Below are 72,089 nucleotides of genomic sequence, written 5' to 3'. Positions count from 1 at the left end.
ATCAGTGTGGTTTTAAAATTTTTCCACGTATAATTTGATCGAATTCTGCCGAGTGTCTATATTTTCCTCGGTCTCGCTTAGATATAAATTTGATGTCTCTTAAGAGCATACTCTTAAAAGTATACTTTTTTGACGTCATTATTGACAAAGATAGTGGATATTTTGGGTTTTGTTTACAGAACTTCGTATATTTTAATGAATTTACAAAATTTAATAATCAGTAAGTGATGTAGGAATAACAAATAAGAATAGATTGCTAAAAATGTTAACGTTCCCTTCAACATAAAAAATGTGATAATAATGTAAAAAATAGCAGGAAGAATTACCTTAAAAAACAGTATTAACATATTTAAAAATTTGCAATTTTTAAATAGTTCCACTGACCGATCATAGAGGGCGATATAATGCACTGAAAATAAATAAATTGAAAGAGTTAAGGTGAATAAACCCTCAACCACAGAACGACAGCCTGTCCATATCAAATAATACGTTTGTGTGGCGACATCTGCTGTGAAAACTGATTATGAAACCAACTATTTACAAAAATTGGTTCTAGATTCTAAAAAAGAAGCAACATTTTATTCTGTTATTGTTTATAAGATTATAAGACATGATAAGATTATTCAGAAAATTGTTTCTGATACTCTACATTATGTAATAACACATAGAGAGGCTATATCTTTCTTTAATAAACAATGTTTGAATGCCATAGAATGTATTGATAAAATCGAACGCGGTTCGTAGAATCTGCAAAAAAATAAAAGGATGGTAGTGAAATTACATTTCTTTACATTGACTTTAGAAACGAATAAAAATACGAATACACATAAAATTCCGTGAAGTGATTAGAGCTCGGTGGTCACATTAAGTCCCCTTATTTATAAATATACAGTGAGCCAAATTAAAAACAGACCACCGTGAATAACTTTTAATCTAATGATCGGATGTTCGCTTTCTAGGATACAATCGTAAAAGATTCAAGGGGGGGGGGGACTTCAAATATGCTAATTAATTAGTGCAGACGATGTTTTAGGTTACGGAATCAGATAGAAAAACGTACTTTCTCTGAATAAATATAGCTTTTTTTCGACTGATTAGGATTTCTGACTCCCAAAATATCAAAGGTAGACACAGTCTGGGAAATATGGTCCTAATAGTTTGGACAGGAAAGCAATATCCCAAGATAGAACACTTTTTAAATTAAAACTGTTTTTTCACCGAAGATCTATATTTTGGGGCTCTTATTATGCTGCCTTTATTTTCCTTGAATTATCTTTAATTTTTTTTATTTAAGACACAACACAAAATCACACTAAGTAAAACTTTATCGCATTTCATCAGAGAAATTCCATTTACGCTTCAATTTTTTTGATTCGACCAATTAAGAATTTAAATTAAAATAGTTCTCTTAATACATGTTATTTTATTAATCTCTGCTAAAAACTTAAGTTTCATTACTTGAATAAAGATAATTCTTTCGAGATTTTTTTTCAAAGTCCAGCAGTAAATAACAAACACAATACCTATTGTGATTTAAGTGACTTAGATAAAGTCCAAATGTTTAGATAAAATTAGTTCTTTTTATTTTCTTTTGAATTGTTATTTTTCTTATATATTAGAATCTTTTTCTTGATAAAAAAATTTTTTTTAATACCTTTTCCATTGGATGATAGTTTAACACTTAAAACATTTTAAGCTCCTGAGATTTTCAAATGATGTTAAAACATTAAAATAATAAAGACATATCAGAGGATATGTTACTTTCGATTTTATAATATGCTGGCTAGCTGATCCTAGGTCCTGGAAATCATGAATTTTGTTAAATCCTTACATATAAAAACACACATTTTCATGGATTCCTATCAAAATAATAGCAATTAGTAGCAGTCAAAATCAGTATAGTAATAACAATAAAATAGTGTAAAGAATTTAATAATGAAAAAAGCAAAATTGTTATGAAAGTAATTAAAGTTAAAGCTTGGGGAGAAAAAAAAACTATAAATTAAGATAAAAAAGTGCCAGGGAAAAAACAGTTACAGAAAAGATAATGGATATTATTTAGTAATTTCGTTATGAAAGTGTTTAAAGCTAAAACTCGGGAATGGGAGGAATTAAAAGAATATCTTAAATAAAAGCGCCCGATGAAAAACAGTCACATTAAAAAAAAAAAGGAAATTTATTTGGATTTCGTTATGAAAGTAGTGAAAGCAAGGGCTTAGAAAAGACTGAACGAATAATTTAAATAAAAGCGAATGAAAAAACAGGCAAAGAAAAAATAATGGATAGTAATCAGCATTTCGCTGTGAAAAAAGTAAAAGCTGAAGATAGAAAAAAACTTAATGGATATTTTAAATAAAAGAGCCCGGAAAAAAGTCACAGAGAAAATAAAGTATATTAATCAGCACTTCGTTATGAAGGTAGTGAAAGCTGAATCCTTAGAGGCTGAATCTCGGTGGGGGGAAAGTGAAAGAATAACTAAAATAATAGCGAATGAAAAAAAAAATAATCGCAAAAAAAATATAGATATAACCAATTTTGTGTCTTTGTCTATCCAAGGTGTAAAAGTATATATTTTTCTTGAATTGTTAATATACGTGGTTTAGTTTAAAAAAACAATCGCGAAAAAAAATATAGATATAACCAATTTTGTATCTTTGTGTATCCAAGGTGTAAAAGTATATATTTTTCTTGAACTGTTAATATACGAGGTTCAGTTTCTTCTTTTCTTTTTCTTTTTTTTTTTTTTTTTTTAATTTACAGAAAAAGAATATGAGACTTAAAATTTTATAAAGCATTCTTTAACTATGAAATACAGGGAAACTTGTTATGCCAAATATACGCGTAATTTACAAGAATAGTAGAACTGAAAAACGTTTGAAATTTTTGACTACGTTATCTGAACAAAAGGCATAGAGTTTGTATCTAGGAATGATTTCAATATTGTAAATAATATAAGAGTAATATTTATTGGATATCAATTTTTTTTAGAAAATGCTCCAAAAGTTTAGATAATTCAAAGCGCATTATTGCATGTGACAGCAAAGCCTTCGAAAAAACAATCTATTAAAAAATATCCAAAATTTTGATTTTAATTTAGCAATGACTTTATTTCTCAAATTTTCGATTAAAAAAATAGGGAGACACAAAAAACAGCAGCATAGAGCGAAACTCAACAATCGTTATTCTATTTGAATAGAATAGGGTGAAGAAAAAGGGGAAAAGCTATCTCAAACCCCCTAAAGAAAAGCTTTTAAGCATAAAGCCGCCGACAGCTGATCCTATCCATTCGCGCCAGATCTTCTTTTAAAATGCTTTTGTATAGTACTTCGAATTCTCCCTTTTATTTGCTCAATTTTATGGCTTCTGTGACCAAGTGTTACACGAAAATTTTATGGGTCTTTCAGGTGCATGCGTGTGGTATTTTGGAACTTTTATTATCTTAATTGCCAGACAGGCGTCTTTTACTATCTCTTTAAGTTTCTTGTTATATGGTGTGGACATAAAAATTTAAACTCCCTGCAGCCCCTTGTCCCTATCCACTATTGTGCTTAACTTACAGCGCAATTTAGAAGAAAGGGATAATCTTTTCTTCGGTTTTTGTGACTTTTCTACAGAGAAAATACATACATAGCAAGTAAAAAAGTCTTGACTAAATTTTGATAGTAGTTATTTTAACATACGAAAATATTTGGGGGACTTATTACCACAAGTGGTATTTTTTTATAATTTGATTAATCGTTTTACAATTTTTCCTTAATCTTGATCTATTAAGATAGACATCACTAAATAAATTTCATCCAAAAACTAAATTTTTCTTAATCGGTTCATTTAACTTTTGCAAAAATTTTTTATAATATGACATTTAATATAGCTTGCATGTTTAAGAATATTTTTCTAAACGATTACATTGGATATATTGATCTATTTAGGAAGTATACCACTGAAAAATTTCTAAGAAAAATTTCAACCTTTCTTATTTGATTCGATTAAGTTTTTTAAAATTTGACAATTTGACATTTTATATAATGACGATGTTTAAGAACTTCACTCTAAATTATCATATTGGGTTTATTGATTGGATACATTGATCAATTAAGGTCGCAAACCACTGAAAAGAGTTTCAACAGAAAAAAAAATTTTTTTTTTCGTTGAATGATTCGTTTAAATGATTCGAATAATTCGTTTTCAGGATGATTCGAATGATTTTAATGCTGGTTTCAGTGATGATTCGAATGATTATAATTATGGTTTTAATGATGATTCGAATGTTGCTTAAATGATTCAAAAGATTCGTTGGATGATTCGAATGATTCGTTTTAGGTTTGCTATGATTTTAATTTAATTTGACATTTTATATTACGTGCATGTTTGGGAGCATTTTTCTAAACGATTATATTAAATATATTGATTTGATACATTGATATATTTAGGATTCTATTTTTATTGATCTATTTGATTACATTGAGATATAACCATTGAAAAAAATTGGAACAAAAAAAAGTCAAAATTTCTTAAATAATTCATTTAAGTTTTGCTTAAAATTTTTATGTAATTTGGCATCTTATATAATTTACATCTTTAAACACTTTTCTTTAAATAATTACTTTTGATAGATTGATTGGATACATTGATCAATTATAGTAGAATACCACAGAAAAAATTTCAAAAAAAGAAAGTCTACTTTTCTTAAATTATTCGTTTTAGATTTGCTAAAATTTTTACACAATTTGACGTTGCACGTTTAAGAAAATTTTTCTAAATTATTATATTGGATTTATTGATTAAATATACATAGATCTATTAAAGTAGAATATCACTGAAAGAATTTCAATCAAAAATTCAATTTTTCTTTATTGATACTTTTTAGTCTTGCTAAAATTTTTAGATAATTTGACATTTTATTTAATGCGCATAATAAAGAACATTTTTCTGAATGATTACATTGGAATTATTGATTAGATAAATTAGTTTTTGGATATGATTGGATAAGAACGAGAAATATACATTTATATAAATACAATTTATGTAGGTGCGCATATGGATAAAATAAGACTACAAACTTTAATAGCATTATTTTCTCCTAACTTAATTTTTGGCAGGCTTTATCTTAATAATAGTGGACTTAATGATTTCATTATTTTTCATCCAATTTATTTATTAGCGTATCAGCATGCATATTACAAAATTCGTTAACGAGTCCTAGGGGCTCAGTGGAAAGAGCATTAGCCTTCCAATGAGGTGAACTGGGTTCGAATCCCAGCGATTGCTCGTCAATACGAATTCCGCATCACTCTTGCACCAACCACAGTGATGACGTAAAGTATCCTCATTGGTAACTGAATCATGGGTTAGAGTCTCCTTGCCGTCAAGCTAACCGTGGGTGGTTCTCGTGGTTTTCCTCTCCGTGTAACGCAAATGCGGATTTCCATCAAAAAGACAAATTCCTCCCTAGACTTGATTCAGGAGTTCCCTTGTCTTCTTGATTGGGTTCTAAATCACAAGGATACACAGTTGAACATTGGAGGTCGTAAACCCAAAATTGGATATGCTGTTCAACGACGGTTATAACATAGAATAAAAATTCGTTATCGTTGCACGTTGGTTTTGTTTTATTTGTTTATTTATATTTTTAGCATTTATAGTTTATAGCTGTGTGTTAGTCAATCGATGATAATTACTAACTTTTGAGTTTTAATATTTAGCTTGTTTTTCATCATTATTATTTTGTATGCAACAGAAATTGCCTTTCTAATTACACATTTTTTAGTATATTGGTTAAAAGTTAAAAGCAATTTATGGAACTCGACAACAGCAAATCTCTTTAGAAAAGGGTATATTAAATTGACCTTACATGCATGGAGTTTCATACCGACCATAGTGTTGATACAAAATATTATGAGATAAACTGTTAAAAATTACGGTAAAAAGTATCGTCATTCAGTGTGCCGGTACTTTTCATTTCCATTAAGTTCATTTTTACCAGAACATATTACGGAACAAAGAATCTGATATACCGTGAATTTTACAGTAATAATTACTGTAAAATCACTAAATCACTCTAATTAAATTAAGATTACTGTAAAAATAACGGTATAATATTTTGCGGTAAAATACATTTTACGGATGAGGCATCTAAAGTGCCGGTATTTTACACCGTAATTGATCTGTAATTTTTGCAGTGTAGAACATGAGTATTAGATTCCTGTTGCAATTTTTTTAAACGGTAAAAGGTATGAGAATTCCTCTCTTCATGCAATGCATACATAGATGTTCACTCAAAAAGTCATTCACAAAGGCGATTTTGTGTTTGTAAGGGAGTAGGTAAGTCATTTACTTCGCACTGCCGCTGCACAATGGGCTGTTGGTGACGGTCAGGGAAACATCCCTACTGAGGATGATCCGAAGACATACCATCTCAATTTTGATCCTCTGCAGAGGGGATGACTTCCCTGTTTTGGTAGCCCCACAACAGAACTTTACCGTAGAACAGTTTAACGAGGACCGATCATAGTGCAATATCTCCTGACCGCAGCCATTGATGCTTGACTTCGGTGTTCTACTGGGAATCGTGCCTTCACTATCAGTCCACTAGGGCAGCGGTTCTTAACCTATGGGTCGCGACCCAAAATTGGGTCGCGAAGCATATTTCTTGGGTCGCGCTGAGTCGAACCAAAGAAGTTAGTAATACACCAAATAATAAGTAATACCAACACCTCCTAGAAGAAGTCATTGTGGCTTACTCAGCCTAATTTTGACTTTTTTTTGGGTCGCGACATGAACATATTTCTCAAATTTGGGTCGCGGCTTAAAAAGGTTAAGAACCACTGCACTAGGGGACTTGTGTTCGTGAATGCCGTTTAGCTAAATTACAAAAAAAAGCCCTGAAAAATAAAAAGTTTTGTAAGAAATATCAGGTAAAATATCGCTGAGAAGAAAAGAAAAAAAAAAGCATTTCATTAGCACGGAAAAACCTTAGCGGAAAAAGATGTTTCATTAACTGTTATATTGATTTATCGTCCGACTGGATTCGGGCTATTGGACCAGAATTTAATAAAATTAATTTGTTATTTGAACGTAATTAAATATTCTTTGAAAATTGATTTACATGATTAAGATCCAAAGTTTAATTTGAAATTGACTGGAAAGAATTTTTAATGTTATATATAATTTCAATTGTAACTACAATTAAGTAATTTATAGAAGTATTGTTATAAATATTTTATCAATTAACAGAAAGTCTCTCTGGAGTTTTATCTTTTGATAAGTTAAAAAGATTAACAATTTATTATATTAAGTATATTTAAATTTAATGCAATTTTAAAAAATTAACTTATTGAAGAAGTATTATTTGTATATCATAATATCACAATGAAATAAAATAAAATAAGTGTAATTATTGAAATTCAGAACAATTTTAAAGCTGTTTAAATGCCTTAAAAAATTTTTTAAATAGTATGAAGTTTCTTAAATAGTATAGTATGAATAGTATTTGTAAAATAATTGGAAAGTTTCTGTCCTTAAACTAATCCTTATATATATGAATTAATTTTTTAAAAAATGAATAATTTCATTCGAATAAATATTTAATTACATTAAATTCTGACTCCACGGCTTTAAACCGGCTGTAAAATTCATATAACTACTAATAAAGTGCTTTTTTTCAAAGCGTTTTTTTTTTTTTTTTTTTTTTTTTTTTTTTTTTTTTTTTTTTTTTTTTTTNTTTTTTTTTTGCCTTCTTTCGGGGCTCTTTTTCCGTCCTCCAATTGAGCTAGACGTTGAAGGTTTTCGTGAATTTCTTCTCAATATGTAACATTCAGAGGAAGAAAAAAAATCTTAAGCAAAGAGCAGACCTTTAATGTTAATAACAATCATGAGCTGCCGATTTTTTGATTAAAAATTCACGCAAAAAAGAAGAAAGAAAAAAACATTTTTAATGGTTCTTGTGACCTGGTTTTTCCCACTCATTATGTACATGAGCATCATTGTGCTGAAAGAAAGAGAAATTTAAGGAGATATTGAGATATTGAAAGAGATATTCTATTAAAAGAGAAAAGTTTGTATGAAGTTGTGTTGAAAAAGAAAAGTCAGAGGTTATGCTGGGTGTTTCGTTATCAACACCATTAATATATATTCTTTTAAATACTTGTAGAAAAATGAAGTGCAAAAAATATACATATTAAGGACTATAAATTAATATTTATTCTATAAAAGGGAAAACTAAGAAATCATTATTTAGAATGTCAGAATTAAAAACATTATAACCAGTTTATTGCATTAAGAAACAGAAAGGAGTTAGAAACGATTATTAGATACACCTGCAAATTTCAACTAACCATCAAACAGGTTTTAAAGGTTTTAAACCTTAATAGTGATTTGTCAAATTCCGACACCGTTTCCTTGTTTAAATATTAATCTTCATCGCAGCTAAACTTTCTCCTACTAATTGACTGTATTTTTTAAAATGATTCTGAAAATGTTCATGAAACTTCCTGAAAAAAAACGTCATTTCAGTATTATTGCTTCTTTTGGATAATATTTTTAAAAAAAAAGATACCTATTTCATGAAATTGCTTGTTAAGATCTCCAGAATGCATTACATTGAAACAAATAACCATGAAATATGAAATATTTTAAGTATATTTCAAAAACAAGTGAAATTCACAAGAAAATTAGGATTTTTTTCATTCCTCTAAAACTTAAGTTTTTGATTTTTGTGCTTATGTTTTTGACCCACGTCACTATTTTATTTTTAAAAAAATTCGAGCTTATAGCTAACTCACGCATCCCTGAGTGTGCTGTTGTTGTCATCAGCCATTAAGGCGGAGGGTGTGTGATTGTATTGCTTCCCAGTGGCGCCATCTATGACCAAGAAATCGACTTTTGCCACATCCATACGTCACACCCGTTAATAGGGCGGACTCATTCATCCGTCCATTCATTCACAGGTCATAATTTTGAACCAGAAAACGATCTATCTCCAATTTAGTACCCCCAGAGGTATTGATTTGTCATGGGAACATGGAGGGCTTTGTGACCTGACAGATTTAACGTACGCCAGTCTCCATTTACAACACGGGAAGTCTTTGACCGGCTGGATTCGAACTCCTCTTCTCAGAAACTTGTGTCGAGCTCCCTGCCAACCAGGTTATCCCGGCCCCTAGATTGTGCTAACTAAGAGATTAAGCTTTTGAGAGATGTTCAAATTTGAAGAGATTCTCTTCGGAGAGGTGACTAAGTTCCAGTGGCTGTTCCTCACTGAGACGTAGTCAAAAATGCTCTAGCCTTACATCCTAAAATCACCATCTTCCTGATCCCTCAACTCATCGTGGTGTGTGAGTGAACACCTTTGGGCGACCAACGAGGGCAGATGGGACCTAGAGAGGAAGTCAGCTTCCAAGAAAGCAGGCCACAATCTTGTCATTAAAATTTATTTCGATTTGAGTGTGATTTTAACGGTTAAATTTCTAGTTTTAGTAATTTTTCTAATTTAACTAAATTTCACTTTAATATAATTTTGGAATTTTGGTGGTCGAGGAAAGAAGAGAAACTGACGAAGACCTCTATGACGAGTAATTACTCGAGAACCTACAAAGAGTCTGGCTGTCTGATGCTCGTTATATTAGGGAAGAGTACCAAGATGGAGAGCTAGGATGGAATGTTTTATGAACTGGCGTTATCCTCATAAAATGAAATTTGACCTATATGCTCCGTGGAAAAGTCTGACATAGGATGTTAGGATCTTGTCCTTGTACCGCTGACCTATCAGAGTACCTCTATGGAACACATAAGGATCGATGCGCCCATCTGCCATAATGCTTGTCCTGATCATCAGACCACATTTTTCATAGTGGTCCTTTCAACAATCTCAGAGGGTATCAACTACCAGGATCTCTCCAGGTGAGAACACGTCTCGAGTCGCTGTTCAGATTGAATCACGACTCATCATTAAGAGTACCCTCTTCCAATCATCCTCTGTCCAAGACAGATCTTCTCGGCACCATACTAGGTAGGGTTTTTTTTTGTGGTCAGCAGTGAAAGGGTAAAAGACCACAAGGGGCGTAAAAGGCTTCTTCATTAAGTCTTTGATTAACTGTTATCTGTGAAATGGATGTTTCCTTTGTAGTATACAAAATGCAAAACAGTTGTGTTGGCACCGCGAATCAATCCATTTCGGTTAAAAATCTCAAATAATGGTCTTGAGCCGGTGTTGTTCCCCTTTTGTGGCCTTGAACAGGTTGGTGGACCACTGTTCCTATCTCTGTGAACTTTTTCCATGGAGTAGACATCACATTTCTCGAATCCCCAAGATCCCTACAGGTAGTCCGTGATTATCCCGCCTCGAGTCTTCCTACTATTCGCCTCTTGTGTCATCATCGTTAGTATGGCCAGTCCTCATTCGAGAACTGGCCACATTAACGATGGGTAAACAAAGAAATTCAAAAAAAAAAAAAGATTGGGTTAAGCTACCATGTTTAAAAACATCTTTACGCTACAAGCTTTGGCAAGCAAAAGAGGTATCCCCGAGATCCCTACAGGTAGTCCGTGATTATCCCGCCTCGAATCTTCCTACTATTCGCCTCTTGTGTCATCATCGTTAGTATGGCCAGTCCTCATTCGAGAACTGGCCACATTAACGATGGGTAAACAAAGAAATTCAAAAAACAAAGATTGGGCTAATCTTCCATGTTTCAAAACATCTTTACGCTACAAGCTTTGGCAAGCAAAAGAGGTATCCCCGAGATCCCTACAGGTAGTCCGTGATTATCCCGCCTCGAGTCTTCCTACTATTCGCCTCTTGTGTCATCATCGTTAGTATGGCCAGTCCTCATTCGAGAACTGGCCACATTAACGATAGGTAAACAAAGAAATTCAAAAAACAAAGATTGGGCTAAGCTACCATGTTTCAAAACATCTTTATGCTACAAGTTTTGGAAAGCAAAAGAGGTATCACTAGACAAACATGATCATAGAGTTACTTCCTTCCGACGTCACAGACCACTGCGTGGTTGAGGTGTCCGCGAAGAGCTTAGATATCATTTAATAATTCATTTGCGTGTAAGCGTTGCTTATTTTGTTCTTCTTTAAAAATAACTGCTACTCCTTCTGTTTTCCTCAGTATAGTAAAATAAATTATCCGAAGGTGATAATCGCGGCTCTACACTTGTTATTTTTCGAGATTTGTTGTAATCGTCATTTAACAGTCTAATGTTTTTCATCAGATGGATATGGTAGATCAGATAGATAGGATAGATTATCAGGTAGATCAGAGATATTTATAATATCGGATAAATACTTAATAAAGACATCCAAATAGCGTGCATCGAGGATTCTATGTATATGTCTGGTATTCATTTGATACTGTAACGATATTTATACGAAATTTTACATTCATATTTATCTTATATGCATTGAGTACTTTTTGACATGTTCACTATTGTACAGCTATTTTGCCGGTATCTATTTATCTGACTTAATAGAGATTGAATATTTATCAGGTATGCAGGGTGCATCTGAAAATTAATACGACTGATGACAGAACTATTAGAGTTACTTATCTGCCAAAAAAATGAAGTCATTTTTTAGTTAAAGTAGTTTTTACGATGAACTGAATTACTACGAAAATCAGAGATGGGTTTCGGTTGTAAATGTTTAATACTGTAAGAATTTTGTCATCAGTTACCTTTATTTTCAGTCTCATCTTGTTTACCTGATAAATATTAAAAACAAATCATGTAAATATCTATAAAATATCTGAACAATTATTAACCAGAATGTTAAAATATTTAATAGACATTAGGTAAATATCTGTAAAATATTGTGCTCATCAAATGTCAGACATTGGTAGAATATCGCAGGATGATAGCCTTCATATATCTTACATTGACATTCTCACGACATTTTAAGACATCTAATTTATGAAGCTATATAACATTACAAAAAGGATGTCGGAAAATATTGTCTTTGAAATTTCTCCAATATTACTAAAATATTATTAAAGATATCTACCAAATCTTATTTCACTCCATTTATATGCCATTTTGAAACTTTTGACGTTCTAATATATCGGAAAAAGATATTGAAATGAATAGTTTTTTGGAAAAACAACCCTAACTCTACCCCACTTTTTCACAAGACCTGACATCAGGCGCGTGAAGTCAGGCTAAACTGAAATCAAGCCCGTGATATCATAAGAAGAACGAAAACTTGATTTTTCATCTCCGATTTTTCTGACGTGCTTTCAAGCAAGCATTGTCGGGTGAAGACGCTCCGAGTCGGGCTGGAATTCAGCCTCATGGTGATTGGCTTTTTGCATCACGTGGTCATTTATCAGTTTTCCTTGCAAGATGAGGTTCCTAACTTCAGAAATGGCATAAATCTGACAAGCCTTTTTTCAGGCCTGTGACACCAGAAGACTGCTCCTTAGCGCCTTAATTTAGTCCTCATTTAATTGCCTTAAGGGTTGTAGTCCCGCAGTGAACTGATCGTTAAGACACTGTTCCCAGCAGATCACCGAAGTTAAGCATCACTGGCTGCAGTCAGTGCGCGGGAGGATAACCACTTAGATTAGTCTGCGTAGGGATCGAAGGTGCGCGGTATTGATCCTCGCTAAACTGTTCTACGGTGAAGTGCTCGACTTCGCGTGCAGGACATCGGGCTATCGAAGCGGGGGTGCCATCCCCTCTGCAGAGGATCAAAATTGTGGTGGCATGTCTTCGGATCATCCCCAGGGATGTCTCCCAGACCGTCGCCAATAGCCCGTTCTGCAGCTCGAATGTGACGTAAATGAACTACAACAACAACCTTAAGGGGTGAAAAGAATAATTCACACTCTATCCGATTGCCTTGGAAACTAACAGACTATTGTTATTGCATGAGGTGCACGCACTTCCGATCACCGTAAAAAGAAAACGAGAACTTGATGAGTAAGTTTTTTACGGATCAGGTTCTTATTCCCCATTGAAAACGATCGGTTTCGTGTACCATGAGCAATAAGAATAGCCTTTACGCGTAAGATGAACTATTCGCACACGCGCAAATTGTATTTACGTGCAATTCCATGTATGAATCACATGCAGTGAGAATAACCAGGTGTTTATTGTCAAGTGAAGTTTCGCGTGTGGATTTTTCGCATCCAGAAGGAATGGCCCCTAATATCACCTTTACATTTAAACTTTAAAAACAACAGCGACCTGAAATTTTGTACTACGTTTTGTAAATTAATTACTTTCAAGTTATTCTTAAGCATAATCGGACTCTTGAAAAGCATTGAAATTATGAAATTTTTTTTACCATTTAAAACTTGTTTACGTTTGAAATTTTAGTAATCTGGCAACTAAAAAATCCAGCCGAATGTAAACTAAACTTGTAGTTAGTTTTTCTGATGTTTTTGTTCTTGATCTAATCTACCGATTCAGATATATATGAATTTATTGTAAATGTTTTAATTAATTTTGTATACTACTCAAATGTATTGAAAGGTTTTTGTATTAAATGATATTCTACACAAAAAATTATGATCATCTTCTAACCTGTCTGTACAAAAGCATATTTTAAGTTAATACCATTAAAGTTTATTTAATTTTTATAAAACAAAATATTTACGTTTGTAAAAGTTTTAGATTTTATTATGCAAGTCTATTTCAAGAGGTATATTTAATTACGTTTTGCCATTAAAATATCTTGCATGTTAAGATTTTGCTCTGAGTTTTATTTTTGTATATTAGATACTATTTGTACCCTTGCTCTTCACGTTAAATTTATATTATCTTTAAACAATTGTTGTTAATTTATATGAGTCAACTTTGAATTATTGTGTTTTACTAATTAATATCAGAACTATTTACAAATTTTTTGCCCTCCTTCAAGGAAATCTTTCAAATTTTTTGAGTGGCTTAGCAACAACAAATACACATATGGAGAGTAGTTATACTCAGAGTTGTCAAGGTTTAGGACAGAATGGATTAATCCACGGTTTAAACCGTCCTGTCCGAGACTCTTTGTCCAAAACTGTTCAAAACCTTTTTACTCAAATTATGTTACAATTTCAAAAAAATATTGCGAAAAATAAAATTTTAATTTTTGATCAGGAAACAAAATGAAAACAAGTTTTGGTTTTATTAAAAAAGTTTATTATTATTTATAATATTGCATTATTTGTCCTTATGCAAAAACATAATTTATAAGTATTAAAAGCATATTTATTCATATTTAAGGGATAAGATATTCACTTTTGTTGTTCAGTGAATTGTGGAGCTTCAAAAGTTATAAATCTTTTCCTATTATATTATTTTAATAAGTGTAAGCAAATTGTATAAAATGTATCAAATATTTATTGATGTAATTATTATGCATGCAATGGTTACACATATAAAATTTTACCTTTTACCAATATTCAAGGTTGTGGACTCTTTAAGACAGTTTAGGACAGTTTTAGTCAGTTTAAAACAGTAAAACCCAAGTGTCCTGTCCAAAACTGGTTTAGGACGTCCAAAACCCCAATCCTGGATAATTGATTCGAATTTTTTTTAAATTTAATGTCTCCTCATGAATAAATTTAAAAAAAAATGACTGTGATGAAATATTTAGTTGTAAATAAAAATTAAAACTAACTAGATGCTTTCAATTTAAATTTTGTAAGATTTATTCCAGTTTTTAAATAACTTTTTGTTTGTAATTTCATGACATTTATTTTTTAGAATGAAGAAACACATATTATTCTTGAATTTCTTTCAACATTTAAAGTAAGTAGTAAAAGTGTATTGGTTTTTGATTAACAAATTGACCTGACTTTATCTAAGATTTTAATGTGTTATCTAAGTTAATGTGGAATTTCTAAGCAGTGACCTGTGAGAAACTATAAAAAAAAATTTCGAAAAATTCGCAGAAGGCGACCAACTTCATGAAAAAGTATAACATCATCTTTTAATAAGCATTCTCATATTTTTTTGTATATTTAAAATCTTTTTCGGGGTTTCGTGATCATAGTAGGGTTAAACAGATACTGAAATATCCCATGTAGTCTTGTATTGAAACTAAAATTTCAGCTTTAGATTTAAATCTTACTTGTATGATAGTAAGATAACCTAATTATGTTATAATTCTTTGCTTATTTTCTAATCCAGGTAATTATGTATTGCATACTTACCAGTTGCTGTAGGGGTTGATCACAATGTCAGATTTACATGATAGTAATGTCAGATTTACATGATAGTGATTTCTATATATAAAGATTATTTACTTAGAATAATAGTGTTGAGTCAATTGTTAGTAGGATGTCTTGTTGGCATTTACATGTTTAGCAAAAACGATAAAAATTATATTTAATTTTTATTGTAGAATTTTAATCTGTGTAAAGTAATTTTAACAAGTTATATCCTTAATTAATGAAAAATTTACTAATTAATATCCCCACTCATTGTTTATGTTTTTTTAATCATTGCTCCTTTTTCCATTGCAGCAAATTACTTTAGACGTTTAATGCGTAGTTGTTCTTATGATCGTGAAACTAAATAAAAAAAGATACAGTGTTATGTAGCTTATTTTCTTTTCAATTAATCTTTTACTGTAGTTTATTTATTTATTTTGTTTAGATTTAAATATAAAATTACATTTTACTTGATTTGTAAGTATTTGTACTCTTAAGATTAGTGTTAGAAGCAAATTTAAAAAGTAAAGTTCTAAGCTTGTATATTAGCTTTCAAATTAATGTGTTCTCTCTTTATACATTGTTTATTGTCTTGTTTTAATTGCAGCAAATTACTTCAGATGTTTTATGTAGAACAGTTCTTTTGATCTTGAAAAAAATGTAAAGTGATGTGAAATTTGTTTTTATTTTTATAGTAAAATAATATGTGACTATCTTGATTCGGTATTACAGTAGAGTCCCGATTATCCGAGTTAATGTGGACCACGACTAACTCGGATAACTGAAAAACTCGGTTAAAACGAAGAGTATAAAAAAAGAAAGAAAAAGAGTTGGTATATACAGTAAATGTATTATGTAAATGTATAATACAGTAAATGTATTATATTTAAGAAATATAAAATTTATACGAGTATACCACATATAATTCCTATTATTATTAAAAAGCTTACTTGAAAAAACTTAAAAAGTATACTTAGCTAGAATTAAAGAGTTTTTACTTAAAAAAAGTTCTTAATCGTTTTTTGTTTTACATAACTTTGGTGCTTTTCTGCAGCAATGTTTTGCCATTTTTTAGGGATAACGGGAAGGCTGGTGTCGCCTCTTTTTGTTGTTCTATGTATTCAGTAGCATTTTCGGCAGCTTTTAGTTCATCTGTGTGGGAGATTTTTATATGTTGATTTTCATCGTCACTATCTTCATCATCTTCGCTAGGTTCATTTTCATTATTGATGATATTAATGATCATTATTTCATGGGATCAATTTGTTAGATGTTGTTTTCCTGAGTGTTTGGAAGATAAAATTCAGACTTATTTTTCGGCGGTATTTTTAAAAATAAAAAATAAACTAGAACAAAAAAATCCTTAAAATATTTGATAGCTCGGTTAAAGCGGAAGCTCGGATAACCGGGGCTCGGATTATTGGGACTCTACTGTATTTATTTAAATTTTTAATTATTTTTCTATAACAGGAGTTAAAATTTTATTCTGGTTAAGGGAGCATTAATCATGCTTCTTTAACCAGAAAAATTTATTTACAGTAATTAAAACATAGCACTTAAAGTGTTATGTTTTAATTATTGTAAATAAATTTCTGCATTACGAGCTGTATTTCCCCTTTAATTAAGAAAATAGCAATGAGTCATTTTTAACCTTAATTTTCAATTTCATTTTATGTATGTTCTCTTTAATTTAGTAAAAAGTAAAAGTTGTGATACAGGGTTGCCACTCCACAAGGGAAAACCTGGAAAATGCAGGGAATCTAAAAAGTACCTAAAATAACAGGGAAAATGTTGAGAATTTTGAGTTTTTCCTTACAAACTGGGAAAGTGCAGGGAATTTTATTTCTTATTTTAGTCTTTTAAAAAGTGGTGACCATTCAAAGCGCATACTATGGGATATTTAAGGATGATTCGTCTGCTTTACTAAATTATTTCATGTACTATAGCATTATTTGTTTTAAGTAGGTTAAGCTGTTTCTTATTTCTTTAAGTTTTTCCAACCATTAAAACTTGTATAGTTAGCCTAATATAGCTCAGTCAAGAGCACAGTAATTGTGCATTTCCTTTTAATTATATGTCCCACAGTGGACTGATCTTTAAAACACGATTCCCAGCAGATCACCGAAGTCAAGCATCACTGGCTGCAGTCAGCGTGCGGGTGGGTGACCACTTGGATTAGTCTGTGTAGAGACCGAGGGTGTGCGGTATTGGTCATTGTTTAACTGTTCTACCGTAAAGTGCTCAACTTCGCGTGCAGGTTGTTGGGCTACCGTAGCAGGGGTGCCATCACCTGTGCAGAGGATCAAAATTGTGATTGCATGTCTTCGGATCATCCTCAGAGATTTTTCCCAGACTGTCGCCAATAGCCCATTGTGCAGCTCTAGTGCGACATAAATGAACTACAACAACAACTTTTGATTATATTGTGTATAATGCGTACAGGGTTAGCAATAAATATTTCCTTTATATTGTGTATAAGTACAGGGAAAACACAGAATTGTGCCAACCCTGTGATATTAGTATTATGAAACTTAGTTTTCTTTCAACCGATCTTTTTCTGTATGTATGCATTTTGATGTTCACTGTAAAATATTTTATCTTATTTTCAGGTTTGTATGAAGTTCATACATAAAGTCTCTAATCCTATTTTCCATGTAAGTAGATTTATGATAGTTTATCAATATCTGCCTTGTTATTTTACATTATATGTTGTATCGAGTTTTTAATTTCCTCTGGAAGTAATAGATTTCTTCAAGACACAGGAAAAAACTGGAAAAAAGAAACAGAAGAAAGAAAAGAAACAAGAATTATTAAAATAGCTCAAATTAAATTTAATATAGTAATTGAAAGTTTAATGATTTTGCTTATTTTTTTTATTAAAAAATAACTTTATTTTTTATTTTTTGCAGTTGTATTGAGAATTTTAAAATTTATATATCATATTAGTGTTGGTTTAAGTATTCTATGTATTAAGTAACTGGTTTGATTATAAAAATTAGTTGGGTATTTCTAACTGGGAATTCATTGTCCGTTTTTTAGTAATGTATGTTTTCACGTGATTTGTTGATTTAATAGTATTAATAAAATTTATTTTTGTTATTTTAACAGTTCGATATATAATTATAAAATTAGTGTTCATCATACTTATTTATATAACATATTGAAGAACTAGTTATTTAAATTTGTTTATGAAATTCATGAAAAAAAGTTTCCAGTTGCTGCTTTTTAGTTTTCATTTATTTGAAAATGATCTTTTGAATAGCTTGTAAATGATTACTATTATTTAACTTGATTGCAATAATAAACTGTTTAAATATATGAGAATTTTTTTTGGAAAAAAAGTTTCTTTTACTTGGGTTGGAAGAAATCTATTTTTTTCCGAGGTAGGTTTTTCCACTGCGAAAACTGCATTCTTAAATTACTCGTATCATTCTTTTACCATCTTGTAAGATGATAAGAGCTTTATTTTAGTTTTATATTTTGAAACTAAAAAAATTTTGAACTTTTTGTTAAATTTTACATAAGTTAACTTTTAACTTATTTGTTTTTAATGGAACACTCATCATATTCGTGATAATTTTTTACTAGTCTCATTCAGTAACTGTAATTTTAGTGCAATAAGTACTATTACACTACTAATTACTTTATATTTTTTTGATTATGTATTAATCAATATATAAATGTAATATATCTATTTTAGGATTATCTCGTTTTTAATTGCTTTGACTTTATGGCTATATTTGTTCAAATTGATAATTCAAAAATTACTAAATTTGTTTGTTTGGCTAAATTTTATTTTTTAATTATCTTTAAAACTTTTCTTCACTAAATTTACTTGCAAAAATTGTATGCTGTTAAATTGAAATTTTTGACGTTTTGTTATATTGGGTTGTCTAAAAACTATAAAACATGTATATGTTTTGTGCACTATAACTAGATGGGGAACTGAATTTAAATGAACGATATTTTGAAAACTTCAGGAAACTTTCAAAACTTCTGGTGTATCCCTCCACTTATGCCAATGAGGTGATGTTAAAACAGGCTTTATTTTTTAGGAGTTTTTGTTATTGTGTTTAAATCTACATGTAATTTTATCATTCATAAAAGTTTACTTTAGCTCTAAAATTCTAAAAGGTTGTAAGCCTTAAGTTAATTTTATAAAATTAATTTTACAACATAAAGCACAAGTTTGAATGTTATCTCTTATTTGACTATATTAAATTTGCATGAAATTTTGTTGTTATTCATTTATTTATTTATTTTTGAGGTATTTGGAGTTATCCAAACTCTTTTTTATTTGTCCACTTCGTTTGTTTGTCTATATTTAGAAAAAGTAATTCTTTTATGAAGATCACAGAATTATGTACAAAAATGTATCTGTGCTAAGTAGACCTGTTTAAAGAAATATGGGTTTATTTTTGGAAAAAAAAGCATGATAATGAAAAGCAGTTGTCAAAAGGTGAAGTTTCCTTTTTTTTTCTGTAAATTTCAATGTACAGGATATTCCTTGTTTGGGACAAAATTACTAATTGCAAGTCATTTTGCAATGAAAAAGGAGAACCTAAATATCAATCTGAAACAGTTTTAAGCCAATTAAGGTAAGCTGGAGATATAAGGGTACTAGATATTTGTTTGCTGAAACAAAAATTTTTAAAAATTTTAATTTTCTGAAACAAAATTGAGCTATTTTTGTATCATTTGGATATAGATGATAAAGAATACATGACTTATAACAATAATAGGCATTAAATTAAAAAATTAGGTCAAGGGAAGAAAAAATAGTTCTAATAGTAAAAATATGTCGAAGAAAGTAAATCAATAGCTATTGATGTTGGATAAAACTTTAATTTTTGTCCTTTTTCCTGTTTGATAGTATGTCATTAAAGTGTTTTTCCTTTAACTCCTTAAAAAAAAAACAAAGAAAAAAAACTGGTTTAAACAAATGGTGTCAAGAACTGATATTTTTGGTTTTGATATTTTAACACGTTTGCTCAAACTCTTGCCAGTGTGGAGTACAATTCTAGAGACTAAAATGAGCTGGCATAAGATCAGCAGCTAATGTGTTAAATTAATTATTAGGTAAATTTTCCACTTTATTATTTTTAAATTTAATTATTTGGTTTGCCTAATTAAAAAAAAAATTTATATGTTTTTTTGTTTGTTTGTAACTTGTAAATTGCTCTTAATGTAGGCTCTATGATTTCTATGTTTTATGGAATAAATAATTTTTAAGGTATTGGATCTTATATAATAACTGAATCTTGTTTAAAAAGTTTTATTTATCATTAAATTTATAAAACTGTTATAAAAAATGGAAGTGTTTTAGAATTTAGTTACCAATACTAGCAGCAAATTATTTTGTCACAAAAATTTGCAAGTTCCGTCGCTTTCTTTAGTTATATTTTACATGATTTGTAGATATTAACGTGTTACTCTATTATAATTTGTTAAGGATGAAACATTTGCATGGATTTTGGAGCGCTATTCGATAATTTTCTTTGAGTTCATATCAGAGTTGAGAGGGAAAATTCAGATGCAATCTTTAAGGTATTGGAAAAAGCCTTATTTATTTAAGCAAAGTAGAAATTAGCAAATATATTTGCTTGCATGTTTTTTTATCTTTGATTTTATCTTAACAAATTTTAATTGATTGCATAGCTAAGTTTTTTTTGCATGAATTTAAAAAATAGGTTACTTATGATGTCTTTCCTAAATTTTTTTTTTGCTCCTGCTATACTTTTTCTGTGTCAATTATTAAATTAATAGAATGTTAGATGTGAAGATCTTTTACTGAATATTTTTGGAATCTTACTCTTTTAAGTAGCTTTACTTGCCAATAATTACTCTGACAATTGCTTTGCTGCTTTCTAACTTTTTATGAAACTACTTCTTTATTTATCTGTTTTATGTTACTTTTATTACTATGTACCTTTGAAACTATGTTTGTTGTAGCAAGTATGATATCAAAATTTCGTATTCCATTTCATAGTTAATAGAGGCATTCACTTTTTAAACTTCAGAAGTTTTTTTGGGAGAAACCTCAAGATACTAGTAATTGATAATTTGTAATTTTTTATTTTTGTCTAAGCAATTAGTCCTGCTATTTTAGAAGTACACATACCTATTGGCTAATTGTGACTGTCAAATGACTTACTGGCAACTCTTCCATTTTTATTCCAGAATAAGTCGAAATGTACAGTGCATGAAGAAAAAAACTGTGATTATTAGTGCTTAAAATATTTTAAGTTTGGAAATCGGACACAAAAATAGTGTTTCTCTTGATAAATATACTATATTTTTAGTCCAATTTAAATACATGCCTTTCTATCCAAAAGGGATAATCAAATAGTTTGTATCTATGTATTGTATGGACTTTAATTGCAGTAAGTTATGATAATTTATGAAACAAATGCTAGGCACTTGATATTTCATTGTTAAACATTTTAAGAAATCTCTTTGAAAAATGTGCATATATATTTTTTTCCAGGTTGGCCGCAGATCAGGAAGAACGGGAAAATTTATCAATATTGAAAAATCTAGGAATTAAATTAAAATGCACAAAAAGTCAGGAAAAATGTACTTGTTTGAAGTACAATATCTAATACTTTTTCAAAAAAATTAGTTCTGTATTAATTTTTTAAATTTTTTTTTTATTTTTGACTCTTCTATCAAGTACAAGTGTTTTGTAATGCATATTATGCATTAGAATAAGGTATAAGTGAAAAATTATTGAGGACATTTCTGTCTCTGTTTGGAAATTCCCTGAAATCTGTCTGGAAAAATCAGGGTTTTTTTTTTCTGACTGTTTGTGGCCATCCAGTTTTAGGAAAAATCATTTGTACTATTCAATCATGTAGCATGTAAGTTTGAAAAATATTCCTTTTAATCTGGCAAAATGTTGTTCCTAGATTTATGATATAGATTTCTAAAAATGTTAATCATTTATACTGAAATAAAATTTATTTTGCCTTTCACTGGTTAAATTTTAAAAAAAGTCCTTTTTTCCCCTTTAGCGAGGAAAATGATTTGTGCTCTAAAGTTAAGGAGCTTGAGAAAGAAGCTATGAAGCCTGAAAAAGTAAAATCTCGTTGGCGTCGCAACAGTGAATTAGAAACAGGTGACAAGTCATCTGTTTCAGACGTTGATGGTGACAAAGCGATGACTGCAAAAACAAAAATGGTGGTGGATACTAAAAAAGACTCTGCAAATGATACTAAAGTCATAGATTCTAATGGAGAGGTGAAAGTAAAAATGCCTGTTTATGATTATTTGGAAGAAAACGTGTATCTTTTTGAGAGGTATATTATTATTAATAGTATTTGCTTGTTTCAATACTTAATTATTTGTAATTGCATTTAGATGATATTGATCTGAATCAGATTAGATCCATTAGTTCCTTCACAAGCATACATAGGTCTCTTCAGAAGGTACTCACTTACCAAGTTAACGCAGTTCAATGTATTTTGCTTTAAATTTGAAATGTCTAAGCACAATAGGAAAAAAATGAGAGCTTTTAAAATTCCAGTTGACAGTCGAGTTAAAGCAGTTTGTTCTCTTCTGTCACCTTTAAAACTAATTGAAGCACTTGGTCACCCACTATGATACCACGGATGTGGTGGTTGTTTTCCAAGGGGCGTTTAAAGAAGCCTTACTTCTCGAGTATGGTTCAAGGTACATCAGATGTTCCTCAATAATCTGAATTATAAATGTGCCATCTTTTGTTAAGCCATCAGCCATATTGTTATATTTTAAATTCATGTAGGATAAACTCCATTGTTGATAAAGCACAGAAGAACCATACAGCGTCTTGCGTTTCTCCATAATTCTAATTCCCTTTTGGTCCCCCAATAAGTCTCAATTTTTGCGGATAAATTGCACTTCAGCTGTCCAAAGTGCAACACTACCAGTGCAGTGTAACACAACCAATCATTTAAAAAAAATTGTGTGTAACAAAAAAAGTTTTTGTTTTAAAGGGTCCCAGTCATCGTGGCACTTCCTATTTCTAATAAAATTTAACATATTTTTTCAAATCAGTAATTTTGGATATTTTTTTGAAAAAAAAAGATTTTTTTCTTACTAAATTTAAACAACATTCTTAAAATTCACCTTTCCTATCAAATCAAATGACTTAATCACTTGCACTAAGTTCTATCTTTTTATCTGTTTGTTTTCCTCTGTACCACCCATGAAAAGCATTTCATTTCATAAAAGGGTGCTAAATGAGCAAATCACCCAATGATCTTATGAAATTTCAGCAAACAGGGATTGATCTGCTGTATTTGTACTATGAATGTTTTCTGGTTTTGGTCTACTCTTTGTTGAAAATGTCAATTCATTTTCCCATCCATTTTAAATGAAAAGGGTTTTTAAGAAATGATGCATTTGAACTATACAAGTGTCAACAATATGCGTAAAACTCCTAGAAGTACACCTATTTTTAACCCTATTTTCATAAGCATTTATCTCACAGACTGTGCAAAGCATGTAAATACTTGTAACTTTTAAGGTGTTAAAGAAAGAAAGAGGAACTAAGTATTTTCCTTGATTATTTGCTGTCTTATATGAAAATATTACCACATATTATAGAACTAGAATTAACAAACTGTTTGCTGGCTTCAAAATAGAACTCTTGATAAAATACTACAGGGTGTCCAGCAATAGGAAAAACTTGGAATTAGCGGGGAATTTATTGATTCTTAAAATTTCAGTGAAATATCAGGGAAGAAATCTGAAAAATCTTAGTAAAACAGGGGAAAGTTTTGAAACAACAAGCGATCAATGAAAGCTTCATTAATGGAGCGGTGCTTCACTACAAATGACACAAATAAGTTTTCTCTCATATTTCTTTCCTGTGGTTATGTATGTTTTTCCAATGATAGTTTTTTCCAAAATTATTTGTCATTTTCAGTCATTTATTATTTATCATTTTCAGTGATTTTCCTAAAATGGTAACTTTTCACTAAAAATTCCTTACCTTTTTTTTTTTAAAAAAAAAGAGTTGTATTTATTTAATTAACTTAGTTTTTGTTTAATATATATGTATAGAAAGAGAAGAACATTAATTCTTGTTGATGTTTTTTTTTTAATGATTTGTTTTTTGATAGGAAACGATCGAAGGGGAGGAAAGAAGCTCGTCGAATGTTATGTGATTGTTCTCTTACTGAAGAAATGCGACAAGAGGGTAAATTAGGATGCCAGGATGAATGCTTGAATAGATTACTGATGATTGAATGGTATGCATCATGTGGAATCATATTCATATCGATTTTGAGATTTATTGAATTGAATTTGTTTTGTCTCTTCATTACATTAGATTCATTGCTTTAGATATGAAGATTATTTTCTTAATAATAATTTGTTTCTGCTTGTTTGATGAATTAAAAAAAAGGACAATTGTTATTGTGTGTAAAATAAAGTTCTTTCTTTTTGATCTAATAAAATTTATTATGTTTAATTTATGTTAAGAAATCGAATCAGCCACAATTTATAAAAGTTATGTTTAAAGTGTCGTTTGGATTTTAGTTAGTATTAGGTTTTTAATAAAAAAAATCTTTATATTTCAGTGGTTCACGATGTTCTTGCAAAGAGGCTTGCTCTAATAAAAGATTTCAAAAAGTAAGTTTTGTATATTAAATATCAGGTTTAAATAATATCAAAAGTTGTATTTCATAAGTAATTAACACCTAAAATTGTAAATAACAAAATTTAGAAATTCACGTTAACGAAAACTACTTGAGTAGGCTTGATTTAGTCTTTTCTTTAATTATTATAAGAAATTACATAGGACTTTTAAAGCACTCAACTGTTCATAAACTTTTTATTAGTTAGCACTAAAAGTTTATTTAAATCAGGTTGGTTATAGTTTATAAATATTTACATTAATAGGGAGCAAAAGCCATTGACTTCAATTAATTATGAAATAATCTAAAGCCTAGACAATTTAAAACTATTTGGAAACAGCAACTCTGTCAGGTTTAGCTAGCTGCCAACAGAATATTTTTCCAAACAATAGAATTTTACTAGATTTGTGTAAAATTTTGTACATAATACATTATATCATAAAACTTTAAGAATGATGCAACATTCTGCCTTGGGCTTAACCTGTTTTAACCTAACTTTTTATATGGAAGTGATATAAAATATAATAATTAACTAAGTGACTTACTGTTAACCATCATTTCATTTCAAAAGGTGCTTTAATTTTAGTTCTAGTCACAAAAACCTAAATTATGGTGGAAGAGAATCTTTTAATTCTTTTAAACAAATGACAAAACAAACAATTGTTCTTCAACAATTTGTTTTTGCAAAAAGTTGTCCTATAAATATGGTGCAGGGGGCTAACAGGTTAAATTAAAGAATATTTTTTGGAAGCATTATTGCTATCCTTTATGATATGCATAAATGTAGGCATTCCAGCATGCACATTATTATAACATTCTGGACACTGTTCCAAACTATACAGCATTATATATATATTTTAATTTCTGTAGTTAGAACTATCATCTCTGACATTTGTAAATTGCTGATTAAAGTGAAATATTTATTCTGTAAATTATGTAATGTGGACATAATGTGACACATTTTCTTTATATCATTTTGTTTGTTTAACTATATATTTGCTTTTTGTTTTATTACAGAGATTATATGCAAAAGTGGAGCCTTTCAAAACTGATAAAAAAGGGTGGGGATTAAAGCTTCTGGAAGATGTACCAATGTAAGATTTTTTAAGACTTTTGCTCTAGATTTTAGGTTTTCCTAAAGTTCCTTTTTTTCTTCACACTTTGTCATTAATAGAGGAATATTTTCCTAAGTCATGTTTGATTTAAATTAAAATATGTAATTTTTAACACAGCATTGATGTATTTTACATTGCACAAATTAAAATTAGAATGAACTATTAAGTTAAAAATATTTTTCTATGATTTAATAAAGTATTTGTACATCCTTTTTATGATTATAAATTTTTTCTTTAAATTATGCATATAAAAAATTTTTTCAACAAAATCTATCTTTTTTATTTCAACTTGCTTAATTTTGTGGTATGAAAATTCAAAAAATGTTTTTACTTGTATTATGTGTTGTAATTAGTAGAAAATAATTAAATTGAAATTTCATTAATTATATGAAACTAAATTTTAGAATTTGTTAGAGATTTGTGTTTTACTTGTAAATCTTCTTTTCAACATCTATCATTGGATGTCCTTGACTTTTATTCAGCCCTTGCATTAAATAAAATTATTACTTATTTTCTCCATCTTCTTCTTCAACTACTATCCACATTTAAAAATTAAAATGTTAATGCTTATAAAACTATATGAACATAATATATATGTAATCATAAAGAATTTTTCTTTCAAGATTTTTGAAGAATTATTAATATTTCGGGAAATTGATTTTTGAGTTTAGATATCTGAAAACCTACAGTAATCTCATTTCATTGATTACATTGTCTAAGAATTTATACTCTGTTCCTCCATCTTGGCCCTACCTCACAGAGCATGCCAGGGCTGTCCCAACTAGTTTTTTTCCAACACAGTCTATCAGATGCTCCTTGTTACCAATTAGTAATCTTTTATGTTTTCAAATCTTTCTCAATATCATCAAGCCACCAGAGTGGAGTTCTGTCCCATTTTCTAATACCACCTGGCATGTTGATGGTTAACTGCTTCATTGGGTAGCAATCCTTTAAATAATTTTTGATAATGTTTTGATGAAACAGTTTTGATAATGATACAGACCTGAACTTAGAAAAAGAATTAAAAAGTTGTCAATCAACATTCTATCTAATTTATAGATGTTTACAGTGAAACAGACTTGAACTTTAGAAATGAATGAATAAGTTGGCATTCAAAGTTACATATAACGTTTGTATATTCTCGTTAATGGATATTTTCTTTTTAAATATATTTTTAGAGTTATCAATATTTTGAAGGAAAATGGTATTTTTATTATGTTTATTCTCGTTTAATTGAGATTTTACTCTAATCTCATTTCATTGATAACATTGCATTTATGCTTATAGTCTGTCTAAGCTTATAGTTTTTGAGACGTTTCAGAAGTTCTTTTCAGCTCCTTTTTTCTCTCGAAACATCGTAAAACGTACTATATTTTATTGATACTTTTTTTTAACATAATATATCTTATAAACTCTGCATTTTTTGTTTCCTTTCTAATAGAGGCAATTTTGTCATTGAGTATGTTGGAGAGGTTATAAGTACACAAGAATTTAAACAAAGAGTAAAACAATATGCTCGAGAAAAATCAAATCACTATTACTTTATGGCCTTGAAAAGTGATGAAATATTAGATGCAACAAACAAAGGAAATTTATCTCGCTTTATGAATCACAGCTGTGATCCAAACTGTGTAACACAAAAAGTAAGTAATTTTGAACTTGTATGAAACTGGAACATTAATGTATTTAATACAATCTTCCTAAAGTTGCAGGCTTAAAGTTTGGATACTAATGATGTTGTGAGCAGGGCCTCATTTAATTATATTAGCGACATTGCTAACAGGGCCTGAATTAATGATATAACGATGTTGCGGGCAGAAATCTGGGTGCTCTTTGCACAGAACTGTCAAAGGCTCCATGGTCATATTTTGCTTGACACTCTCAGAAAACCATAGATACACTGCTCTGATATACTAATTGGGACTCTGGTTGCAAGACATAAATAATTGGCACTTTTAGAAAAAAATAATTATGACAGTTTATTTTACGTACAAACACTACAATGATTTTTTTTAAAATAAAAATTAGGCAGAAAAGTACCTTCTTAGAAAATGTAGTACATCGCAGTTTTATGATGAAAATTATCTATAAAACATAGCGAAAATTGGTTATGGTTTTCTCCTAAAACTGCATGCATTAATGGCAACTGTTTTCTATACTAATTAAGTTATCAGGGGTCAAAATGGAGAGCAAGGAATTGACATTGCGTAACTCTTGTTTCAACTCGTGTAATAATTGTCGAGTAAGACTCACATCAGCAGCCTGTCTGCCAAGAACTTCTCAATCATTCTATGAGTCGGGTCTGAGGATATGGCTGGCCCGTCTCTCTGGTGATCATTTTCATATTCCAGCATATTCTGGGCATAATGAGGTCTATGAGATTGTGCACTATTATGCATTAAAAGCAGGGCCGTAACTATGCCGCGGCAGTCGGGGTCCTGCTCCAGGCCCCCGATGGTCAAGGGGGGCCTATATAAAGGGACCACATGACATTTTTTTTCAAAATTAAGTTTACCTCTTTCTTATATATATATATATATATATATANATATATATATATATATAGGAAAAAAATTGTGTGAAGTTAGAATTGATGAAAATCTTCTTTTTCGTAATTGCATATCTAATACTTTAACGTAAAGGGAAGGGTAAAAAACGGTTAACTTGAACTTGAATTAAACCTTTGATAACAAAATTCAGTCCTCCTGAATATTTTTAACTAAAATGTACTTTTTAACTAATAAATAGCTGTATGTGTTTATCTTTTGTAAATTTTTTAATTATTGATTTTTTTGTTTTGTTTATGTCTAGTTTTCACAAAATATTAGTGTTTACCCATATTTTATTTGTATTTTACTTTTTCTAGTGGACTGTGAATGGTGAGCTACGAATAGGCTTCTTTGCTAAAAGAGATTTAAAAGCTGGTGAAGAACTTACATTTGATTATCAGTTCCAACGCTATGGGTGAGTTCCATTACTGTTCATCTTTGAGGAACTGGAATTTAGTGATTTTTTTCATTGAGTAGAGTTATTTTAATCACATTGTAGTAAACAGTTCCATCAAGAACTATAGAGATCATAAGTAATTGTCATTACACAATTGTACAATTTGCTTACTGTGTAAGATTATTTTTAATCATGATTAGCAATAATAAAAATCTAATGGTTGCTAATAATCATGATCATAAGTGTAATTTCTAGTCTTGATTAGAAGTAAAAATAACATACTATTACATCTAATCATGCTAAGCAAAAATTTAAATTTTGAATTACAAGCAATCATAATATTAAGTTACAGATATAATTTGTTCACCAGGAGTTGGAATTTGGCTCCGCTTTCATCACGTGGTTTCCGACTTAACAATTTTGCTATTTTTGGCAGAAGGATGTGAACAATCTTGAACAAGGTTGCTATTTGCCGATCGTATGACGAAAATATTTATTTTGCAATCTTTATGTGCCTTTTTTTAACATTAAATCTTTCATAATTTGATGATATTTCTCTCTTTTGAGTGAATAGTCTGTCCTTTTTGAGGCATGTTGCTGCAATATGTTTAATTAACTAGAGTAACAAAAGGTTTAATAGCAGATGATAAAGTGAAGTAAGTGATTGAAAAAGAATTCGCTGTTTGCGTTTGGTTTGCATTAAGTGTTGTCGCAATTTCCAGCACAGAGATGTCTCTCCTCATACTCCCGTGCTGTAGTGAACTTTTGCCTGAAGGGGTGGAGCCAAGTGCCAACTCCAGGTGAACGAACTATAATCATAATTTCATGTAGTGATTGCATTGCCATGGAATTGAAAATAATAGATTACTTGTCATCATGATGTCCAAGTTGCATTATTAAGCGAATTCTGTTACTTGTTTTTAAATCTTCAGTTACATGTTATAGTAAAAATAAATTTAACCCAATATGGTCAGTTAATCAGACGATCAATGAAACAGAATATCAGTATGTGAAAGCATCAATATACCAGTATAGCCATAAGTTAGTGAGTCAAATAAGAGAATCAAAAGGTTTAAAAATTAGAAAATCAATAAATAAACTAGCGAATGAAATGAACTAGATTTGAAAGTTTCCTATGAGATTGTTTATTTCATTTTTAATTGTCCATTTAATTTCTTACAATATAATTTTATTACTCATTGTTTTACCTCTGAAATAGATCTTTATTATATATTTCTCTACAGCCGTGAAGCTCAAAAATGCCATTGTGGGACTGAAATATGTTCTGGTTATATTGGTGTTTCTAATGAAATATCTGTAGATGTCAGTATAAAATCAAATAAGCGGAAAAAGAATGAAGAGAAAAAACTTGAAAATCAGGAAGATTTAATAGTGAGTATCATTAAACTAATCCCCCCCCCCCCCATATTTTGAAATACTGATTACATTGCATTGTAGGTTTAGTGTATTTTTAGGCATTTTGTAATATGAACAGAGAGTGAAGAAACAAGTATCACATTATATTTTAAAGAATTCTATGAAAGAAGATTCTAAATTACCTATATTACATCTCATCTCAAACTAATTTAAACTTAATATTTTTAAAATTGAGTAAAATTTATGCTTTAATAATTTGTTTAGTAAAATTATGAGTAAACTAAATTCTGATTTGAGGTTTTTATATTTGACCTTCAATTGATATAAAGCATATTTTTATGTAACATTTCAAATATATATTTTTATAACATTTTTAATTCTAGAAAGTTTTAAATTTTTGGAACTAAATTTTTTTGGAGAGAACCCAGCATTTATTTCAATGATGCCTAGTTCTTTGGGACCCAGATTAAATAGGACTCGTGAAAAACTCTGAAATGTGACATTTTGATAAAATAACTTATATGTGAATTTTTTAACTGTTTGCATAAAAATAAATTTATCCTAACACTTTGTTTAAATTAAATGCTTTATTAATGTGTACTAAATGTCATTTATGTACTAAGTGTTGTCCTTTATAAACGTTCCTAAGTGGACCTACTGCCTTTCGTAACTATTAATATAAATGTAAACACTTTTTTTTCTTCTTTTTAGCTTGAAGAAGAAATTGAAAAATTGTCAGAAAATGGTGGTTTAAGAAATAAGGAAGAAACGCTATTATTAGCAAGACTGATGGTTCGTGCAGAGGATTTATCTTCTCGAGAAAAATTGTTGGATATTCTTCTAGTGAGTTAAATAATGTGAAATATTTTCTATAGTTAAACTTTTAATTTCATATAAATGTATTTATTTGGTTCAGATAAAATGAAATTTCTTTTTGTTTACGTAGTTTATACTTGTGATTCTTCCACCTATTGACGGCAGTCTGTCAATTCACTTAAATAGGATTCTAATTCAGCTTTAAAATTTCGTTTTACTTTTTTGATATATGCTTCATATTTGTTGTATTTTAGTCTTTGATATACCTAGTGCAAAAGAGAAAATTCCAAGCAAGCATACTTGAAGACTCATCTTTGAACTTACTAAAATATGCTTACTAATAAAGGAGATAAAATATTAGAATAATACATAACTTCTGAAAAACATAATCAGCAAGAGTATTGTCAACATAACACAGCTATACTTTCTCCGACAATCCTCATCTTGGTCGGTCTTATATATATGCACTGATATATCGAATAGCCAATCAGAAACACTTGCATATTGACTGTAAGAAAAATTAAAACTATTCTTACAATTGATACATAATTTTCTTTTAATTCAAGAAAACTTCAACTTTCCCTTCTGACTCACTTTCGTCTTTCACTCTCTTCCAATGATCTTTCTAACTAAATTGTGATTTCTGATTTGCTATTCCTCCTTCAAACTTGTCTTGTGGTTCCATCAGATATTACAAAATAAGTCATCTTATTCAGTCTTAGATAAATGCTTTAGTGAAAAAATCATCCAAATTACTTTTAATAATCTTTATTTCGAATTTTCCCTCATTAAGCGAATTTTGTACTGATTGAAATCTTACATCAAGTTTTATTTTTAAATTTTCACAATTATTTTTAGAATACTAAATTACAGATTAATCATCACAATACAAAGCAGGTTTTTCAATAGATATTATGTTTAACTCATTACATATGTTTGCAAACCATAAAAGTTCTTTTACTGAATTGGTTAATGTGAAAGCTCCAATTCCATGCTACTTAATGCAATAAATTTTTGTTTGCTACATTTCCAATTAAATGAAATACCGGCTAAGAATATTAAATAGCCTGATGTAGAAAATCTATTTGCTAAATATAACCCCAATTGGCATCTGAATAAGCTATCAAAGATGTGTTATGAGATGATTTTGTTAATGGATGATTTCTTTTACGGGTTTTGATGTTGCACTGTATCTGTCCTTGCAAGTATGATTTTTAAAAGTGACTGATTTTTTAAACCAGTGATTTTATTAGTGCCAGTCACTTCTATTATATTTTCCTAGATTCTGCTATTTGAGGAAATTAAATTGTGACTTAGAATCTTTGGCGATATAAAGTTATAATTAGCAATTCAAATTGATCATAATTAAAATTATTTTATTTATTGTGATGTGAATTTACATGTTTTTATTAAAATTAGAATGTGTATAATATTATAATTGCATTTTTTTTTCTACAGAGAACCACTGAAAATATCCTCAGATTGTTCCTTGATTATCACGGCTTATCATTGCTTTGGAGTTGGATGGTCGATTCAGATGAACCGAATTTTAAAAATAAAGTAAGTTATTTCTGTTTATAGGTTCTAGACAGATATTTTCCTTTTGTTTTGTATTCAGCAGTCGTTAATAAAAATATTTTAAATGTGCTGTGAGCAATAATAGTAATTTCCTTAAATACTTGAAAGCTTTACGGTGCTGTGATATACAATTAGAGTAGTGCAGTGGTTAACGTAATTGATAGTTATACAGAGATGCCAACTTGCTCCCGACAGCGAATAAATATTTTCGACTGGTAGTTTATTAATTGTGATGCTTGGTTTAATAAATTTAATTTATTCGGTTTTATCCACCACTATTTCTGAATAATTTGAAGGCTTATATAATTCGCCATTTTATTTAGTTAAGTCATGCTAAACCTCTTCAAAAGTAAGCAAAATTAGTCTAATATTTGCAAATGTTAGTTTATAAATATTTACTGTTTTTTAAAAAAAAATTATTTTGGCATGTCCGGAGCAGTTGGCATCTCTGGTAATAAAGTCAAACCTTGTCACAAAGGCGCAGAAATCTGTTAAGCAAAGAAATCTCATCTTTCTCCCTTCTAACTAGCTATTCTGAAACTTGAACTCAAAAGAACATAAACTCAAATCTGAAATGCTGTGAACAAAAATTTTTAGTGGTTCTAATGCAAGATGTTAAATACTTTATAAGGGCTAGTTCTAATTTTACCAAAATCTAGAATATTGATTCCAAATATTCAATTTAATTTTATAATGAAGTATAAAATTTCAGTGTCATATTTTTTAGTTTGGGACCTTTGTCTAAATGTTTTTTTATTTTATTTAATAGTAAATTCATGCATAACATTATTAATATTATATACCTATGAAGAATTAAGTAGTATGTACACCTTAAAATTTTGCTAATTTGAATTTCCTAAATGCTAACTGTATATGTCTTCTTTTGATTACTGAAAGCTAGTTTGGAAAGTTGGTGCCTTGGGCATAGTTACTCAATTAATGTGTAAAATTAATTGATGTGTAAAATTAAAATAAATCTAATAAATTATATTGAATTTAATTTATAAAACAGTTAAATTTAATGTATAAATCAATTGAATTAATGTGTCAAAATTAAAATTAATGCAATAAGTACGTTGAATTTAATATATGAAACAATTAAATTTGATGTATAAATCAATTAAATTAATATGTAAAATTAAAATGTGATTGTAAAATTAATATGCAATTCTGAAATTAATATGTAATTATAAAATAAATGTAATAAATTACTTTGAATTTAATGTATGAGTAACTTTTTTTATTAAAAGTCATTTTCAATTGTTTTCAAAGTATATTTTTATATATTCAATATTTTTTGTTGTTGAATATAAAGTATTATAGATAGTAAATTTCAATCCCTTATACACAATTACATTTAATTTTAGTGATTGATATATGAGTATATCATAGTATTGTATATTGCAACCATATAGTATGTAAGAATGGGAATGATTTTGTTTTGATATTATTTTATATGACTTTTAATTTCTTATGCTTTTACGATTTCATTGCTGTATTTTACAGCCAATATTATTTTCTCGTTTTTTAGTAATTTCATAGCTGTGTGCATTTTTTTTTTTTTAAATTGTTCCTCTGGATAACCAAGGAAGAGTCAGAAAGTTTTTTATCTAAGTTAAGGATAAACCCTGACCTATTTCTTTTAAGTATCTTTATACTATTTTTTAAAGAATATAAAAATAAGTACATAATGAAAAAAAAAGTTTTCCCCAAAACTAACTTTAAGAGTAAGCTGGAGAAAAGAGGAAATCTGTTTCAAGATGTCATTCTCAATTGCTCCAATCTTACATATTAACCTTCATATACAGATGCCTTCTAACTTTTATGCGTTTTACATCATATCTGTGAATGCTGGCTATCTTCCATTATTTATATTCTAGAGTATATGCACCATTAAACTATTATCATTTTCATTTCTTAATTTTTTATGTGCATCTTTCATTGTTTTTGTATAAGTTATTTTTTTCACTTCAGATATTACAGGTTTTGTCTTCACTTCCTGTGCCAAATAAAACAATGCTATTAGAAAGCAAAGTCTATAGCATTGTTGAACGATGGGCATCAGTGCATTGTAAATTATTGCCTTCCGAGGTAACGGAACAGTCATTTAACTGTGATAAAAAGTTTAAAAAATCCTGTGATACATCTGATAGTGATACCCCTATTACTTCAGAAAATGAGGAAAATAGTCTTATGAATGGTAATTCGGAAAATGCTTGTCGCTCTGATGAAGAAAGTAGAGATCTTCCTGAGGAAGTTAATCCAAAGAGTAGTAGTGAAATATCAGTCTTTGCTAATAAACTGCTTTCATCTTGGAAGGAACTAAAGGTATTTTACTTTTTTAAAAATTGATTACATATTTTCTTTTTACATACAGATAAAGTCTGTCACACTTTTATATTTCTTTCCAGCCTCAATATTTAATTGTGTTAAGTGATTTTAATATTTAAATCCATCTCTCAATCATATTAGTGGACATTTCCAGAAATAACATAATTTTTGCATCACTGTGTTATATGAGGAATTGTAAATGAATAGCTATTTAATTTTTTTAAATTGCTTGCTAGGATCTCTATGATGGCCAATACTTATATCTGTATTATTTAGATCTTAGTTTTATTGAGTGAAAAAACATGATTACTTTATAGTGATTATTTTTATAAGTTATTCATAATGGAAAAATAAAAGACTTAAAATGAAGCATGTTAAATCTCTTTTCAACTTTTAATAATGAAATATGGTTAAAACCAAATATGCTTTATGTTAAATGAAACCAAAAAAAAAGCCCTTTTTAATTTACATAAAATATTTTCTTTTTTCAAAAATATATCTTGTGTTGTTTCTATTGAAACATGCCAAGCCAACAAGCCCGCATGGAGAACCAAGCAAATTTTAAGGCAGTGGGTGTGTTTTTTTTCAGTGGCGCCATCTATGACCAAGAATACGAATTCACCTGCGCACAAGTCACTGCGTGTTCTATAGGGCAGACCCATTCATTCATCCACGTATTGCAGTTTTGACCTGAACCTGGGAATGATCAATCTCCAATTTAGTTCTCCCAAGGGTATTGATTTGTTATGGGAACTTGGAGGACTTTATGACTTTGACAGATTTAATCTGCACCAGTCAATATTTAATATACAGGGTTTCTTCGGCCGTCTTGATTTGAACTCCCGTTCTCATGAACATGAGTCCAACATCCTACCAACCAGGCTATCCCCGCTTAAAAATTATTTTAAAAGTACTATGTGCCTCAATCTTTTCCAAACCTTTTTTCGTTTACCACAAGCTCTTATCAAGTGGCTAAGTTAAAAAAAAAAAAAAAAAAAAAAAAAAAAAAAAAAAAAAAAAAAAAAAAAAAAAAAAAAAAACATACTTTTATCTGTAGTTCTGCATGTAAAAAAAGTTGGAAGACATGTCCTCCAATGTTTTTTTTCTTTTTTTTAAATTTTCCTACCAAAAATGATGTTGTATTTGGAAATACCCATATACTCTTTGGAAATGGGACATTCTACCATAATTTGGTTTTAAAGTTTTTTTTTATAATATTGTATTATAAAATTATTTAATATAAATTGTACAAATATGTGTCTCAACTAATTTTAAATATTACATTTCTTAACTTAGTTTTTGATGTGAAATGAATTTATTTTAAAATTTATTTTCTTAAGTTAAGTAAATATAGAATAATTTTTGATTACAGACGTGCCAACCCTCCGGCTTTTGGCCGGAGACTCCGGGTTTTTGCAAGTTATTTCCTCCTCCGGGATTTTCTCGAAAATCTCCGGTTTTTTCACTTATTTTAACGCAGGGAACGAAATTTTCATCCATGTCCGTCTCAACTGCGTCACCACTCAGGCCATGCCCAGTTCTGACGCAGTTCATAGCTGGGCGTGGCCTAAGTGGTGACGTTCATCGTATGTCTTGGCCAATCAAGAGCGCTATTTCGCCTTTCCTTTCTGCGTCTGCTGAATAACTGTTGAGTCAGGCTTCTCTTTGTGAATACTGCTTTGCGATTGGTTGCTTTTGGAAGCAAAGCGTTCGCTGTATGCGCTGAGAAATTATTTTCGGATCTCTTTCGTTGTACTGTGAAGTGAAGAGAAGTCAATATCATCAACTTCGAATCGGAGTTTGTTTTTATCCGCGAGCGTTGATTTTTCTGCCTTATATATTATGGCGGCAAAAAAAGTTAATAAGAAATACTTAACTTCTTTCAACCAAGCTTATTCGGAAGAATTTCCGGGAATCATTCCTTCTAAAAAAAGATTGAATTATGCCCTCTACACGTTTTGTTCAGTGGATTTTTCAATTATGCATAAAGGCAACATATCTGCTCATGTTTCGAGTCAGATTGTTGAGACTTAGAAAGGAAAAGACAAAGATTCTTTTTATTGCGATGTTAGGAAATATTTTGTTAAGGTTTGTGACTACATGCGACAAAAATTTCCTTATAATGATGAGGTCGTTATTAATGCAGAAGTTGCAAATCTAGACAATGTAGAAACTACATCTTTTTCCAGCATTAGATTTTTTATTAATAGATTTCCTCAATTGTTGCAAGTCTTAGGGGGGGATAAAGATTCAGTGTTGGACAGTTTGCAGTCCCAATTTAGCTCTCTGCAACTAGAATCTATTGATTGTGTCCAGTCTGAAGAGCGGATGGATTCTAAATGGGCAAAATTATCTGTTGTATTTAAAAATAAATATGCTGTGTTGTATAAATTTATGCTATCAATTTTGGCAATTCTCCATAGCAATGCTGAGTGTGAGCGCATTTTCAGTTTAGTAACCAAAGCTCACACACAGTTTAGATCTTCAATGTCAGTAAAAAACTTGGAGAACTTAATCACTGTGAAATCTAGAATTTCAGAACCCTGTTATCAGCAGCAGTTTGATGATGAATTTTTAAAAAGAGCTAAAACAGCCACTGTCAATCATAATAATAATTAAAATTTTATTTACTAGTTTTTATTTTATAATTCCTTAAAAATTTTGATCTTTGATTTGTAATATTTTTAATTAAAAATGAAGATTCTAATTTTTCATTTAAAGAAAGGTATTGATTTAGTTTCCAAAACATTTATTTATTACATTTTTTTAACAATAACAGATAGTTTAGCCCATTTATTTATTTTTAAATAAATGATCACTAGCTTGAATCAATTTATGGTTGATTAAATGAATTTCCTTCTTGTTACTATTTAACATATAGACATTAATATTGACAGTTGTTTAATTTTGATATGTAATTTTAACAATATGAATAACTATTTGAATTATTAATTATGTACTAAATAAAGTCTCCCATAAGACAAAAGTGTTGTTTTTATAACTTTTGTGTCTTATTTTGCATGTTTAACTGTTGCGTGACCATTTTTCTCTTCCTTACGGGAGCCTCCTCTTTTTTCATTTTCTCAGGTTGGCATGTCTGTGATTATAATGAGTATTTATAAATTCATATTTAGCATCATATCAAGGGAAATGTTACTAGACTAACAAAAAGTTTAGTGTAAACTCTTTTTCTTAACATGATCTTTAACTTAATTTAATCCTTTCACTGAAGCAGTAATTGTAACCTGAAGGAAAAAAATCTGTACATAAAAATGCTTTTTCGTCTGATAAATGTATTTGAAACTTTCAGGAGGATTTCAGAATACCTAGACGTGAACAGCCTAAATCTCATTTTAAAGGTCATTCACATAATAATAGTAGAAGGCAAAGAAGAATGTGCTGGTCGTGCCAGGACTCAGGTGAATCATTTTGCAAGCATTACTCTAGATGGAATCATTCTACAGAAAGGAACAGAGGTAATATCCTTGTATGATTCTGTTAAATTTTTAGATGAAACAAGACTTATTACATTAAGTTCAATTTCATTAGTAGTATTGAAAAGATTCCTTTTATCTTTTTACTATTTTATTGACTTCAATTTGTCCTCCAATCTTAAGATTGAAGCTCTCATTTATGTTGTATTTATTGGGTGGAAAACTAAAAGTTTTCTACAATCTTTAACCATTGTAACCACTTCTAACTAACGCTTTGTTGATCGGCAATTTTACACAGAAACTATGTCATGTCACCGGCTATTTTGCAATTGATTATAGAAGGAATATGAAAGTTCAAAATAAGCTCCAATAAATTTTATTTATACTTTAGGAAATGAAATGCAACTTTGCAGTGTTCTATACCACACTAACATAATTGTAATAATGATAGCTAGCGTAATGACGAGTTCATTCATCACTGGTGAAGGTAAACAAAGTGTTAATTAAGCTGTTGAATATTTCTTTTGTATTTTCCAAATATTTCAATAGTTTTTTGCTCTAACTTCAAACTATCGCTGTACAATAAATAAATAATAGTAAAACACTTATCTACAGAGTTAGATGGTGAGGCAGATAATCCACAAAAAACTAAAAGTGACATAAATCAAAATGCTTTGAACTGACTTTTATTTGCTGTGTTAGCCTATCTTTTATTACTTCACAAATAAATCTGTCTCCTTTTTGTTTTATATGTTAAGACACCCTTCTCTTTAATTAAACTGCAGCATAAATGACTACATTGTAAACAATTTGAAGTAAGAGAATTAGTGTAATGTCTATAAAAGACAGACAATTGTAATGATTGACATTTCCATTGTGAATTAGAAAAAGTCTTGAATACCCATTTATACAACACATAATTTTACACCCTTTAAAACAGTTTACTGCCATCAGAAGCTTGAGAAAAAGTCTTTTCTTGATCTTACTATTTTTCAAAGTCTCGAACTCTCATGCTGCTTTGATAGAAAGGAAATATTCTCATATTATTGAATCTGTTTCCTTAAGAGTCAGTTGCCTTATTTAATCATAGAAAAAAATTGCTACCAGTGTGGTATCATATTCCTTAAATCAAAAATTATGTAAATTGACACTGATAAAATTTTATTGTTCTTTTTCTATGGTTGGCAAAAATAAGCAGTCAAAATTAGGGCTTCTAGTTACATTTTAAAACCAATTCTAATTAATTAAATTTTAATTTTATGTAAGAGATTATTTTTCAGTATAAAAATACCAGTTCAATATACATTTTACTTAATTTAAGTTTTAATTTGGTAATCTTTTTTTCTAAACTAAATTTCGCCATTTTAGATTCTTGGAATAGTCGAAGCAGAAATAATTCCATTCATTGTGAAGATCACAATAGGAAGTAAGTACACTTATGCTTAAAATATTTGTTAATAACCTTTGTTACTGTACTAAATATAGCTTTTCTTATTGTGATCTTGCAATACCAAGGGCGATTCTTGCAGTATCATGATAAAATTCTTCTTCTGTAATTACTGTTTATCATAATCTGTATTAGCAGATTAAACTTAAAGAAACTGGCAAAACTTTAACCCACTGACGGTTCTTCACGTTTTGTTGAAAAACCTGGCAACACTCCCTGGAGAAGAAAGATAGTGTTTAAACTAAAATTTCTACATGTTTTAAATAAATGTGTTTATTCATTTTTCTTTTACATTGTAAATACTTTTGCAGTAAGTACATAATTTTTCAAATAAAATTTTTATCCTTATTGTAACTTTATTACTATTAATAATATTTCAAGTCATTATTTGATATTTTATGTTGACCACAAATCGTCATTTTTCTGTATCTATCATTCACAATGAATGGTCCCAAGAAAACATTCGATCACGGTTCTACTGTATACACTGAGTGGCCAAATTATTATGACCTCTTCAAGAGTTTTATGCAAGTGAGTTATTGCGTCACAGCGCTGCCGCTAGAGGGCAGATAACTATAACACGGGAATGCTGGACTAGTGAGTCATCAGTTATACTGTGTTGCTTGCTCAGATATGGGAAAGAAAAGTGATTTAACTGAATGATTGTGGGTACGAGATGTGTCGGAACGAGTATCAGCAGAACGGCTGCACTTGTGAAGTGCTAGAACAGCAGTTGTTAATGTGTACAAAGAATGGAAAATCAAGCAAAAAACCGGGTCTCAACGTCAGACTTGTGGTCGTCACAGGGTACTGAATGCTCGATCAGAGAGAAGGCTGGCCAGGGTTGTGCAGCTCAACAGGAGAGCAACAGTGTGACAAATTGCAAGTGATCTTAATCAAGGAGCAACTATGAACGGACTGTTCGGCGCACATAGCGCCGTATAGGGTATGGAAGCAGACGACCTGTTCGTAAGCCTCTACTGTCTGCTTTAAATAAGCACAGACGTCTCCAATTGGCTAAGGAGTACAAACATTGGACAGTAGATGACTGGAAGAGGATCATGTGGTCCGATGGATCACGATTTCAAATGAAAAACAGCACGAAAGCATGGACCCCAACTGCTTTGCCACGACACTTCAAGCTGGTGGTGGCAACGTTATGACATGGGGAATTTTCTCTTGGTATTGTATGGGTCCTTTAATTCCTGTACCACAACGCCTAAATGCCCAAGGGTATTTAAGTATCATCGCAGATCAAGTGCATCCGTTTATGTCAATGGTGTACTCTGGCGAGGATGGATACTTCCAGCAGGACAACGCTCCTTGTCATAAAGCTGGCATTGTCCTCAGATGGTTCGAAGAGCATGACGGAGAATTTAACTTGCTTCGTTGGCTGGCACAATCCCCAGATCTCAATCCAAGGTCTCAATCCCAGATCTCAATCACTCAGACAGATGGATCCAGTACCATCAAATTTGCAGGAATTGGCAAGTGCAGTTCAGCGAGCATGGTCTGGCATACCTTCTACCACCCACCAACATCTCATAGAATCCATGCCCAGACGAATTAAGGCAGTAATACGCGCAAAAGATGACCCAACAGCGTACTGAAGGGTTGGTCATAATTTGGCCGCTCAGTGTATATCAGTACATAATTTAATGCTATTTATATCTTATAATATTTGACATTAAACATTTGAATTTTATAGATGCATATGTATATATATATCAGGGCACTTATGGGTCAGGAAGACCTGGAATTTGTCAGAAGATTTTATTTTATCTCTAAAAAGCAGGGAAAGTTATAATTTTTTGCAAAAAACATGGAAAATTCCTGTATTTCATCTAGAAAATAACCAGTCTTAGAATTGTCAATAACAGTAATCAGTTATTGAGATTCTATTTAAATAATTCTAATAATTATTTTATAAAATTCCACCTTTTAGTGAAACTTTTCCATTCTCATTCTATTATATGTTTTTGTTCAGAAAATCATATAAAACAAATAAGTTTTCTGATGAAAAATAGCCTGATATAGATAAAATATGGTATGGATTTTAATTAAAATATATCTTATATACCCGGAAAAGTTAGGGAATTCTTTTTATCTGAAATTTTGTTTGAACCCTGATATACAGTGAAACCTCCTGATATGGACACTTCTGCGAAATGGATGCCTCTTAATACTATGGCACAATTTTAACTTCTCGGGAATCTTCTATGAATAAACCATTATGTAAATTCTCCCCAAAGCGGACACTCCCATAGGTGGACAGTCATCTTTGCCTTGAAACGTTAGTTTCTATCTCTTCAAACCTGATTCTATTTTTTCTAAATTTAAAGAAAAAATTTCTCTTTTAAATTGCAAGAAAAAAAGCAACTTTTCACTATTTTTAAAGCATATTAATTTTTTGCTTTAACTCAGTGGCGCGACAGCCCATAGAGGGCCAAGACCTACTGTGCCCATCTCAGTTTTCTTGACCTTTGGGGTGCAGGAGCAGATGTTCCGGTTAGGTGGTCAGCCGAACGCGAAACCCCCAGAAGACTGTATTTAACACATCTGGGGTAAAAAATAAAAGAACAGAAATATGATCTTTGAGGTGTTCATATAAATAAAACATTTATTCAGACACTTGATAGATGATTAATTGTGAATATATCAACTCCATAGGTCCTCATACCTTACAGGTAAGCATTAATTTCTTTTGTTTTGTGTGAATCACGAGAAGTTTACTTTCAAGGAAGTATTACCTACATTTCCTATCAAGTGATGGGTAGGTATTAGGGGTTGTAAACCTAATAATTAGAACCATCTGAGGACTAAAAGCTCCTATCATGTGACTAAATTGAATATCTGTGTTAATAGGAAAATTGTAATCATTTACCTGTAGCTACATCTAGAATTATGCATTTACAGACGTGCCAACTCTCCCGCATTTTGCGGGAGTCTCCCGAATTTTGAGTTATTCTCCCGCCCTCCGGAATTGATTTGAAAAACTCCCGAATTTTACTGCGATCGACGGCCAAACTCAAAATTACCTAATTTTTCCGCGAGTGCGAAGGTAAGTTTTTCTTTCAGCTTGAATTCCATCCCCTCTTATCAAACTACCATCTGCCTGAAGCGTAGCTGAACATGCTTTATTTTCCCCCCTCTTCAACGTTACCTCTAAAAACACTCCTATTTCACCCGCCCCCTTACACTGGGGGCGGGTGAAATCTTCCTCTTCTTTCGTGTGGAGTTGAATGCAATGACGTCACATGTCGTTATCGAGTGACGTCCGTTCAGGAGTGGGGAAACTCGTACTCTCGATAGTTGGAATTGATATTGTATCTTGCTGTTTTTATAGTTTTTAATGCGTATTTTTCCACGGTTGGCAACAAGCTCGTAAACTAGCAACGTGATATCAATTATTCGTTTAGTCTTCGTATATTTAAAAAAAAAAAATTTCAAGGATGTCTTAAGTCGAAACGGAAGTATGGATCAATTTCAACAAATCATGTACCAATGACTTTAGCAAGACTTAATTGCGGAGAGCTAAGTCTGCAACTCTTTTTTTCATGCATACAGTAGAGAACCATTTATCTGGTATCCAGATAATCCGGAAAAAAAATTTGCTCGGTTCTCCCGCCATTTTGAACTAAAACGATATGAAAAAAAAAGCGGAAACTGGACTAATCCTTGAAGTTGAGTAGAGGAAAATGTGAGGAAGGGAAGAATTTTTTTCCCCGTTTACCCAGAGAAACGTCATTTCTTCCGCGACCTTGAAGATTTTAGATCTTTATTCTCTTTTAGGTCGTTAAACTCAAAGGAGTGGCATGATGATTTCGTTTGCTAGTTTGATTTACGAGGGGGTGGGGAAAATGCATTGCACATGCATATCAGTGAACAGAAGATGAAAGAGAAAAATATATTTATCTATTTGACATCGATTAATAAAAATAAAATGTTTTTCTTTTGAATAAATTCTGATTCTTTGGAAGTGCGGTATCATTCGCAAGTTTTTCTTGATGTGGAATCACACCTGCTTTAATTAAAAATCGCGTTTTTATAAAAAAAAAAAAAAAGGAGAATTGTTTATTAATTTAAGCATACAATTATTTTATGAAGCAGATTGCAGTTTCGTTTTTCTGATTCCACTACGTTTTTTTTTTCTTTTTCATGATAAATTTTGCACTCAATAAAATTATTTGTATTACCAAATTTTTTCATTAGTTTTTTTTTTTTTTTAAGTCCGTTGATCTTGCCTTGTTCTAGGTTTTAATATTTATGCTAGTGCCGTTTTTTAACTATCGTTTCGGTTCGATAATTTTCAAGTGTTGTTTTTATTTAGATTAATAGGTTTTCCTTTTATTTTCGCCCCCCCCCCCATGAAATATATTGCGTTATTTAATCATTGGTTTTGTTTATTAGTTGATTTAGGAATCGTAATTATTTTTTAAACTTGTTTTTCTTGTCTAAACTTGCAAATTTTTTTATTCTTTTAAATTTTATTTTTCTACAATTTTTTTCCTTTTTAGATTTAGGAGTGCTTTTCTTTTTTCTCTTACTTTAAAATGTGTTTACATTTTTTCCTTGTAATTTGGGTTTGATAAAACATCGATTAACGACACTTTTTTGTCGATCCAGGAAACCGGGAAATTAAGACATCCGGGATAGCGATGGTCCCGAGCATCCCGGATAATTGGTTCTTTATTGTACAGACATTAGTATTGAATTGGTTTTTTAAAATAAAATACTTATTCAATTTGTTTATTTTTTAAAAGTTTTTGTGTATTTTTATTACAGTGTCGGGTTTTTGAATAATGTTTTATTAAGGAAATGGTATTTATTTAAAGAGTATCTACCTAATATAGTTTTGTGTTGCTAAATCTGTGTTTAATTATTTTATTTCCATTTAATATTTTTAAACAATTATTGCTCTATTAGTGTGTAAAATTTCTTGCATTCTTATATTTAATAAATTTTTTACTTAAAATTCCTTAGAAGTGCCAAATGTTGCATACCATGCACCTTTTTTTACCCCTCCTGAAATCTCCTGAATTCTTGTTAGGGAAACTCCTGAATGTTAATTTTGCTAGGTTGGCACGTCTGCATTTATATCAAAATTTTTCATTTATTCTTTTTGTATGGGAGTTTTTTTTTTTAAAGTTTAAATAAATATCCTTTCGGATAGTTATTGTAGATTATTTAATTATTTCTATGTCATTAAAAATATTCTAAAAACAATTCAGGTGATAAACTTCGTTATGAGGGTATCCTTCACGTAAACAGACAATTTTCGTAAAAGGACAATTTTTTTCAGTCCCAAGAGTGTTCGCTTAACCGAGGTTTCATTGTATATATTTGTGTGTGTGTGTGCATGCTTGCTTGCGTGTGTGAGAGAGAGAGAGAGAGAGATCTGGTCTTTTTTAAATCTAGTTTTGTATTTAAATCTATCAGTTTTAAATTAAGCAGTCTCTTATTATACTATTTTAAAATTACTTGGACCCAAATGAATTTTCAAATTTATATTAGAGTTTTACTGCTTTGTTTTATGTCCAGGTGCAGAATTAGAAATTCAAATGCTGTTACACTCTTTCTCAAATGTTAATTCAAATCTCAAATTTATTTCATTTGTTTATAATTTTCCTTTTCATAAATAGTATTTTTCTGTTTTAGAGTTTTGTTACCTACTCCTGAAGGACTGTCTGTAGAAAATCTCAAATACTCACCCATTGGTTCTCAAACTTTTACAAAAGAGGAAAGACGTGAAAGAGTTATTATACCAATCCATGAAAGTGGTACTATGGCTAATCACAAATACTCACCTAATAACTCTCAGTTTTCATCAAAGGAGGAAAGACGTGAAAGAGCCCTCTTACCCACTCCCGAAGTTGCACCTGTGGATAATCATAAGTACCCACCAAACTCCCATGTTTTGACCAAAGAAGAAAGACGAGAGCAATTTGCTCGCAGTGTCCAACTAGAGGAGCAAAAGAAAAAAGCTCTACTGGAGCAGCAATATGGAAATGGACTAATTATTGAAAACAATTGTAATAATTATAATTACAATGGCAATTCAGAATATAATTTAACAAATGATAATGGGAATTATGCTCTCAGTGTAAATTCAAACAATTATTCTTTTACCGAACTTCAGAATGGGCACACTTATAACTCTTATTATTATAGTACTGATGCATCACATCCAAATCAACCTCAATACTTGCCTAACTCAATTACAAACGATTCTGTAAATGTGAATATTACTTTGACACCTGAAAATGCAAATACTTACCAACAAGATGCTTTATACCAGACTTCCCATTCTCAGGTATATAGAAGTTCTAAAATATTTTGTTACAGTTTACTTTTTGTTTTAATATATTTTAATACATATAAAGTTTTTTAAAAAAAATTCTGTATAAACTTTTTATTTCTAATGATTCTCTGAAAAAATTTAGACTGAACCAAATTTTGATTGCATATATAAAGAAGACTAAGAACATGGTGATTATAAAACTATTTTTGTCATTTTCATGCCTATATTTCCCTTTCAAAACCTTATTCTTCCTTGCTTTTAATAAATTTTTGAGAAGTGACTCAAAGTAACAGAGATTTACATAACATAAGAGTGTAATATGAAGAGCATCTCATTGTTTCCAAATTAAAAAAAGGTTTCTGAGTTTTTAAACAGTCATAAAATATGGGTACTGTTATTTGTTATCAAGCTAAAATATTTTTTTTTAGACAGAATAAAAAGTTTGTGGTCAATTCCATAAAAATGTTCACCTGAGCTTCAAAATTTCAATGTTTACAAAATACTGAGTATTGTATATCATTTTAAAGTTTGTATAGTCTATTTTAATAGGTTACAGAGTTTTATTTTCTTCTCTTTTTTTATTATTTTGTAAACAGTAAACAACCATTTGGAAAAGTTTCCAATTAAAAAAAAGTATTAAATTTATTTTGTTAATAAGTGAAATTAAAATTTAGCATTCGTAGCACAGACCGCACCTACCTCGTCGTAGTAGCTTAATGTGGTAACTGCCTGACTTTGAAGATTTTTTCCATGTGTTTGATTCCATACTTCATATGTTTCAGAGTGCAATTTAATTAGTTATATTCATATCACAAATATTTATTATTTCAATTAACTTTGTTTTGTCTATTTTTATTCTTACAAGTTAGTTTAAGACAACTCCTCATTAATTTTAACCAATGCAGCATTACAAACAGATTATAGTATCTTTTTTGAAAGAATGAACATTGTATATTTTTTTTAAAAATAGGATGCAGCGCATCATCTATTGAGAATGTGAAGAAAAACTAGAATATTCTGTCCCATGCAATTGATTATATATCTCAGATATTTCAGAGTTTAGTTTACTTAATTTTTATTCAGTTTAATTTTTTTATTCTTAAAAGTTAGCCTAAAACAACTCAATTTTACTTTTACAAGTCTTGAAACGTGAGATATTATGTTATGTATATATTTTTTTCTTATGCATTAACCCTTTCGCTCTGATTGTCACATATACGTGCCAGCAAGAAACACATTCACTTCCCGGCCGACGCACCCGCGTGCCAGAGTGTTTTCTCGTTCACCTCCGGCCGTCACTCATTTGTGCCAGCATTTCGGAACGTTTTAAAAAATAAAATTTCTTCCAAAAGATGGCATTGTATGTCCATATGGTTTCAGATACATGTAGATTTGACCTTTTACTCAAGATGAGAGTACATTCACGTAGTTTTTAGGATGGCTCTTTAAATTCGCATGTGGCCAATTTGTTTACAGTAAGCAGGGGAAGTTGTTTTTTTTCGCTACTTTCGATTTTCGGTTTAGTTTTTAGTGGATAGTTAGATCTTGTAGATCCCTGTTTTAAAATTTTTCATACAAAAAAAGAACTTTTAAGTCATATATTTAGTTTTCAGATATGGAATGTTAAATGTTATTAAATAAGTGCATAATGAAAATAAAATGTGTAAAATATATATTTAAACAAGAAATAACTTAAGTAAATAAAATATCCATAGAAATATATATAAAGCATGTGTCATTTAAGTACTCTGCAGAACAATATTAAACAATGCATTGATATTTCGGTTATTTCATGGAATTAGGCTTAACAACAAAAAACCCTCCTGCCCTGGAGAGACACTGCCGGCCTCAGCACAAATAAATCTAACGCAAAAACATGCTCTGAAATATTTCTTATTTACAAAAAAAAAAAGAAAAAAGAAACTAAAATTATCAAGAGCTTTAGAATTATTTGCAAAAAAGATGTATCAATTTTGGTTTGTTTCCTGGTTTGTACCTCTTAGCAAATAATTTGCAGCTTGTAAATGCTTATGCAGCAGTGCATGTTTATTGTATGTACTGTTTCTTGCTCAGTTACAGAAATTTCTTCAATGCAATTCTAATTGTTTTTACCCACAAAGCTAGTGTAGATTATGAAGAATAGCAGTTTATAGAATAACATTATATAGATCTTCAACTGTAGTTGTTTATTTCACCTTTGATAGAACTGATTTCACAGTTTGCCAGTGAGGTTTTTTATTTTAGACATAGCTCAAAATGAATGTTTGAAAAAATGATCTAAGATCAAAAAGTGTGTAAAGAAAATAGACACAGCTCAAAACGCTCATTTAAAAAAATGGACACAGCTCAAAACGTTTGCTTAAAAAAATGGACACAGCTCAAAACGCTTGTTTAAAAAAATAGACACATCTTGAAATGCCTGCTTAAGGAAATCGGTGCAACTTCCCATGCATATTTTGAAAAATGAACACTACTATTTTAAAAAGTGGGCACAACTTACATTGTGTGCAGTGCACAGCTCAAAATGCATGTTTAAGAGAAGACATGGCTCAATATGCATGCTTAAGAAAATGAATATAGCTTAAAATTGTATTAACTATTTGAGAAAATGGACATCGCATATGGTTCTGTTTTTCAAATTGCTATCATGACTGTTATATTTTAAAAGAATTAACTAGAGATCCATATTAATTTGTAGGAATAAATCACTTGTTACAGTGTGCAAAATAAAAATCAGATCATCCTTTTAAATTTTGAACTTATGATCGAATTACGAACAACATGCAATCTTTATGGTTCAAGGGGATCATTTTAATATGCTAATTACTAACTGAAGACAAAATTTTAATTTGCGAAATCAGACACAGTATAATTTCTCTGAATAAACATATTTACCTGCTTTTTGACAAATTTAATTTTAAACCTAAAAGTATAAGAGAGGGCATAGTTCCAATCTAGAAAATATGCTTATAGTATTTTTTTTTTTTTAAAGTTTTTCACCATATCTATGGAACAATATCAGTTAAGGAAAAAAAAATCTACAGAATTGTAAGACCCTTTAATTAAAACATAATTTTATGCTAAATATAATTTTTTAACATTATTTATTATTTTCCTAATTTTTTTTTTTAAGTAATGATTGAAAAAAAATGGAATTTTAAAGAATGAATAAAAGAAAGAAATGTTTACATAATTTTGGATTACAAGAACTAAACTTTGACCAGAATTGGTAAAATAATTTCCAAATTTGTGAACAAATAATTTCAAACGCAATTGAAAAAAATCATATTTTTTAATTTTCATTTCTCAGAAGCTCGATTGTGTGGAAGGAAAAATTTATTCGGTTATATCAGCATGAAATTTAAGTTTTAAAGCTACTAGCCAGAAAGTGTTAACAGCTCTGAATGTCTTCATAGGTATTGTAAAACAATAAGTTATTTAAAAAAGGTCAATATATGAATACTGAAACAAAACAAAATTATTTTGCTCATTATGTTCATACTGGAGTTGTATTCACATGTAAAAAAATTTTAAGAATGATGAATTATAGAAATCTGCAAAATTTTGCAGTAACTGCAACAGGAGAGTATGAGCCTAAAAGGAAGGTGATGATATACTTAGATTTTTTTAATGAGGGGATAGGTGAAGGAATATTGTGCAAAAGTTTTTTTTTGCTATAAAAATGTTCTTTACATTTTAATTTGATTATTGAATTTGTTCTATTTGTTTACTATAGCTATGTATAAAAGCAACTTCTGTTTTTTTTTATTGCTGTAAATAGGCAAAAACTTATTCTAGTGTTGAATCTTCTAATAACTCTTGATATGTATTTCAAATAATTTCTTCAGTATGATGTATTTGTTGTTTTTCTATAAATTAAATAATTTTCAAAACATTTCTTTAGGTGCCTTTTGTTGGTACGCCTTTGCCGGTAATATCACATCAAGCCTCTGTTATGTTACCTGATAGTAATCATTTAACTGCACCTATAACTGGAATTGGAACTTTAAATTCATCACCTCATGTGCCTGCTTCATTACCGGTTTTAAATCAAGAAATTACTGCACCATCCAATACAGTTATACATCCATCATTATATTCATCAGAGCAAATTCCTGGTCAAGAAAACTATTCAACATCATTTTCTACACATTACCATGAACATTATCCTGTGTCTGAGCATAACAATATTCTTTATTCACAGTCTCAATATCCACAAGTGCTTCCCGCGCAGGTATACATGCTCTTTGCTATTAAAATTTTTTCACTCATTAGTTGCAATACTTTAAAGTTGATGATCTTTAAAACGAAAAACTATTAAACATCTCTACCGATTATAGTTATAATGGTTAGATTGCTTTTAGAAAAAATAATACCTAATTATAAATTAAAAGTATTTTCTTTAATTTCTCCAATGCTTTGCAAAGCATATAGTTATGGTTTTGTTTTTTATATGTTCAGGCAACTAAATCAAAAGTGTCATATGCAAATTTTGTAATTCTCTTAGGTTATAACATAATTTTATTCCCATAGATTAAAAATAGCAAAATGATCTTTGATTAGCAAGGTTCCTGAAAAAAGTCTAGGGATTTAAAATTAGCTTTTGTTTAATATAGAGAAATTCAAAATTTAGATGCCCAGTGGCGGAGTGGTCGCACTTCCGTGCCACTGGTCCTGGGTTGAATCCTCTGGTCGGGCAAGGTTGACTCAGCCTTTCATCCCTTCAGTGGGTCGATAAATGAGTACCAAGCATTCTTGGGAACTAAACACTGGGGGTTCCAAGTTCGGCTGACCACCTGACTGGAACATCTGCTCCTGCACCCCAGAGCCCAAGGTAAAAAAAACTGAGATGGGCACAGTAGACCTTTGCCCTCTATGGGCTGTCGTGCCACTGAGTGTAGTTTAATTCAAAAAAGTTGTTTGAAGAGTTTTATTTATTTTTTGAACTTCAGGATTTTTTATTTTTATTTTGTTAACACCCGACTTCTGTCCTATGAAAAGTTAACATTCACTGATGCTTGGTGAATGTAAAGTGCAGTCGAATGACACTTCTCAAATAAAGGTAACCCCTGATGGTTGACTTTTAATCTAATAAATATCGCTACTTAAAAACTAACTTATCAATCAAGGAAAGAGTGCAGAACCTGCGTCCCGCAGGCCTCACATGACCCGCTGACTGTAGATATATGTCCCGTGGAAGCTTTTAAACACAAGTAAAAAATTATTACTTTTTTTTATAAAAAAAATAAAAAAAATTGTCAAAACCTTTAAATTACATATTTGAGTCTTCTCTTTTTGACAAGCTCAATTTGTTGTTGTAGTTTTATGTCACACTAATGCGGCAAAATGGGCTATTAGCAATTGAATTTGCACTAATTCTTTTGTAAATCTATGTTTCTTGATCACTTTTTCTGTGGTTATTATTACAGAATTCCACATGGTTTTTAAAAACCTAATATATGATATTAAAATTTTAGTAATCACTTTTAGACTAGCTTTATTTTTACCAATTTCATCATAAATCCAAGTGACGTTTTGATTGTTTTTTTTTTTTTTGTTTTTTTGGCAAATTTAGTTATTAATTTCCATATAGTTTTTAAAATTTTAATATGTTTAATACAATATTTTGACTTGTGAGTTATGAATCGGGCAAGTAATTAATCACTTTTTTACATATTTTATTTGTGCAATTTCGTACATTCCAAGTTATTTTTTGGCAGTTATTTAGTTTTGAAAATCTTGATATTTTAAAAACAATATTACTATGAATAATCTCGAAGTTGAATCACTCATTTAAAATAATCAGTTTTTGATGTGCTTTCTTAGTGTTAATTTTATCGTAAAATTAATTAATATAGTAAGTAATCAGGCAGTTATTTCTACGTTTTTCCATGTGAGTTTGGAAATCTTGCATTTTCACTACAATATTATTACAGTACGCAAGTTTCTAATCACACATTAAAATAATCACTTTTAAAGCATTTTATTTGTTCCGATTTCATAAGAAATCCTAGTTATTTTTTAACCAATCTTTTTCGTCAGTTATTGCTGTGCATTCTCATCTGAATTTAAAAAGTCTGATATTTTTATTACGTCATGCAAATTTTAAATAATTACTTACTGATGCACGTTATTCATGCTGATTTCATCATAAACTTAAGTGATTTTTTTAAATAGTTTCTTAATTTTTCCACTTTATTTTAACGATCCCATTATTTTAACTACTATGTTATATCACATGCGAGTAATTATTTACTTATTTAATATTCCTTTTTTGATACAATTTATTTGCGCACATTACATCTAAAAACCAAAGTTATATTTCCATTGTTTTTTAGATAGTTACACCATGCTTTTTCATGAAATATTTAGAATCCTGATATTGCATCATGAAAAATTAAAAAAGTGGAGGAAAACGCTGATTTTTAAGCTGTTCACTGTTTTAAATTTTTTGTTACTTAAGTGATTTTTTTAAGATAAGAAAGTTTACATAAAGCCTGCTCATAAAACCTCTAATAAATCAACAAATAAATATATATTTAAAATATATTACCAAGGAAATATTGAATTTTATTTTGTACTATAACGATTTTGTTTTAACACTCTAAAGTTTCATCAATTAAGATGTTTTATTTGAATTTATATTACTCATTGAAATATGAATGATAAATTTTTTATATATATACTTTCATTCTTTCTTGAAAAATAGAATTTTTTTTTCTAGAATTCATTTTAAAATTAACTGTAGTATTGCATGATATAATGGAAAACAAACCCATTTCTTTCTTCCAATAATCATAATTTTTTAATAAATATATTTTTGATAAATAGGGAAAAAATTTTAAAAGATCAGTTTTTTCATTATTGAATGAATTATAATAATCAAAAGTATTTAATTTTATGCAAATAAGTTAACTGATAAATAATTTAGTGCTTGAAACACTAATGCTTACATAAAAATTACGTTATTTGCCATATACATGTGTAAATACACATGTAGCCCTTCGTTAGTTAACCTACTGTGCTAGTGGCCCTTCTCTCAAAAAGGTTGTACACCCCTAAATTGGGTGTCTCAATGGTTTTAATTTCGTTGAGGAAGCTTCAATGTACAATTTTGATTGACTTTTTCTAACTGAATTAAAATTTAACTTGGGAATCTCATTTCTTTACAGGAGTTAAACATTAGCACTAGCATTATTTAAACGCAAAACATTTGTGAAATAGTGTAAAGAACTTTTATAATTTAATTTTCTTTTGAGCTAAAATTGAAGAAAAAAACATGGTATACTACATGATAAAAGTCAAACAAATCATGTTACTGACTTGGAACTACTTTTAATAAGCAGTCAAATATGCTCTTTTTAAAACCAGTCAAGCTCAAAAAAAGTAAATAGTGAAAAGTATTTTTTAATCTTCAAAAAAAAAAATTTATATATTTTTTGGACTCAACGAAAAATCTTTTTACCAATATTCAAGTGCTAGTATGAGTTTAAGCAGAATGCTATTCTCAAACCAACTACCCAGTTTTAACTTAATATACTTATTAGAAGTCGAGAAATCTTTTGTGCATGGTGAAAAAAATTTGAATTTAAAAAAGCTGATTTAAAGACAAAACTTTGAATAAATAACTTTAATCAAAATGTGAGTTAACAAATAATTCCATTTTAAAAAATAGTTGTTATTTTTTGTTTTCATGAATAGGCTTCCGTATTTTGTTGTAATTTTTTTTAGCATTCTCATATGCTTGGTATCAAATTACTCTGAGTAAAAATAGGTCATAACATATAATTTTATCAGGAAATTGCAATTTTGGTTGGGACTAGACCCTCTAGACTTCTTGAGGGTTGAAATGTTACTATGGTGAAAAATAATTTTAATTGAGTTTAGAAGAAAATTAGATTAACAATTATGAACAGGAAGAACTAAAAATTAAAAAAATGAGACTGCATTAAATTTTTAATTTCTGTTGAAATGTGATGCAGCAACATCACATTTCAACATAATTAACCAACACAATCATTTCAACATAGCATAACTTATTAATTTATGCAGATGATATTTTAAATTACCAAAGCACTAAAACATAGTTTATCTGACTTAATATACATTTTTTCATAGTTTAAGATTTTCCATCCTAAAATTGTGATTAGATCAAACTTATTTCGGTGTTTTTTTTTTTTTTTACACATTATATATACTTTAAAGTATCAGACTTTTCTAAAAGTTTAAATAATATAGTATCATATTTAATGTGAATAAAACCTCTATGAAGATTGTGTAAAATGGACAGGAATTTAAAAGGAGCTTGCTATTAAAGTTATAAACTTTCTAATACATTTTCAGGTTGTTATTGACCCAACACAGTCATATTTAGAAGTTAATGGTGAAGCAAAATCAATAGTTCCTACAACTCTTCCTCCAAACTGGAAAACTGCCACTGACTCTGAAGGAAATGTTTATTATTATCATGTATTAACAAGGTAAAATTTTTGGAGAAGATTTTAATGCATAAATTTTATTATATAAAATAACTTAATATAAAAACTGCTTTTAAATTACTATGAAAATGTGTAATTTGTAAAAATGCCTTATCTTTCTATATGCTACCTTTTTGTACTTGGTAATATAATTAAACATAAAAGGTTTTTTTATTAAGTTTTTATCCTTAAATTAATGAAAAATATCTAAAATTGTTTGGCATTCAACCTTCACCAAAAAAGATAAATAAATAAATTGCATGAAATCAGAAAGAACAGTAGTTTTTTCATATCCAAAGGATTTAATATGAACAGGCTTTAATAAGTAAAGATCACTGCCCCATGAAAAAAGAACAAAATAAAACAAAAGGAAAACGTTATCGAAATACAACAAGTGTGATAATCGAAGTCCATGAACCTAAAATGTCCCTTGAGTGCTAGTAATGATTGCACAAAAGGTTTCCTTTTGTATGACTAACTTGCAGGTCGACCAATGTGCAAACTTTAGTGCAGGCAAATGAGATTTATACCCATCTTCTCTCAGAGATGTAAGATCTTATACAATATTAATTTTATAATTAAATTGCAAAAATGAATGTTTTATGTACATTTAGTGTTAAATTCAATTGGAGCAAGCAACATAATATTTACATTTTGCTATTTACATACTGTTGCCAACAAAAGCAGTTGTATCTTTACCAGTTGGAAAAAGGGGAACAGATGCCTATGTACTGTGTCTTCTTTGGAACTTGCAGTATCAGTTTCCTTGAAGAGGGAGCCATTTGTATAAATGTGTATCCAATCAGGTTCAGGATATATTTTATTTAACCTTTCTACAATGAATGCCTTCAAAATAGAAATATTATCCATCTTTTTACTAGCCACATGTATCAATTCAGTGTGGGTTCATGAAAACAATTGTAATTTGCATAAGTGAATAATTAGTGGAAAATTATGTATCTTGCATCGCCAGAACTTCAGCCAGTCCGTAAAATAGATTTTTCCATGTAATAGGTATTTGAGGTAAACATGGATCAAAATGTGTGTTATTCAATAAAAAATAAACAATAATTTCTTATGCAATAATGTTTTGTTTATGGTTAAATGACATTTAATGGAAATTTAATTAATTAAAGTATGTTTAATGTGATGAAAAAAATTTCTCTGGTGTAATATAACAAGAATGTAAAAACTAGCAGACAATAAGTGGAACTTTTTCTTTCATGTATAAAGACAAGTGTTTTTATTTTTTTAACCCATTGGCAAGATGGGTGTTGTTTTGGGTTTGATGGCGTGCGCACCTTATTTGGACATCCTCACACTTTTCAACTTTGTTCAAGAGTAATAGTAAACAGTGCACATGCATCATCATCATTGCTATGGCAACCGCTGCTGTTTGATAATTTTTTTAGAATTCTTTTTTTCACTTTTAATTTTGGTATGCATTAAGTTGGTGAGTTTATTTTTGAGATATGGGACCAGAGAGATCCCATGAATATTTCTTAAGTTAGGAATAAAAGAGAATTTCATCATTTGAATGATATTTTTTTAGTGCAAAAAATTTGAATAGTGCAGTTTTTTCCATCAAAATAACATTAAAAAACAAGCTTTGTAGTTTAAAAGTAAATAAACCCTTTTTAATAAAATAATAATAGAGAAGCAGAATTGAGTAGATTTTTTAAAGAAAACAGTTTCATACTTAATCTCACAGTCTGTATGCGTTAAGAGAAATTGATTTATTTTGGAAAATGAAAAGAGATTTGGGTGCTTTGGATTCTTAAAAGTTTTTTCAAAATAGACATTTCTGGAAAACAGAGGTTCCAATATGAAACTTCTTGCTGTGTATGCGTATTTCTATATGGGTTTGATTTTTTGCTTTCAGTATGAAAGTGCAAACATTATTAATTTTCATTATTAATTTTAATTGTAAAATTTTTAAGATACCTTGATTTTATTGTCTTGTATTTTATTGTTCTTTACTTTATATTTTATTGTCTATTGGAAAACATGGTTTTATTTATTTAGTGATAAAAAAAGGTTTTTTTTTTTAGATTTATGTATTTATATATATATATATATGTATATATATATATGTNACAAATATATATATATATATATATATGTATGTATGTATTTATGTATATAAATATAGATTTATATGTATGTATTTTTTTAATTTTATTTATTTACTTTTACAGGCAAACCCAGTGGGATCCTCCAGAGAGGGAAATGCTCGATACTGTTGATGATCCTGATGAAGACACACCTACATATGATGAACCTAAAGTATTTATGCTGTTATAATTTTCTTTATGGAAAATGGTCTTAAATTTTTAAAAAAATATATTATGGTTTGCATTACTGACCATAATATTATTTGCTTTTGATGTCACGGTTTCCACCGGTGAGGGAGGAAACAGTAATCAGTTGTTAAGACTCAAGTTTCAGTTGTTTAGATTTTAACATTTGTTGCAACTATTCCTTGAAAAAGTTCCACATTTCCATGGAAGTTTTACAGGATTATCTTAATTTATAGATATTTTATTGCTCACTACAACTAATATTTAAGATATCAAATATGAAAAATTTTGTTTTCCTGATAAAATAAAATATTCCATTCTATTGATAAAATATGGTAAGAATTGTGTAACAGTTTTCTTGAAAAACCTGGAAAAATCATAAAAATGAGTCGTGGAAATTCTGAAATGAAGTGGGAACCCTGAAAATGTTCTCACACTTACTATAGGTGCTTGAAGCTTTGTTTCTAATCATAATCAAAGACATGAAATTATGTTGAATATTATAAGAATTAATTTGAGATCATGAGAATAGAAGTTTTGCAATTAAAAAATTTAGAAACAAAAAAAAAATTTTCTTTTGAAAATAAAGAATGCATACATTAAATTACTAATTTGAAAAAAAGTGTTATTTTTTAATTTACTTGATATTTGTATTCAAAACAACTAGAATCTAAATTATGATGGACTTAAAAATTTTATTTTCTGTTATAATAACTTACATTAATGTTCATCAGAATTCTGTCCAAAAATATTCAAATTATGTCCTACTGAGGGAACTAGAATTAGATGAAACTTTCTCAGTTTATTAAATAATAATTTTTAAATTATTTATTGTTTTTACCCAAAACATTAATTAATTTATCTCACTATTCAATTAATATTGTTGAAACTGGTTAAAATTATTTATGCTATGTTAAAATTAAAAATTGGATTGATTGATTTGTGTGTGATTGAATTTTCACTTACTTAGATTCAATCTTATTGGTAGCATTGTAATTAAATTAGAATGTGTAACTAGTGTAAGCTGCGGTGGCTAAGAAGATCGAGCATTTGCTTCTTAATGAGGTGACCCTGGTTCATATCCCAGTCATGGCTGGTAGATACAAATTCTGCTCCCAACTCACACGAACTACAGTGATAACATTAAATATCCTCAGTGCTAGGCAGATCATGAGTTAGAAGCCCCTTGCTGTCAGGCTAACTATGAGAGGTTTTCCTCTCTTTATAATACAAATGCGAGTTAGTTCCATCAAAAAGTGCTCCGTGGCGAGTTTGTCCCAATGCTTGATACAGGAGTTCCCTTGTCTTCTAGGTTGGGTTTAAAATTACAAGGATCTTGAACATTGAAATCATAAACTCAGACTTGTGTCGGCTGTTCAACATACGTTATTAAATAAACTAAAATTGATTAGTGCAGATATTTTGATTTACAAGATCTAACGCAAAATCATACTTTTTTTGAATGCACACATACTTTTTTAGGTGGACTCTATTTCATTTCTTGACTCTCATTCGTTTGATTGATTTGGAATCTTGATCCTCAAAATATGGGGAGTAGCCATAATCTGGAAAAATGTCCCAATAGTTTAGCCAGGATTGTTGTCAAAACTTTTGGCTCCTTAATGATAATTTCACTTGCGTATTTTGCCTTATCTTTAGAACTAATGGTTTTTTCAATAACCCTTTAATTTTCATATATATATTTTTTTATATTGTTAACATCCTTTATGTTTGTATTAAACAAATTGAAATCTGTTTATGAAAATGTTAACTGTTGAATGTAAATTAAATGTTTCATTTTTCTTTTTAATATCATTTCACAAAACACTTATTTATTTATTACTTCAAATGAAATATCTTCATAACTTCAAAAAAGTATTGCTCAAATATAGCATTTTATTTTTTGTAGATAAAAATATATAATAGTTATTGGTTGATATACATTACAACATAACCTATATTACATTTTTCAAATTTAATTTGAGTTTTATTATTATGAATGCAAACAATTTTCTTGTTTTTATATTATTTATACTAACATGTATTTATTCACATTTTGGCATGTGTTTTTGTGATTAATTTCTTATTGATCCATCAAATTTTGTTCTCATTATATTTGTTATTTTATGATTTTACTTAAAGTGCTATAGTAATGTATTTTAATTTATTTTGGTATTTATATTTCAGTATTTATTCCAATGCATGTTCATATTTTTCCCCTTGTTACAGATGGTTTCCCTCTTTATAAATTTACTGAGTTTTTTTTTTTTTTTTTTTTAGTTGTACCGTATTTGGTGAAACTTATATTCAAAATTGCATATATGTTAGCCATAATCTGTAATGAACTCTTACTATAGAACAAAAATTATATCAGGTTTAAATATTGTTTTCATAAGTAACTGTTTAACTCATCTTATTTTACCTATTTAAAAGTCTTTTTTTTTATTAATTTCATAATTCGTGATTAGGATTAAATATTAAATGATTGATAGTGCATTCAATCAAAGATATTTTTAATATGAATTTAGGATTTTTTCTACATAACAAGCTAGGATCAGGCATCATAAATGGTGCTAATTAGCACCCAATGGCAGAAAATAATGCTTTTTTCTGCATGCTTAATCTGCTTTCGTGCCATCTTAACCATTACATCATTTAAGATTATTTTTCGTGACTTTCAACCCTGTCAGTAAAAAATAAGTATATTTTATTCAGTTTTTTTGTTTAAAAAAATTAAGCGGGACAATTCAAAATTTAACATTATTTATTTGGTTCAGCAAAATGGTATCAACAAAAATGTAAAGCTGTTTTAAATAAGAATTTTAAAAAATTGCAATTGCTTATTAAGAAAGTATGTGTGAAAAATGCATAAAAAACCTATATAAAGTTCCTTGTGGTATTGCTGCCGGCCCATTTATACTATACCTAACTGATATCTAAATGCTAAAGTGTTATTTATTTTAACTTTAATATCATTATAAAACCTTTTTAGAATCCATTTTTAACATCTAAAAACACAATAAGTAATGTAACTATTTGGAATAAAAATTTACTGTACGCTTTAAAGGAATCCAATACTAAGTCTTATTATCTGTACAATATAAAACTTACTTAAGCTTATTAAAAATGCTAATAATTGATTAGTTTGTTTGTACAGAGGGGAACCATCTGTGACTAGTGTTTTCTTCTGTTTCCTTTTTTTTTAATTATTATTTTATTAATTCTTATGTATACTTTTAGGAACATAAACAAACTCTAAGAAAAAAATCTCATAAAAAGGTAAAAAATAAAAGTAAGAGTTCCACCAGAATTTTCCATTGAGGTAAAAAAAAAAAGCATTTGCTGAAAAGTATTTACATATTTCTCTGGAAAAAAAATGTGTTTGAAAGCTAATGCGTTTTCTGAAAATTTGCCACTTTCTAAATCTTTGCCTCTTATTTCTATTATCATAATGAAATAGAATGCCTATAAAGTATTTGCAATTTTATGCTCTGTGAAAAAATATTAAGTTAGTGTTTACTAAATGTTTCATTTGTCGAAAAGAAAAATGCCTTGAATGGAAAGTTCTGAGACAAATTTTGTCTGAAAACATTTATTATGGTTTTTTATGTTTTAGTCTTTAAGAAATGTTTGGTGTATTCTTTTTTTCTTTGTCATTCATTCAAAATTTTTGATTTATTATTTTAGTTATTGGTAAGGTAAATAAAAACTTGAAGATTAATTTTTTCTCTCTGTTAAGATAACCGGATTATTTAGTTAATAACTACTACTTAAAAAGTTAGTTGTTTCCGGAAAACCAAAAGATATTTTTAATATATTTATTATTAAGGAAATATAATTATGTACACATTTAATAACATATCTCTTGACATTTAAATAAATTTTTTTTTTAAATACTAAAAGAAACTCTTAATATTTTATGTATGTATTACGGTCAATGTAACTAATCAGTTATTATTAATAATAACCAAGTATGGTAGTTCTAGTGATTAATATTTGATAATTTATTACATTTACTGGTTATTATTAACTACCAATGAAGTTAAGTTCAATGTGATAATTTTCAACACATTTAAGTAGAGATCTCCTATATTTAATGGTATTTTCAAGGCAAATACCTAGGAAATGTCAATTACTTGTTTACTTTGGACACATCAGCGTAGAGTATATCAAACAAATATGTACCTGTTGTTAGCACTTAAGCTTAACAAAGCATCAGTGTAGGGTATACCAGGCAGTAGCACTTAACCTTAAGAAACATCATTACCAGCCAGTGGCATTTACTGTAAAAAAACATCTGTGTAAAGTAAAACAGCAATGGCACTCATTTCCTTTAAATCATCCGATTATTAATAATAACTGTATTGCATTACCTAATATTTTCATTAATCTTTTATAGCACTATTAAAATTAATGAACTCAAGATATCAAAAATTATCATTCATCAATATATGATTGAACTTTTAACCCTTTGGCGGTTATGAACGAGTTCAACTCGCAGTCGAATCGTGCTTCATAATGCACGCAAACGAGTTCCGCTCGGGAGCAAGATTTCGACCGTAATGGTTAGTAACGAGCACTACTCGCATAGTGAAATTTTTCCCCAATGCGCGCTGACGAGCTGAGCTCGTTCGCCATTATTATTCTGCATTGACTATGTAAAAAACTAAAAGTACGCAAAAACTGTTATTTATGTACTACGAATACTTTAAGAAATTTTTAAAACCCGTGAGGCGAGCTATCTATCACAGCCAGAGATGCCAACTTGCTCCGCTTTGTAAAGCATTTTTCCTTTTAAGTATTTTTTTCACCACTAAATATCAAAAACTATAAGTATCATATGAAATGCAACATTAAAGCAACAGTCTTCTGATTTCTCTATTAAAAAGTAGGCGTAACTGTCCTTCTCCAACGAAATTTACTACATAATTTGCTATTACTTTATTATAACAATTCCAGAATGCGGAGCAGTTGACATTTAGCCAGAGAAGGGTGACATTTTCGGAAGCACGGCGGTGGAAAACAGCTGCCACTTTCGACTACTGTTTGCTTGTAATACTGCGCGAATTTATGAAACAAAAACTGCTCATTTCCCTGACCGTCAAAGGGTTAAAGCTATTGTTTCAAACTAAAATAAAAGAAAAAATTTGTATTTCTTATAGTCCTTAAATTTTTTTAACTCTACTAATCTCTACAGTACCTGATTTATTGTTACAGCACCTAGACTCATAAAAATTAACTTAATGTTGAAGTTACAGTAAGTTATGTCTAATTAATCACACTGATAAAACTTCATTTGTACTTAATAGTAACCAGTTAATGTAATAAATGTGCATAGTTTATCACATTTAGCAAAAAACTTAATTATTAAAAATAACCAGATTTATTACTTTAATCGTATTCTATATATTAATTAATATTTCTGAAATTTTATTAAAAAATTTAAGTTTTAAAAAATATAAATTAGAAAAATGTCAGATTTTTAACTATTCCAGGTAAAATTCCATGAACATTACTTTTCTTTGTCATAGCCTTAAAAGCACTTGTAACTTAAGTAGAAAACGTGAGTTTTTTTTTCTTTAAATGTTGTAACTATCTAATAAATGTTTATGTAGAAGTTCCAAAAAATCTCTTAACTGTGTGATATCTTTGTTATTAGTGCAATTTCAGTAATAAAAACAACGCAATGAAATATTCTTGTAAAATGACTCATCAGCCTTTTAACGGAATATTATGTTTGAAAGTTTAACTGATCTTTCCTATTAAATTTGTTTATTATTTGAATAAATTAGCTAATACCCACAAATAGCTGTCGTGGAAATAAACTATGTATTTTAGTTATTTTTTTGAAAAAGACGAAAGTTTTAAAAAATATAAATTAGGAAAATGTCATATTTTTTACAATGAAAGTAAAATTTGTATTCATGTAAGATATTCTATTATTAATAATTTGTTTCAAACTTTGTTCTGAAATTTTAATTGTAAATCTAACATCAAGTCATTAACACAATTATTGTTTTGCAATTTGTTTCCTTAGCACCCGAAGAAAAGAAGTACGACTACTGCTGCAGCCGATACTAGTAGTGTTCAAGTTACTCATGAAGTGGCAAAGAAAATTAAAGAGCTTTTCCGCACCAAAATGTCCACATATGTAGTTTCAATTTTAAATCCTTATCATAGGGATGATTGTAGAGTTGGAAAAATTACTAGCAATGAAGATTTTAAGCATTTAGCTAGAAAAGTAATTAAATTTATTGTTTTGAAATTAATTTTATTTTTCTGATTTCAGAATTTTTTTTATTTTGATTGTCTTATAAAACATATATTATGTCAAATATTATAAATTTTAGTTATTAAAATGTCTTTAAGAGCTCAAAGCATCATCAGAAGTAAAAAATATATTGAGTTATCAGTATTGAGTCGAATTCTATCAGTGTAAGGCAATGATATCATCTATTTTAATACAGGATCTTAGTCATCTTAATGTTCAATCTAAACTCAATCTTAATGGTTCAAAGAGATGACCTCAAATATTCAAATTAATTAGTGCAGGTGATATTTTAAGTTATGAAGTCAGACGCAAAAACGTACTTTCTCAGACTTAACATGCCTTTTTTTTCCGACGGATTAAGATTTCTGACCCCCAAAAATATATCAGGAGTAGCCACAATCTTGGAAATATGGTCCCTATAGTTTAGTCAAGAAGGCAATCTAAAGACTGGACCCCTTAATATTAATTTTACTTTTGTGCATTTTGCCAATCTCTAGATTTTCATAAGTGAATTGAAAAATTTGACACAAATATGTAATTCATTTAGCCAAAGATAATTCCATGCAAAAAATAACTTTTAGTGAGTATTAACTATTTTTAATTATTTTATCTAATATTAGTCGAAAAAATTTTGATTTGTTGGGTATACAACTTTTTGCATTATTTAAAAGAATTTAATTTTACATGGCAAAATACCAAATTTGAGCGAAATTGGTTTAATACTTCCTTTGAAAAGGAACTTTAAATGTTGGACTTTTTTAAAATTTGATTTCTCATAAATTACTCAACCGAGTTTGTTCAAATTTTGCATTTCGCCATGTAAAATTCAATACTTTAAAATGACATAAAAAATTTTATACCTTACTATTCAAAATTTTGCAGTTATTATTAAAAAAAATAATTAGAAATAGTAAATATTCACTAAAAGTTTTTTTTTTGCATGGAATTATCTTTGGCTGAACAAATTTTATTATTGTGTGCAAAAATTTTCAATTTGCTTAAAAAGTTTTCGAGATATGGTGAAATACACAAAATGTAAAATTAACATTAAGGAGTCTTGCTTTGGACCGCTTTCCTGACCAAACTATGGGGATATATTTCTAAGATTACAGCTACCCCCTATATTTTGGGGGGCCAGAAATCCGAATTAATTCGAAAAAATTTTTTTTTATTCTGAGAAAGAAGTTTTTGTTTCGAATTTTGTAACTTAAAATATTGTCTACTTTAATTAGCATATTTGAAGTCACTCCCGAGAACCATTATGTTTCAGTCCTAAAACGTGAAGATCTATTCATTGGATCAAAAGTTATTCAGGGTGGGTTCTTCTTTTTTTTTTGCACACTGCACGTCTGAAGTTTTTTGTCATTCTCTATTAAGCTTCATGTTCATTTTATTTTCAAATCTCACACTTGAGGGATAATTTCTTCACTACTGTATCATTGTGTGAATCTTTATTTTCCGCAAACAAGCCATACTATGCTATATATGAGCATAATTTTTTTTAAATCTACATTTGAATAGATTTTTTTTAAAGGATTTGGTATATTTACTTTACAATTATCACCTTTTTAAATGGTATTTATCTCAACTCAAATACATATTTTGTCTTCTAATTATTTTATTGACAGATTGATTTTTTTTCTTAGTTTTGCATGCATTAATTTTATTCATAATTTTTTTTAAATGAGATAGATGAAGAAACTCTGCATTAATGGATTTCAAATTGCTGTTTATTACTACTGTATATGTTTTAGTTTTACTTTTTGTGTTTAAAATACTTTTGATTTCAAATTAGTATTATTTTAATGTCTTTAAGTTTTACTATGAACTTACCCTATTCTAAATAGTTATGTATTTAACATGCTGATTTGAGATTATGGAGCAAACCCTGTATTTGTTAAAGTACTGAAATAAAATTTCAAGTTTAAAATTAGAAAGCATTGAAGTTTAGCGTCAAGAAATTATACATTTGACAAAAGTTGCTGTGAGTCATAAATAATTTTCTGTTTAATAGCTTCAAATGTTTACAATGTAATAGTTTTCGTTATACATGCTGTGTTTTTGAACTAGATATTAGTTTGTTATCAACGATTTAATTCATTTTTCTTTTCCTTTTTTTTTTAGCTCACACATTTTGTGATGGCAAAAGAACTAAAGCATTGTAAAAATGTGGAAGATTTGGACTGTAATGATAATGTAAAGATCAAAGCAAGGGATTTTATCCATAAATATATGTCTAAATTTGGACCCCTGTACAAAAAAGAAAAATATGAGTCACTCTTTGTATAGTTAATTTTGTGTTTTGAATCATAGCTAACCATATACCTGCCTTTATCATAACTACATATGATAAATTAGGAGTCATCAGAATTTTGAGATTTCCGTTTTGTAAATATAAGTGGATAAAAAAAAGTTACGAAGTTCGTTTTAAACCAATTTTGTTTCTGTTTGAGGACTTGTTTGATCATGTCAGATTTATTTATTAGCATTCAAATTCAATCCTTCCTTTTAATTTTTTCATGTTACAATTTTTTTTTCTAAAATGCAACTATACCAATACATTGTATAATATTAAATGTTTATTGGTTGATGTTGTCTTTCAAAACCAAAATATGAATGACTTATTCCTTTCATTTTTACGTCCTTATTGCACACCCTGAACACAATAATTTTATTTAAGTGAAGCCAGACCGGTCCGTGCAAATAATGTAGAAGACTTATTATATTTAAATTGCTACTATGTTATATTAGCTCAGTTTATTTTGGAATTGTTATTAAATCTGTGTAGTAATAATCAATTTTATTTCTTACTGAGTTATTACTGTTAATTAACCTCAATCTCTCATTAATTTTTGCATAATTAAGAATAATTTGCCTTTCTTAATATCAGTTATATATTTATATACCTGAACCAATTTTTACTACATCATCATTATTATAAGTTCTTCGATTATAAATCGGATTCATTCTTCGATTTCATTTAATCATTACATATTCATTTGCCTCATGTATATTTGTTGTGAACTAAGTAATGATCTATTACTTACTATTATTCGACGTAATTTTACTTCATGAAATATAATTTTTTGTTATTTGTTAGTTTTTAATATTAACTCATGTTTCCAAAATCAATTATGTTTTTAACAGTATTTTTTACATTAAAATATGCTTAAATGAAAGTTTAATCTAATTTTTTGAACATCATATCCTATTCATCAATTTCATAGACTGAATAGTTCATAAAATGAAATGAAATTTTCAGGCCTGTTATCTAAAGAGTCAAATCAATGGTCTTAACTTTTTAATATTTGACTAAATGTGACAACTGTGCAATTTGAAATGTTAATAAACATTCATATAATATTTTAAATTGTATTTATACCGCAGTGCTTTTTGTGCTTAGATGCATTAAATCACAACTATGCATTTTTAATGTGTTTAAATAGTATATATGCTGTTAAAAAAAAATTGTGTTCAATAATTATGCATTATTCAATATTATTACAAGAGCAATTTTTTTCTCCTAAACTGTTTTTAAAAAATCAAAAATACAATATATTTTTGGTACTAAAAGTTAACTGATTTATTTTTAATAAAGTTAATGTATATTTTTGTAAGTATGCTTGCCTATAATGAGAGTTATTTTGCAATGTTGCAAGTTATGCCTATAAAGATAAAGTGTGATCATAAAATTATTTTTTTTTTCTTCTTTAGTTTATTCTTAATTGCAGAAACATGTCAGCAAGGTAACTCCAATCACCTGGGTTTATAAAATAAACTGTTCACTAAAATTTGGTTTTTCACTAATGTTTCCTCATAATGTAGATACAATTTTTATTATTATTATGCATAGCTTGCAACCTTGTTTTTTGTATATCAGCAAAATTCCGTACAAGACCGAACTATGCAAAAATTGCAATAAAAACTTTTACCAAATATTTTTGACTCTTGTATAGTATTTGTAACATTAAGGTATAATTTTTATTTGTGCTTAGAATCTTCAACCTATTATTTTCATATTAATACGGCTTACTTTATATTTTGAATCACAAATATTATCTAGTAATGTGGTCAATTGCATAATATTTCAAAAAAATTTCAACTTTGATATTATGAGTGTATCAATCTTGTCTTTGTTTTTCCAATGATTTTATCCAGTGTTGTAATTAAAAAGTTGTACAGTGTTATGACTGAAAAGTGATGCTGATGTCTGATTTTTAGCTGAAATGTTTTCAAATAATGTTTAGATAATTCTCGTATCTAGAAAAATATATATTTTTCCACACTAGTTTTAAATTTTATTTCCTGTGTTTTTTCTTATATTGTCAAAGCTTTTTCCTAATCAGTCTAATCTGTTATTTTATAAATAAATTTTTTCTTATCCTTAAAATAAGAATTCACCAAATATTCAACATCTACATTTTTTGAAAGAATATTGTTTATGATAAACTTTAGTGAGAAAAAAATACTAAATTACATTGAAAATCTCGATGTAAAATAATACATGTGCAACATATGTAAAATGTACATGTTAGTAATGTTTTGTTTAAATAGCAGTATTGAACCTTGAACAAGTTTTTCCCTTTACTAAATTTATACTTTTTTTTATTTCTGGATTTTCAACATGTTGTAGTTCAGTTCTTTATTGTTTTCTTTTAAAAACCTTTTTTTTCTATCAAAATTGAATTCCCTGAACTTTTCCCCATTCAGGTATTAACACTGTAATTTATTACAGATAAAAAATTATATTTACCTATAAAAAATGTGAAATGTATCTTTATGAAAATTTAGAAATTTGACAAAAAAATTATTTTTTAATATTATGCTGTAAAATGCCCAAGAAATGTATCTTAAATATAACTATTTGTGACATACGCAAATGATTATAGAATAATTCAAAGTTAATAAACAATATTCATGTGTTTTTAAGTACCATTATTTCTTCCTTCCAGTTATTAAGAAAAAATTGTATATTTTTCACAATCTTGTTGAAAGGCTATAAATGTGTGAGTTTGAAATATCAATTAACTTCGGAGTAACTTTCTGTTCTAAGGGCTTTTTAATTAACATTAAGTACCTTTCCCAGTAAGTCGCTTTTTACTCATTCAGAAAACCAATATTAGTGAAAGGAACTAAGAGCCGCTAACAAAAATTTTCATTGCCTCATAACATGCTTGTGTAAGCAAAGGTTTTATAAACATTCTGTTTAAGAAGCTGAATCAATATATACTGTGTGATTCCTTAATTACTTTTTCAAATTAGTGAGTTGACAATATGTTTCTAATGTCATTAGTTATTGAAAATTTTATTATGAATATTATATGAAATCTGTTTATTAATTATTAATCGTGATATGCTTTGATTGCAATATTTTATATTGTAAAATTTACCAAAGTCATGTTATTTTATTTTGTGTTTATTTTATTTAGTACGAGTTGTGTATCTTTCTTTTGCACACGACTATAGTGATAAGTTGATTTTCTTACAGCAAATTTATTTTATAGATGTAATGTGATAACTTGATTGTTTGTCTTGTTTATTTTTTAAATTTTGCTATTTAAAAAACATGTGCTGTATTTTAGAAAAAGTGAATTTGTGGAATATGTTGTTATATTTTGACAGTGTTATAATTTCTTTTTATTTGGTCACAATTCATCATACTTTTTGTTGTCAATTTTTATTATAATTTATGAGTTTTCATAACCAATCATATTCATATATATTTAACCCAAAGTAATTGTGTTTATATAGTTAGAATTTTTTTTAGGAAAAGGAAATTCTGTTACTACTATTTCAAATTACTTTATAAGTTAGTAAACATATACAAATATTTTCTTTTGTGTGTTAATTAACTTTGCGAATTAGAGTACTATATGTTTTTCATTATTTGTAATTATTAAATTTATAAATCTGAATCATCAAGAATTAAAGCAAATTTTTATAAATTATCTAAGCCTGATCAATGTTGATTTTCATTTTAAGTACTTTTCTTCTGATCTGCTCTTTCTTAATCTTAAGTACTCTTAATAACTCATAATTCCCTTTTGAATGCAATGTTACATTTATGATTTATTTAAGTGCTTAGTTTACTTTTATTGCCTTTTTAAAGGAGAAATGCATATTTTTGTTTACAACATCTTTTTACCCTTTAGTCTCTACAGTAGACTTTTTACCATTTTTTTTTTTTTTTAACTGATCTACCAAGTAAAAGTAGAAACATGTTCTAATATTAAGTAAAGAAAGTTTGATATCACTATTTGAGCATATTTTAGAGTCTGGAACATGCTTTAGTTGTTGTGATCCAAGTTATTAGTTTAAACATGTTATTAACTTTAATTTTACAATAAATATTTTAGGCATTCTCTTTGTCATTTCAACTGACAAGTATTAGTTTCCACTCTAATACTAGATTGGGCAAAAGAGAGAGAAAAAAAAATTTAAAACACGGTGATATAGCAACACTTTATGTATACTATTTCCATTTACAGAAGTAAGCTTAACTGATGAGTTTTGTCATTTTCTATTATTATTTTTAATAAAACTTATAAAATTTGCTAACATTTAAAAAAAAATAATTTAAAATAATTGTATGTATTCACTGTTATTAAAAACTATTATAAATTGCAATTTGATTTAATTAGTTTAAATTTTTTTTCATGCTGTATAAAATTATATGCTTGATATGCTCCATTAATCTATATAAACTATTAAAAAAAATAGCTGTGGAACTGTTATTTAATATAGTTACTGCATAAATGCTTTTTGATAAATTATAAATTTAGTTTTTTTTTCTCTGTTTGTAGTAACTTATCATATTGCAGAATTAGGGAAAAGAGAAATAAACGGGAATTAATATACATATAGAAATTACAGAATCTTTACACTTGAAACGCTCTGCATCATTAAGTACTTCTTGCTAAAATTAATGAGGGCAAAAAGAAACTTTTGAAAATGTGCTCATAAGTCATCACAGTGAAAAGTCTATTAGTATTATTCATCTATGGTCACTACTTTTAAACAAAAATATAAAATAGTTTCTTTTAAATAAAATGGCACCTTTGCATTGCAAAAGTATAAGAGTACAATATGTTATATTAACAAGAAATATAAATCTATATTTTAAATATGTATTTTTCATTGCGCAAAAAGCAGAAAATGTGTACTTTAATTCACCAATAAATTTTGTTGCAGCTCCAACTTTAGTAATTTACTTACAACTTGTATAAATCAGCTAAATATTGATTTTAGATTTTCAAATAATGTTAATGCATTGATCAACTGAAAATGTTTTAATTTATGGGTTTTGCAGTCTTAAAAAGGTATGCCTACAAAGATTCATTGTACCTTTTTATGTTTAATAATCTTTTTCTAACGTTGGATTTTTCTCGACGTAAAAAATAATTCAATTTTAAACATTTTGAAAGAAAAAAAATTTTGATTTCAAAACTTAGCATTAGTTTTGTTTTAGTTTCCATGATAGTATCCATTGATGAGCTATCAGTTAATTAATATCCATGATAGTGTCTACATTTTTTTAATATATTGATTTTGATTTTAATGATAAATAATTTTTAATAAAATCTCAATTTATCCATTAGTGTATGAAAGGACTTGTGGCTAGAGTATCAGGATTTAGAAGTGATAAGTACTTTTCTTGAATTTCATTATTTTATCATACTTGCTTAGCAATTGCAATATCTTCCCTATTTTTTATTTATTTTTTACTCCTATGATACTATAGTTAATATTGAATAGTAAAACTTATGTCCTTCTGCGTTTGTGTAATTTACTCTCACTATGTATTGTTCCAATTCTGTTGTAATTTTTAGTGTGCTAGACAGTTGAGAATTGTATCATGTGTTACAAACATGAAAAAGAAAGTTTTAGACACCTATAGGCATCAGGAGAAAATCAACATGTTCACAACCTTTGTTTTAAACTTTATTGCTGTTTTCTAATTGCAAGCACAACCTTATGAGATAAGGATTTTTCTTAAAAAACAGCTTTTTTTCCTCATCATACAGTACAGTTTAGATTCTTGAAATTAAATTTAATAATTAAGTAATACTAATTAATGAATTAGCAAATGTTTTTTGAAATAGAATTAAATTATTTGGTTCTATTCTTTGTTTCTCTTTTTACACAAAAGTTACATTGGAATATCACTGGAAAATGAGTAGAAAATTAAATCTATTTCTTGTCAATTGAAATCAAAAGCCTACAAGTACTAATGTTCAATTAAAACTCATTAAACTCTTTTTGAGTTTTCTCTAAATGTGTTTGACCTAATTGAAATTCTATATAAATTTTTTCTCTACTCTCATAAGTTGTTAGTGATATCATTGCTGTATTAAAATTATAAATCTTCAAAGAAAAATCATTTTTATCTCATGCTACTCAAGATTTACTTTTATGTTATATGTTACTGTATTGTGTTATAAATATTATTTTCTTATGCTAGTTATTATATAATAATTAGTATATTGTCTGTTTTATATTATTCTTACTTTAAATTGTGGGAGAAAAAGAATCTGTGTATTTTTCATCAATATTTATATTTTTATATGACTCATGACTTCGTAATGGTGTGCTCATATTTAAAAAGTTATAGTAAAATATATTTGACTGCCTAGCTGCCAACTTATACAAATTTTTTCATAACATTATATTTTTTTATTTAAAGTGGTAGCAAAATTTATGCTTTATTTTCATATCTTGAATTCATAAATTTAGTTTTAAAACATTTTGACCACCATCAAATATAAATAAATCACATATATATTTAAAAGCATCATAACTCAACAATGGAGTGTTCAGATTCTGACTAAATTAAAAAATATTTCTGCATACAATTGTAATTCAATTTCCATATCACTACCACTTGGGAAATTCATCCTCAAGAAAAGTAAAAGTTGGCAGGTATGGGACTGC

The 72,089-nt window shown here is 28.9% G+C and overlaps 1 protein-coding gene across 5 annotated transcripts; it reads left to right on the top strand.

The window, feature by feature from the left end:
- The first annotated feature begins 13,158 nt into the window (after nt 1-13,158).
- Nucleotides 13,159-69,106, top strand: LOC107450578 (histone-lysine N-methyltransferase SETD2). Of its 5 annotated transcripts, none has more exons than XM_016066402.3 (23): nt 13,321-13,647; nt 14,697-14,741; nt 17,755-17,799; nt 20,598-20,692; nt 22,159-22,443; nt 24,250-24,378; nt 24,709-24,760; nt 25,783-25,859; nt 27,322-27,523; nt 28,747-28,844; nt 30,071-30,218; nt 30,915-31,046; nt 32,478-32,579; nt 34,572-34,925; nt 38,239-38,404; nt 39,731-39,788; nt 45,468-46,122; nt 50,015-50,344; nt 54,454-54,590; nt 56,786-56,873; nt 60,128-60,166; nt 62,925-63,128; nt 65,283-69,106. In XM_016066402.3, exons 3-23 carry the CDS (start codon nt 17,761-17,763, stop codon nt 65,445-65,447), a joined length of 3,555 nt encoding a protein of 1,184 aa, XP_015921888.1. In that variant the 5' UTR covers nt 13,321-13,647; nt 14,697-14,741; nt 17,755-17,760; the 3' UTR covers nt 65,448-69,106. The 5 variants fall into 5 exon arrangements, with proteins under 5 accessions (XP_071044392.1, XP_015921888.1, XP_015921891.1 ...); XM_071188290.1 differs by having other exon boundaries at nt 13,350-13,432; XM_071188291.1 differs by lacking the exon at nt 20,598-20,692 and having other exon boundaries at nt 13,159-13,368.
- Nucleotides 69,107-72,089: the final 2,983 nt, after the last annotated feature.

This window comes from Parasteatoda tepidariorum, chromosome X2 (assembly GCF_043381705.1).
Source record: "Parasteatoda tepidariorum isolate YZ-2023 chromosome X2, CAS_Ptep_4.0, whole genome shotgun sequence".
NCBI classification, from domain to species: Eukaryota; Metazoa; Arthropoda; class Arachnida; order Araneae; family Theridiidae; genus Parasteatoda; species Parasteatoda tepidariorum.
The sequence above is the reverse complement of the archived record's forward strand: the minus strand, read 5'-3'. Positions and strand labels throughout refer to the sequence as shown.

Coding starts and splice junctions, on each gene's coding strand:
- LOC107450578 (XM_016066402.3), top strand. CDS start 17,761: ATGAAGTTCATACATAAAGTCTCTAATCCTATTTTCCAT. Junction 30,219..30,914: donor AAAATCAGGAAGATTTAATA/GTGAGTATCATT, acceptor TCTTCTTTTTAG/CTTGAAGAAGAAATTGAAAA. Junction 50,345..54,453: donor CACAAGTGCTTCCCGCGCAG/GTATACATGCTC, acceptor ATACATTTTCAG/GTTGTTATTGACCCAACACA.